At 33.8% G+C, this 67,357-nt stretch overlaps 1 protein-coding gene across 3 annotated transcripts; it reads left to right on the plus strand.

The window, feature by feature from the left end:
• Positions 1-19,302: 19,302 nt before the first annotated feature.
• LOC118183867 (ferritin, middle subunit-like) lies at positions 19,303-35,559 on the plus strand. 3 transcript variants are annotated; one of them, XM_035353477.2, is made up of 5 exons: positions 19,303-19,572; positions 20,099-20,214; positions 24,891-25,037; positions 25,306-25,434; positions 25,533-25,586. In XM_035353477.2, the coding sequence occupies exons 1-5, from the start codon at positions 19,521-19,523 to the stop codon at positions 25,569-25,571; spliced, it is 483 nt and encodes a 160-aa protein (XP_035209368.1). In that variant the 5' UTR covers positions 19,303-19,520; the 3' UTR covers positions 25,572-25,586. The 3 variants fall into 3 exon arrangements, with proteins under 3 accessions (XP_035209368.1, XP_035209366.1, XP_035209367.1); XM_035353475.2 differs by lacking the exon at positions 25,533-25,586 and adding an exon at positions 34,827-35,559 and having other exon boundaries at positions 19,306-19,572; XM_035353476.2 differs by lacking the exons at positions 19,303-19,572; positions 25,533-25,586 and adding exons at positions 19,792-19,943; positions 34,827-35,559.
• Positions 35,560-67,357: the final 31,798 nt, after the last annotated feature.

The raw sequence follows: 67,357 nt of genomic DNA on the forward strand, positions 1-67,357 counted from the left end.
AACTGAATCCATGAATTTAAGCAGATTGCTGAGGTTGAGAGCTTCATTTCTTCCTCCAGACTAATTAATGCTGCAAAATTTTTCATTCCTGTCTGAGCCAATTCTTTCGAAAATTTACTTTTTTTTTTTTATTAATTCTTCTTTTCTGAACTAGCGTTTGATGGACAAACATTTTTAACCTATTCTAAATTTTTAACCTATTTTATTTTTTTAACCTATACCCTGGTTTGTATCCAAGTGAACGAGCTAGCTCTATGGTTGCTTTCGTAGTTTTCCTCATATATAACGTGAGTATGAGCCAATTTTCCTTAGAAAGACATCCTCGAAGGCAGCCTTTTCTTTAAGCAACCTTCGTATTCTTTGCCATATTCAAATAACATAACATAACATAACCTGCACTGGGTACAATATATACGCTCAATAATACTCACTCAAGTTTATTCATGGCTCAGATCATGTAGAATTAGAGCTCTTGAACATTTTTTACCTGTGAGGAGGAAAAAAAAAGAGTCGTTGCTTCTTTTTAAAGTCTTCCATGATTAATTCTTTCTGGTCATAGATCTTTACCTGCTTCTCTTTCTAAAACCCTTTCTAAACTGCATCAGAGTTCTATCTGTTGTAGAAAAGAAATGCAGTGGGAAAAAGACACAACTTCTTTTGCACTAGCAGAAATAATGACACTTTCTGTAGAAGTGTACCAAACTGGGAGGAAAGAAAATCTCCTTATTATAGCCGTCTAGTTAGTTGATCCCTCATGATGCTGATGGTGAGGAGTTAATCTTGTTGCCAACCTATCCGATAAAGAGTGGTGTCAATATATGTCATCGGCAGCCGGTAGTAGAACATAATTTAATGTTTTTATATAATTATTAAGACTTCCTTATTAGCAACAGGATGTAATGTTTTTGCATAGTTATTAAAATTCGCCCTATGGCAACAATGATTTGAGTTCAAAAAAAGTTGTTACTTTCCATGATAAGCTTTCCATGATGAGTTTTCCATGATAAGCGTAAGCCTTATTTCTTAAAAAGCTTATTATATAATTTTTATGTAAAAAAAAAAAATAAGTAATATTTTGCAAACAAGTATGGAATTTATATAAAAATAAATATGCTGTTTTTTAAGACCAAAATAAGCATTTATTTAAATTATGAAATGCTCCTGGCCGATGAGTTTCGATTTCGCTTATCCATCAAATCTGCAAGCCCATCAGAATAAGCTCTTCTTGATTTCACATAGTTCCTTAGACTGTGGCTATATAAAACTCTGGTTATCCCATAATTACAACTCATCCCACAATAAATATATAAATTTTTAAAAAAGGGGCGGACTTGCTGCTTAAGTGTTATGCTTGTGATAAGAATATTACTCCCTTTATACGCATTTTTTTTTTTCATTTTTCATTTTCCTTAACTCTAATACTTAATTTTACATTTATTATATTGTAGAGACATTAGATATTTTTTGAAAGCAGGCAAGATGAAAAATGAGCAAACGCCTTCGCCAGGAATCGAACCACGGATCTTTGGAATACCGGTCTAGCGTGCAGAACCACTACACCATGAAGGCGGGAGAAATACCTTATATACTCCCCCTTTTAAAGGGCGACTGGGGTTTTTATGGGACCCAATAGCCAAATCCTGGGTGAGGAGAATCACCATCCAACATCCTTTTAGTTCGGGCGCCAATATAGAGACATTAGGCATTTTTCGGGAGCGGGCAAGATGAAAAATTAGCAACGCCTTCGACAGGAATCGAACCAGGGGACCTCTGGAATACGCGCCCAGCGTGCAGACCACTTCACTACGAAGGCATGCTAATACGGCGGGAAAAGTACCTTATATACTCTCCCATTTAAAAAATTGTGAAAAGATATGTCCATCATTCTAAAAAAGAAAGGAGTACAACATTTTTACCTACATTTAAATATTTTACCCTGATTTTAAAACTGACTTTTTATCGAAGGTTAAATTAGTTATTTGATTATGGAAGGGCACACAAGGGCGGTTTGTCAAATACAGTCTGTAGAGCTATTAGATATTTTGAAAGCAGGAACGATGAAAAATGAGCAATCGCCTTCGCCGGGAATGAACCACGGATCTCTGGAATATCGGCCCAGCGTGCAGAACCACCACACTACGAAGGCACGCTAGGAAAGCGGGAGAAATACCTTATAATATGTGCAATAGCTTCAATACATGAATTTCGAAAATAGTTAAAATACCTAAAACTTACTACTTCAGTTTTATTGTTTGATGATATTTATTCTGGGATTTTATCTTCCTTAATCCCTCTACAGCAGAATGCAGAGCATGGCGTAAATATTTCTTTCTTAGAGTTAACATTATGGCCTTTAACTTAACGGGCGCACCGTAACCCTGTAATGTTAAATTGTAAAACTCTAAATTCATGTTCTTCGATTAAAGTAAATGTTACACGTGGAGAGATTTCAGCTTACAAGTCAGCAAATAAATCCAATTTTATGATTAAAAATTAATTTAAAGCAGACTACATTAAATTTTAGCTAAAATATAATCGAACTTGATATGCTACACAAATAAATGCAACTTGAAAGGGAAGACCTTTCCAAATTAAAATTACTAAATTATGCAAAATTAAAAATACATTCTTATTTTATACATACACAAATGCTAGGTATTCCTAAAAGTCCTTACGTGGCTTTTATTTTATTTTATTCACATTTCACATTTTATTTTTATAGCATCTATGGCCACGTGCAATACTTAGAGCGACATTTAATAAATCCTACCCTCAGTAAATATGTTTTCACTCCATTATATTTTTCTCATGCAAATTAGCATCATTAGAATGGCATCGATTGTATAAATCATTTAAAGTTATGTCAAAATTACAAAAGTTCGGAAATTATTCTTTCCCTTATATTCAGCATTCATTTAGCAAACTAAATGAGAGGCCTGGTTACAACCTAGGACCACAAAGGTCTATGTGCCATGTTTTAAGGAGCCTGAAACTCATGCCCGAGCTCTCATGACATCGCTTCTCCCCCCTCCCCACGAAGAACACTCAGATATGAAACTCTTTATCGCGCCCTGACGAAAAATAACAATTCTGAGTTATTCTGGTTGACGCTTGGTGATCTTTTATGCTCCTCCGACTGTAGTTATAAGGTATTTCTTTCGCTTCCTTAGCATGCCTTCGTGGTGTAATAGTCAGCATATTCGGCGCGTATCGAGAGGTCCGTGGTTCGAGCCCCGACGAGGGCATTGCTTATTTCTCATGTTTTCTATTTCAAAAAATGCTAATGTCTCTACAGTGGCGCCCGAACTAAAAAGGGTGGTGGATGATGATTCTGCACCACCAGGATTTGGTGACTGGTCCCCTAATCCCCAGCCGCTCTTTAAATGGGGTAGTATATAAGGTATTTTTCACGCCTTCTTAGCATGCCTTCGTGTTGTGGCCTTGGAAGTGGCCAATGTTGATTAAAGACAAAATAGTGCCCGCCGTTCGGGGGAAGGGGGACTTTCTTTCTTGGATTTCATTAATTGTACGAAATTCACAGCGTATTAAACAATCTGAAACAAATTCCGAGATATGACATGAGAAAACACTAATCTTCTTTTCACATATTTAATCTTTAAAGTATTTCTCCCGTCTTCCTAGCGTGCCTTCGTGGTGTAGTGGTCAGCACACTGTTCCGGTATTGCAGAGATCCGTGGTTCGGTTCCCGGCGAACGCGTTGCTCATTTTTCAATCTCTCTTGCTTGAAAAAAAAATCCTAATGTCTCTACAGTGGCGCCCGAACTAAAAGGGTGTTGGATTAGAATTCTCCACAGTATTTGGGGATCCCCCCGGTCGCCCTTTAAAAATGAGAGTAAATAAGGTATTTCTCCCGCTTTCCTAGCGTGCCTTCTGGTGTAGGTTCTGCACGCTGGGCCGGTATTCCAGAGGTCCGTGGTTCGATTCCTGGCGAAGGCGTTTGCTAATTTTTCATCTTGCCTGCTTCCAAAAAATACCTAATGTCTACTACAAGTTTTATGCCTTGGTTTCATAATGCTTTGCTGAAATGTAGGAATGTAATAGAATTTTAATTTAATACCTTTAAACACGCATATCTTTGAAAAAATAATTTGAAAATAGCAAAAACGTTCTAACTTAATTCTACTTAAAGCTGTCGCATACAATTTCCTTTATTTCAAAGATCCGGGAGGAACTCTGGGTTATTGCATCATGGCGCTAAAGCTATTAGTATCAGGAAATGAATAGCTTTTTTCATGAGGAAATTGATCCATGAGACATTTCAAGAGCAATCGTGGCTCCATTTCTATCAAGGTCTGCATTCTGCTATTGTCCAACGTACTTGAACGATCAGCTAATTATCTCATCCGTTTAACTTATTTTCGTTTAATAGGCTGAAGTACCCTTTCATTACATTCAACTACTGTTACTCTCTCCACTTGCAATAGTTTCGAAACTTTTGAACAACTTTTAAGCACCAGATAAATGAAAGCCTTTAATATTCTGAATGATGGAAGAAACACGAAGAGAAATATTCCTTTGTAAATAAATGTGTCGCAAATCAACTTGGAAAAAATAATTTTGTTATCTTAACAAGTTAAAGTTCTGTTCTTTCATTATTTTTAGAAACGAGTTTCTTAATCATTAAGTTAAATAATAACAGGAAATATTAAGTTCCCGAAGTCGAAATAATGCAGGACTACAAAACTAAATGTCTTAAAACTCTGTTATATATTTATTATCACATAAAATCTATGTCGCATTCAGTTCTGCGTATATTTAGTTAACTACACTATAAAACTTAATATTCGCATCGAACCATAGCTGAAGCACCTATGTAGATTTTCCACCCTTTGCCAAAGAAATTTTTCATCCGTATCTATACAAATATTGTAGACATCGTATGGTAGTAGTCTATACGGTAGTATTAGTAGTAGAATGTTACTATCCGCACAGACCAGGGTTTCTTAAGCTGTGGGTTGCGCGGGACCTGCAGCAGGGTGTCACCAAAAATTTTAGCAGTTTTGATATTTCTTTAACTTATTATAATAATTTTAAAATTACCAAATATTTTTACACAGTGCGTATCTGAAATTAGATAAGACAATACAGACAAAGAAAAAAACGAAAACGGTTCGACGTATTTCTTTTTATAATATAAACGTTCATTTTCCTTGCTTTGCACGTGACGCTGTCATTTCGTCTGTTACTTATTTAAAATGTTCACATTTCTCTATGTCTTAATTAAAGTTAATGACCTAAAACTGCAATCGTTTATTATAGTACAAGTGAAAAAAATGGACAGTTTCACTCACGCGTGTGTCGGATTTGCGCAATACTTATGGGGTCCCACAAAATGTTTGTAAATATTATGAGGTTCTGAGGGTCGCGAAAAAATCTCAGTGCTAAAAAGGAATCGCGACTGAAAAACAGTTTAAGAAACCCTGATGCAGACTATTGCGAATTACTTCCGTAATACTTACAATAACCGTGTACAGCGAGAAAAGTTTACCAGTTTTCTTATCTGATTTCACATCCATAATATTTTGACGAAAACCTTACCTTGTTCCTCAATTTCCTGCACATAAATTTTCCTAAGCAAAAATTCAAATAATTCAAGAAGTGCATTAAAATAGCACTGAATATGTCAATTTTTAAAAATTCTTAAGCAGATTTTTTAAGTACCTATATTATCGTTAAGGATATTAAGAAGTGCCCTTGTCAAGGAAATTAATATTCTGCCTCTAAATAAATTGCTTTTTATTAATTTAAATTGCTTTTAACTAGTAAACTGTGAAAGTCAGAAAAAAATATTTCAACGCAGAGAAGTCCATTTTTATTGTAGAATTCATTTACGTCAGATTTTAAGAATTCGAAACTGCCATATATTGTAGAAGTTTCCATTAGCAAGTATAATACATAAATGGAAAAATTTCAGAATGTCGAAAGAGCTCATTGAATTTTCAATGCTTGTAATAAGTGACTAATCCTTTAATAGAATGTCGAAAGAGCTCATTGAGTTTTCAATGCTTTTAATAAGTGACTAATCCTTTAATAAGTAGTTCCAGGAATGAAATCATTTCAAAAAAATGGTCTCATAGGGCAGTAATTTTCTTTATTCATAGTAGTGCTCTTTTAAGTTTAAGAAGTGTTACTTTACTTTTAATTTTATTAGTGCTCTTTTAACTACGAGCTCAGAAAGATCTTTTATACGTTAACAAACTCCACTATTAATTTTATGAAAAACTGATATGTATAAATTCCTCATTTCTTGGATATAAACTGTTCGTTATTGATTACAAAAGTTTAAGAATTCATTATTCTATTGAACAGCCACTATTATAAAAAAATTTCTCAATATTTTTATTACCTAATATTTTCATGAGAAAATGTCCAGAAAAAAATTCCAGTGTCCGTGCTTTTCAAAATCCCATCCTTTCCAAATTATACTTAAGTTTACGAAATGACTGAGTTTAATCAATTTTATTGCAAATTATGATGTCAGCATTAAAACTTAACGGATAAGGTAATGACTTATAATTTAAAAGAATAATTAATGTTAAAATTAAACTATATATACAATTTTAAAACTTATGTATAACTGCTTACAAAAAAAAAAAAAAAAAAAAAATTATAACCACGTAACTGATGAAACTTTAAAATTTTAGAAATAAACTGCAGGTCGTTTTTGTGATCACCACTTTCCAATTCAAGAATTTTTCTTTTTTCAAACATATGTAGTCCTTTCCTGAGTTGTATTCAAATGCCCATTCGTTTGCTTCTTCGATATCCCTTTTATCAGTTTCAGCTTCTGTAGATCTTTTAAAACTTACTATAATACCGTGTAGAGACATTAGGCTATTTTGCAAGCAGGAAATATGAAAGATGTTTAATGCTGTCACCGGAAATCGAATCCCTGACGTCTCGAATACGCGAAGAGCGTGCTGACCATTACACCATGAAGGCATGCTAAAAAGGCGGAAGAAATAAATACCTTATGTACTCCTAACTTTTAAAGGGCGACTGGGGATTAGGGGACCTAATTGCCAAATCCTGGTGGTGGAGAATCATCATCTACCATCCTTTTAGTTCGGGGGCCACTGTAGAGTCATTAGGAGTTTTTGAAGCATTATTATCATTTGCATTAGGACATTATCATCATTTGTAATGCATAACAAAGTGCATTTTCATAACGTTCCTCAGTTATGCCCGTAATTATCACTGATGCCAGTATATCCTGTATTAGCTAGCAGATCCTCCAAATAAGAACCATATTTTAAAGAATTTTTGGTTGCGTGTCGAACCACCCTTCCCATTAAAACTGACTTTAATAGGCACGAATTCTCTTCGAAATGATTGCATTTTCACAAGATTCAAGTTTGTTCGTTGCTTTTTTACACCGAATGTATATAACGCTGTAATAACATTGAATACGATTGTAATAATAATATTAAAAGAATATAATGACAGAAAAGTTTTTTCATTACAATAGTCTAACAGTTTCGGCAAATTAAAACGCATGTCCCTTTTGTTTAGCCACTGCGCGAGTAAATTTTTGACTACTTATAAAAATATAAGAACAGTTCAAGTTTGAATTAATTTTAAGATGTGTACTACAGCTCTCTGAGCTCTGTGCGATGTTACTGTATAAGGTATTTCCATCGCCTTCTTAGCGTACCTTCGTGGTGTAGCGGTCTGCACGCTGGGCGCATATGGAGAGGTTATTGTTTAAGGGTTGCTTAATTGTTGAAGGGTTGTTTGACAATCTTCTGCCAGTCATCCTATTAGGTATTTCTGATACCTTCTTGGCGTGCCTTCGTGGTGTGGTGGTCAGCTCACTGGGCCGGTATTCCAGAGGTCAGCGGTTCGGTTCCCGACGAAGGTGTTGCTCATTTTTCACTTCTTCCTGTTTAAAAAATAACATAATGTCTCTACAGTGGCGTCCGAACTAAAAAGGGTGATGGATGATGATTCTCCACACCCGGGATTTGGCGTTAAACCCCAAAGGGGGAGTATATAAGATATTTCTTCCGCCTTCGTGGTGTAGTGGGCTGCACGCTGGGCGCGCATCCAGAGATCCGTGTTTCGTTTCCCGGCGAAGGCGTTGCTCATTTTTCACTTCTTCCTGTTTCAAAAATAAAATAATGTTTCTACAACTGTTTCAACTAAAACTCTTTGTTTTCCTGCATTTCGCTTCTTATAGTACTATGTTTGTGTCGTATTTAACTCAGGACACTATATCAATTTTTTACGTGCTTTTGTAAAATGTTATGATTCCACGGGCGTGCAAACGTAGGTTATTAATTTGTTATATTTTACTTTAAGTTTTATTTTTCACTTTAGATGATGGGTGCTAAATTTCATTTTGACTGTATTTGTAACTTTATAATGTTGTAGTTGGGTTCTGGCAAGAAATACTGTTCAAGATGGTAAGAGATACTGGCAATATTACTGTTCGAATTTTTCCTTTTTTTTAAGGGTAAGTTAAGCTTTGTTTTTGAGATATAATAATAATAATAAAAAAAAAAAAAATCTGATGTGTACACCACATGACTTCCTTGTACGGAATATTAAATTCTACGCATTTTTTCTTGCATTTCATTTAAACTTATTAGATTGAATTAAACCTACTTCGCCGACACCGCATAAACCACAATAGAATAAATGTATTCCTTAAAATTCACTTCGTTTACCATAGCGACACTCTGACGCTAGGTTCACTTAACAGTATTATATTTCGTTCATATTATAACTCGCCCACCAGCGGCCGAGCGGTAAAGTCGCTGAACACTGGTAGTTCGGTCCGAGGTTCGAATCCCGCGAACGGGCTGGCTGCATGGGCGTTTTCGTGGTTTTCCCCATGTGTAACGTGTATACGAGCCAGTTTCCCTTAGAAAGTCCTCCACGAAAGGCATCCCTCCCCTTAGGCAGATAGCCCTAGTGTGCTTTGCCATAATTAAATACACCACCACACCACACCATATTATAACTCAGAATGCACAAAATTTATATCATTTAAAGAATTATCTAATCGTTGCCACATGTTCTATTCAAATACTATAATAAAGCTAGAACTGTGTATAAAAGAAATTAAGAAAACAAAACAAAAAAGAAACAGTTTTTCACAGACGATTGAGTATTTCTCATTCAATTAATTCAGTTTTCACTTCGCGACAATTCAAAAATACATAAAAACTCAAAATATCTGTATTAAAAATTACGAAGTAAATCTTAAGCGCTTTTTTCCTCGAAAAAATTCCAGAAAGGATTAAGCATGATTTAAATAATAAATGAAGGCGTTATCTTTGTTGTTGCGAAGCTAAGTTTCTCTAGATTGGCAACAAATCCGCTATCCTGCTGTTTCAAATGTAAACAAGAGCAATGGCCGCCATCAAAAACACTATTAGGCTTAGCGGCACTTAAACAATTTTAAAATTTTTGATAATTCTAAAAATATTGCATACAAATTTACTAAAGGCATAAAAACCTTAACCGGAAGATAAGAACAACATAATTCAATCATTTTTAAAGCAAAAAATGTACAATTTACAAACATATATGAGTAAAGAAACTGAGATCACTGAGCCGGGTAACAGAGTGGATATATATATATAAATATATTTATATACGTTTGGTGCGGCCGATTTCAACCATAATACGAGGTGCACATCTACATGTTATAGCAGTCCTATATACAAAATTTCAACGTTCTGAGGCTACTCGTTCTTCAGTTATGCGAGTTACGTACGTACATACGTACATACGTTCGTACAGACGCCACGAAAAATTCTCTTCAGAATTCATTTTAAACAGTTTTATAATTTTTTTGGAGGAAAAGAGTGTTTTATTCTGTCCTTACGTACATATATCACGGAAATACATCGTTAAATTGCATTTGAAAGAGGTAAAATGGGATATTTTCGTTGAAATATGCTGCCTGAAACTTTTCGCGATTACAATACTTCCTTTTTACTTCGTACAAGGAAGTAAAAATGGTATCGTTTTGTAATATCTAAAGCTGCACATTTTGAGTTTCGATGTGCTTGCAATGTAATAAATATGATTTATCACATTTGGGTTGAGGATAGTTTTACTGATGATTTATCACGTTTTGGTTGAGGATGGGTTGTTAGTTTGTTTTTATTTGGTTTTGGATAAGGTTTTAGTGAGTTGGTCATTGACCTTTTAGTATTTTGAGAGAGCATTATTTGTCATCTGGCGTCCGCAGACAGGAATGGAATCTAACTGCAACTAAAAGTAAGCAATTTGTCGTCATTATTTTTAAGTGTAGAAGCTATAATACTAGCAAGTAAGCAACATCGTGGAGTATTTTCTAAATCGTATAACGGATTGGATGACTTAAGTGAATAACTTAAGTGACGAAGAAAAAATTTCAAAATTAAGAGTTATTCAAGAGAAATCAAAATTAACAATTTCAAGGATGAAGTATTTAAACAAGTTATAGATGAAATAAGTTATCGAAAACAGAGATTGATGAATCAGAATCATATTCAGATAGAAAAAAAAGTTACAATATAGGATGAATAAATTATTACTAGTGTCAGAAAGAAAACTTCTGGTTTACATATGGGATGTGCGTCAATTTCGCAAATTCCTAATACAATGTTACATTATACCATCATAAAATTACCGTTATTTAATGATGATTTAAAAAATTGCGTTAATTTCTTTTTGGACAATTCAAGAAAATTGATAAGGACACTAATATTGTGTCGAAGAATTAATTCAAATTTCCTCCCAAGCGGTGAAAATTACGAGAAAGCTGTAAAACGATTACATGAGCGTTTCTGAAAAGATGAACTGTTAATTCAAGAAAATTTATCGTCATTGTAGAGTCGTATTCGGAGTTTCAAGTAGACCTTTCCTGCTTTGAGCTGTTATTCAGTATCATTTACAGGCAGTTCTAAATTACTGTGCAGAAGGACAGTCCGCTTATCCAAAAGAAATTATACAGAAACTTTTCAGTAGCGTCACGTGTCTGAAAGATGACTCAGAATTAGAAACTTCTATAAAAGCAACTTCAGAAGCAATGGCAGAAAGACAGTTTGATTTAAGGGTATGGGAAAATACAAATCTTCTCTTACCTCTACAAATGTTCTTGGATTAGTATAGAACCAAATGAGAGATACCCGCGAAGTGAATACATCCAATTTCGAGAATTTGTGTACTGAGAAAATAACGAACTATTTTAGCCGCTGCTCACAGAATCCTTTGGGGATTGTTCATCCAATAGCCTAATAAGGTATTTCTTCCGCCTTCCTAGCGTGCCTTCGTGGTGTAGTAGTCCGCACACTGAGCCGGTATTTCAGAGGTCCGTGGTTCGATTCCCGGCAAAGGCGATCGCTCATTTTTTATCTCGCCTACTTTCAAAAAAATACGTAATGTCTCTGCAGTGGCGCCCGAACCAAAAGGCGTCACTGCAGGATGAGGTTTCTCCACACTGAGGATTTGGCAATTGTGTCTCCTAAAAGCCCAGTTGCCCTTTAAAAAAGGAGAGTATATAAAGTATTTCTCCCGCCTTCCTAGCGTGCCTTCGTGGTGTAGTGGTTCTGCCCGCTGGGCCTTTATTCCAGAGGTCCGTGGTTCGATTCCCTGAGAAGGCGTTTTCTACTTTTCATCTTTACTGCTTCCAAAAATGCCTAATGTCTCTACAGTGGCGCCCGAACTAAAAGGGTTGTGGATAATGACTCTCCACACCCAGGATTTGGCGACTGGGTCCCCTAGAAACCCCAGTCGTCCTTTAAAAGGGGGAGTATATAAGGTATTTCTCCCGCCTTCCAAGCGTGCGTTCGTGGTGTAGTCGTCAGCACACTGAGCCGGTATTTCAGAAGTCCATGGTTCGATTCCCGGCGACTGCGTTGCTAATTTTTCAATCTCTCTTCTCTTGCTTCCAAAAATCCTAATGTCTCTACAGCCTTAATTCCTAGACTTTCTTTGCAATGTTTATGGAAAGTTTATGGTTTATGGTTTTTGCAACGTTCCTGGGACCAGGAAGTAGACGGAGATACAAGGAAAGAATTTTTGAAATGGATGAAAGATGCGCCTTTTTTGCCTAAAGTTGAAGTCGCAAGATCGATCAAATTTGGGAAAGTAAATGATAAATATCCTTTACATGTATTTTGTGATGAAAGTCAATTTGCATATGCGACCGATAACAAGAGAAGACTTTTTCTGGCTCAGTGATTCTAAGAGATAACTCAAAAGCTTGGACTGCTCTTTTCATCTGTGCAGTGTACTTTACAGTGATAATGGGACTAATTTCAAAGAAGCTTCCAGTGCTGTTGTATTAACTGATTTAGAGAAAAATTTTCATGAAGTAAGAGAAGAACACATAGCTTTAGCCGTTTATACCAACTAGTGCTCCGGTGTGAGGAGGTTGGTGGGAGAGACTTGTAAGAATGATGAAGAATATTTTAAAGAAAACTCTAGGAAGAATTACGAAGTTTGATTAAGTTTTTACTCTAAGCTACGAAGAAATTATTACAGCTTTATGGAACTGTGAGGCTATTTTAAATGAGGCCTTTAACTACAGTATCTTCTAATCCAAGCCTTAATCCTCTTACACTATCAAATTTTGTTAAGGAAATCAAAAATAGTACGATACCAGACCTTAAAATAAATCTAGATTCAAACAGTTTACGGCGAATCTTACGATATATTTAAACAGTAGGAGACGCATTTAAAAAAAGGTCTCATCAAGAATATTTACGAGCATTATGTACAAAACAAAGACATAAAAAAATTCACCCATCTAGAAGAAAGAGACAACTCTCATTGGAGAAGATTATAAAAGGAGATTACTTTGTCCCCTTGGTCGAATGGTTAAAGTACTACCAAGAGTTAATGGTATGCTTCGTCGTGCTATAGTGAGGACTCAAAGTGGAGAATTGGTCAAAGATGTTCAAAAGTTATATCCTTTAGAAGTTTCTTCACTAGAAACCACACCAGAAACAATGCAAAAGGAAATAAAATTTAAAAGAGAGAAACAAGAAAAAACTACTGGAAATGAATTAAATAAGGACTTGCCTGATCGAGCTAAAACAAAGGTAGAGGATCCTGTGACAACTAGCAGTAGCCGAGCAATTAAATCACCTATAAAACTGTAGCTTTGAACTGAATAAGTTTTTTTTTTTTTTTTTTTTTTTTTTTTTTTTTTTTTTTTTAAATTTTATCGTGAAATTTAAGTATTTTCTATGTGACTAATATATTACTGGTAGAACTGATAAGAATTGCATTTTGCGAATAGTTGCTAATGTAAGTTATTATTTCATTGTATTTTATTTTACATTTTATTTTCCCCTTTGAATGATGAGGGCTGAATTTCATTTTGACTGTACTTATCAGTGCATGCTCTTGTAGTTAAAAGGAACTTTTTGTAATATTTAAAGATGCACATATTGAGTTTCAGTGCGTTTACAGAGCAATAAATATGTTCTATCAAAGGACTTGAGGTTTTAGTGAATCGTTATTGACCTTGGAATATTTTGAGAGACAATATTTGTCAATGGGTTTACTTCTATTCATTTTACGGACGACATTTTAAGAAGCTGAATGCTTTATAAGTTTTGTAGAGATATGAGTATATTTTTTAAAACCAGGAGAGATGAAAAATGAACAATGCTCTCGCCGGCACTCAAACTACGGACGTCTCGAATACGCGTCGAGCGTGCTGACCACTACACCACGAAGGCATGCAAAGAAGGCGGGAGAAATATCTTATATACTCCCCCTTTTAAAGAGCAACTAGGGTTTTAGGGGACCCAAACGCCAAATCCTGATGGTGAAGAATCATCATTTCCCACCTTTTAGTTCGGGCGCTACTGTAGAGACATTAGGATTTTTTGAAGCAATAGACATGAAAAATGAGCAATGCCCTCGTCGGGACACGAACTCTGGACCTCTCGAATACGCAGACCACTACACCATAAAGGCATGCTAAGAAGGCGGAAGAAATACCTTATAGTTTCAGCACCGATGTAGGATTTTTTCAATCATTTGACATGATTGGTTTGGTTTATTTTGTTATTGCAAATCACCTAAATGGAAGGATGCCTTCGTAGAGGACTCTCTAAGGGAAACTGGCTCGTATACACGTTACACATGGAAAAAGCTATGAAAACGACCATGTAGCAAGCTCCTTCGCCTGGATTCGAACCCCGAATCGAATTACTGGTGTTCAGCGACTTCATGCTCGGTCGTTGGTGGGACCATTTTTGGATGAAAGAAGTGGAGAAAGAATAATTAGCTGTAGATTAATTAAAATCGGAACAAATTTGTTTACGACGTTCGCTTACTGATGCATGGAAGGAATTTGGAGCTTTCGATTCTGTGCCGGGTGCAAGTAAGAATTTAGATTTCTCATGCTATAAAACTGTTGATAAAGCAGAAAGATTATCTAAAGTGGACACCGATCTATTGCCATTGATTGATTAAGATGAAATAGAATTTGATACTATTAAAACGTACAGGAATACTTTTACTTATATCAAAACCAATTACGTTAAGTTCGTCAAAGCTAATGATCAGCATATTTCCAACATAACTACGGTTACAAATGATAATTTCACTTTATCGAAATTAGATCTCAAGGAATTTGATTTAGTTCTGCGATACTGGGTGTCATTTTAGGTTTAATTATCTCCTGTATTCATGAAAATAAGTGCCTTTGAGGTGTTATATCCAATGGTAGAATAGTGTTTAGCAACCGAAATTTTGAAAGCTTGGGAGAGAAATCGTTTAGACAGCGAATCAGATATTGATATCTCACGATTTGCCACGAAAGAAAAATTGTTGGAAGAAATGATAACTTTTCTCCGTTATGAGGTTCAAGGTGAACAACTTTTTCTGGAGGAAACTGGGTGGGGATCATTGTAAAAAAATAAGAGATATTCTATTTGTTCAGTTAAATCTAAGCATCATTCTGCTTCAGCATTTGTTTTGTCAGTTCTGCATGTACCCGATAAATATGAGTGTATTTTTTATGATTGTTCACATGTCATTCAAGATTGTAAACAGTAAACAACGCAGTGGACTGAGTAAACAGGACAACGCTGATGGAACGGGACAACTTCCGTCCTAATAAGCGCCAATCGGAATTAAGTGCCGCCCCGCCACTTGATCAATCCACCATGTTGCGACCCCACAGAGCAAAGGCAGACAAGGCAGTACCAGTACGGTCCCTGCCGAGCCTTATTCTGTTCCGAGAGCCCTCAGGCCTTCTGTGAAGTCTGTTGTTATTTCCCCGTGGTTGAGACCGCCTAGGTACAGATCCTAACCAGTACTTCCCAGGCATTCGCCTGAGTCAACGGGGGAGGGAGTAAAGAGGACAAAAAGCAGCTGCTTTAAGCAAAATGTTTTGCCTACATTTATGACCTCGACAGGAGGCAAATAAATGTTATAGTAGTGTTCGTTGACTCATCTGTGTAAACCTAACAAACAAAACAAACCTAACAAAATCAAAAGTAATTCTCACACGCAAATTTCCAACAAAGAGATTACGAAAACGTTACGTGCCAACAATTCTTCTCAGAGACAAATTTATTTAAAAACATTATTGTTACGCATACGAAGCGATAAACACACTCGGTGTGTTCATGCGTTGCTTGATAATGGATCTCATTGATCATACATTGAATGGACTTTAGTTAAATCTAAACGCTTGTGGGAGGGAAATTATTATTGCAGGATTTATTTGGTAGTATGCAGACTCCTAAAGCAAACCCCAGACTGTACAATTTAACTGTCGAGCGCATAGATAAAAAATTTTCTGGAGCAGAATACGCTTTGTTCCACTCTTCCACGAATACAAAATCAAACTTTGATATGTGAACTCGCAACTCATAGAATAAAACTATTTGAATTTTTTACGTGCTGACATTAACAGATATAAAAGCAAAAATATCCCTATATTATAACTTGGTGCAGATTATAACTTCGGGCACATGTCATTGTTAAAATTTTAACAAGGAATAATAGATATTCTTTCCTTTGGGATTCTCGCCATTGAGAGAAAGTTTGGGTGATGTTATTTATGATCTGGAAAAAAAAAAAAAAAACTCTACTATAAATATGGTGTCACGCAGTTTACAGAACTTTACGACACCTAACATTGAGTCTTCAGGAATAAACGATCTCGTAAAGAGAAACTTTGCGAAGTTTCTTAAAGAAGAAACACAGCGCATTTTTTAAAGACTATTAGATTCAATAAAAATAAAATATATGAAGTTTCTTTACCACGATATCTCTTTCTTTATAATGTTGACGTAAGATTAATATCTGTCACTCGACGTCTTCTGAAAGAAAACACATATGACGGTGTTTTCTTAAAAGGTATACAGAACGTATTTTAGGAACTGTCCCCGAGAAAGAGCTTTCAAGGAAAATTCATTATTTATCACATCGACCAGAGACAAAACTGTCTAATGCTACAACAAGACATAAGACCAGTTTTTGACGCTTTCAGCAAATGAGCTGGATACTCTCCTTTAAATGAATGTGTAAGTACTGGATCTATAGGATGCAGAAAATTCCAACTCTACTTAACAGATTCCGATCTGGTGCTGTTTGAATGACTACAGATATAAAACAAGCTTTTGTTCAAATGAGCGTTGTGCCGGGAAAATATTAGCTATCGACGAGCCACATCTTTTGATGCCAAAACTTAGCCGCAACGGTTTGACAAGAGCGTGTCCTATTTTTCTGTCGTAGTGATATGCAAAAAATTGCAGATGCAAACCTGGAGTTTTTCTATAAATAAATTTATGTTTTTATTACTCCTATGAAGATTAATAGTTATTGTCACAGAACATGACTCAGTGGAGTTTTATTTAATGAAAAGTTCCTGCGGTGGAAAGTTAAAAGTGAAAAGGAGTTGTAGTTTTGTAGACACTACTGAGTGGAGTATCATATCTAGGCGGGCGCGATAAATAAATTAACCGACTTCCCGTTGCAAAATCTTAAGAATTCAAATGGTAAAAAGAAAATTAAGAACTTTGTTTCCTAAAAAGTTCATGCAAAACTTTTTATATAATTAAAACATAATATAAAAAATTACAATGAAAAATTAAATGAAATATGAGATTTATTGTAATGAATAAGCAATAAATTTCATATTTTCAAGAGAAAATAGTCAGCAGTCCAGTATCCAAAGCAATGAATGAAAAACTGTTGCCAAAACCACATTTCTAAAAGAATGAAACTAGCATCAGAAAGCAATAACCAACCAAATTGTGCTTTGTGGATAACATAATTCAAAATATACAAACCTCTTTGCCATTAGCTAATAAAGAGAGAGAGGGGGGGAAGGAAAGGTCTGTTGGGCCTCGCGAGACACATGCGCGTCAGAATAAGAAGATTGCGATGTAATAATGTTACCAAAACTGTTACCAAAACCACATTTCTAAAAGAATGAAACTATTCAAAATGATGCGATTTCATCCAAAATAAATAAATAAATAAAATAAAAAAATCTGATTCGAATTTTGATAAAAATTGCTTCAAGGTGCACTGACTCTTGTCTAGATGCACCTATATACCAAATTTCGTAGCCCTGGGTCTATAAGCTTACGCGCAGGACGAACGAAAGACACACACACAGACTCTTTTCTTTTATTATATGTAGAGATGACTACTGAAAACTTAACAGAAGCAATAACGTTAATAGATGACGAAGCGAATAAAGTGAGCATCCAAATTCCATCTTTTTGGCTTGAAAAACCCGATATTTGATTTTTCCAATATCAAATTTTAAATTCAAAGTCAAATTTTAAATAAATAAAATCACGACTGAAGAGATTAGATTCAATTATTTTACATCCCATCTTGAATTGAAGCATGTTGAAAATATATGGGACATTATTAAAGACACTAAGCCTAATAAATATTCTAAGGCGAAAAAAACTTTTAAATGTTTTCAAAGGAAGTGAAAATAAGCGAATTCAGCGTCTGGTTACTGGATTAGACCTCGGTGGTTATAAACCAAGTCAACTTTTGCAGCAAATGAAAAGTCTAGTCACGCATTATTTTCCGGAAAATGTACTAAAATATTTATGGTCGGATAAGATGCCCGATTTTATAAAGAATATTCTTCTCGTCTGTGAAGAGAATTTAGAGAAATTGGCCACGATGGCTGACTCTTCATCATCTGTGTGCCAAGAATGGAAAACATTTCCTTAAAAGATTTCGTAGCATTAATTTGGCGCCCCCTGGATGCTGCGCCCGGGGACAGATGTCCCCCTTGCCCCACCCTAGCTACGCCACTGCTCTTCATGAGATAAAATCTGGAAAAGAAATTTATGCTGTTTCGCCAAACGTTAATGATGCTTTATTAGCAAGAATAGCTGCCTTAGAACAAAAAATTGGTTCAATTCAAATAAATGAGCGTTCTAGACCAAAATTTAGATATCATCGCCGGAAATATATGGGCTATTATTGTGAACTGTGAAAGAAGTTGACCGCTAAGCGTTTAATATAGTCTTGTATAGGCTCTATTAATAATTCTCTGTGAATGTAAATGTTTGGAATATACCGAGGAGCATTGATAATTTATCATACGATTTTATTTTGTAGTGCTTGTTTTATACTGGTTTTAGCTGTGTTCTCATGTCGTAGATAAATAAAGGAGGGCTGGACGAAGTATGGAGTGATCTAAAATTAATTTTTTTGTTGTAGATAAGTTGCTTCTTCTACCAAGAAGTGGTCGCATAGTAGCAGAGGTGATTTTAAATTTTTGTGCTACTGAAAGGAAGTGGGTTCTAAAGCTAAAGACGACGATTGCTTTGCAGGCTTTAGTAAGTATAGCGGTGTCATCGGCAAAGAGTGCAAGATGAACAGAAGGATCTTTAGGGATGTCTTGTGTATATATATTAAAAAGATACGGCGAAAAGGCAAAACAGCTTCCGTGCGCTAGTTCAAGCATTCCAACTCTTCCCACTTTGCGAGTGTTGATTAACTTACGAGATCGCTATAATCTCACTTGATAGAATTTTCCTTAATTTTATTCAGTTCAGTATGTTTAGATCTTTACGGAGAATTGATGAAGGTTTAGTTTGAGATTGCAGTTGAGTTGGTTTCTGTGTGTTTTCCGCAGGTCTCTCAAATAAAATAGTACAATAAAATAGATTTTATTTGTGATAATATAGATGCCTTTTGGTTTTCGAAACTTAGAAATTATCCTCTGGGAAAAGTTCGAATTATTTAAGATAAATTTTATAAATATTTCATGCACATCATTTATTTTTAAGAGGTATGAGTCTCAAATTGGCAACATTTAGTTGCGAAAAGTGCGCAGTTAGTTTAGTTGCGTATTTCCTATCGATCGTGGTAGACTTTGCTCTTCGCCTTCTGTACCAGTGCGTGCAAAGGCCTTTTTATCAGATTTTTATTTGATATTTTACAATCAGATTAATATATTTTCATCAACATTAGCCTTTCGTCTAAATAAGTGGTCCTTTTCCGTCTGTATCTTGTTGAAGAGTGTTTCACTTTCTCTAATCGTTATCATCATGAAGGTCTTCCTGCTGACATTTTTCCTTCCTTTGGCTTATGGCCTGTATGGTAAGGCCTGAATTTACTTTTTTTTTTGTAACTGTGGCGTATTGCATGTGCTTTTGATTTGGTACAGCTGTCTCCTTTGAAATTAAGGCAAATTTCTTCTATATGAAAATTGGCTGTGCCGTCCATTCTACCCCACATTATTTCCTGCCGATAAAGTAATTTTTAAGCAATAGTAGTATTCAGTATTCGTTACGTGTATACGCATGTATTTCGGAATCCAGTTACTCCACGCCAACTTGTGGCCATTATACGTATTTAATAACATATAATCAATTTGAAGTATTCTGCAGCAGCTTTTGAAATGCTTTCTTCTGTACAGTAAATGCATTTCAAGAATAATGATGAAATTATCGCTGACGGCCTTTTTGTTTGTATGATGTTACCATTAATACAAATTCTTAAATTTTGTTTGTTTTCATTTGCTTTTATACTTCTAACTAGTTAGTCGCATGTTAGTTAAAGTTTGCCATTACCTGTTTTTTAAAAAAATATTTGCTTGTGATTTTGCATAATTTTCATTTTTTAGATAATGAGCTGAATAAGCCACATAAAGATAAGTATGTTCTCCATAAAACTTGTGAAGCTGCAATACATAAGCAGATTGATGAGGAAATGCATGCCAGCTTAGTTTATGCTACCATGGTAATTATCTAAATGTTTTATGAATCATCATGAAAGTTTTTATTGTATTTACTTTTGACTGTTTATTAATTGCATTATTCAAATATTCATAAAATCATTGAATATTTTTTTAATATTTTTTCGTTTAAATCTTATTTATTGTAGTATTAATAATAAATTCCACTTACAATATCAAAGAGGATCATCTGGTGTTTGGGGTTATATTACATCTGCCGTGAAATTTTTGTAGATGGTAGGAATTTTGCCTAATTCCTAAACTATGAGAAGGATTTGATGCAGTTGATTTAAGAAGAGAGTTCTGAAGAGGTTCCTTCTTGGGAATGGTTCTCTTTCACTGAAGAGGTTCTGAGTTATACATTCTAACATCCATAAATACATTTATGCTAGGAATCTTTAACTGTTGTAACAATGTGTTTTCCACATATAAAAGTATAGCACCCCTAATATTGTACCAATTGAGAATCCTGTTAAAGTTAGTCGGTTGATCTTTACAATATGGTAACTGGTAGTTTGGCGACATAGATAGGCGAGGTAGAGGCGATAAAGGTTACTACCTGGGACTTTGGTAATAATGTGAGCAGTACTCAGTTCCGATTATGCATTATTTTGTGTGAGGTAAATGAGAGATCATGGGATATGTCATGTGATATTAATGGACAAATTACGGTTCTTTAATCGGAAAAGGGGGGAAATCGGGAAAAAATCTGGAAATTTTGTATTTGGCTTTATTCTGTGTTGTGTGAAACAGTGTTCGTGAATTTTTGGATCCCATGGCCGTAACTAAAGTGAATTCGAAATGGGTATTTATGTATGTATTAATTTAATGTATGTGCTCATTTATATTTTAAGTAGTGTTTTTGAATTTAATTATATTTTAATTAAATGATAGTTATTTTGTGAATTTTATGTTTGTAGGAATTTGGTATACGTTTTAGTTGAAGTAAACGTGCATGGAAATAATTTAAATATCTGACACTAAGTATTTGTAATGGTTGCGGTATGAATTCGTTGGTGACGTGTATAATGTAATAGATGATTTAGAGGTAAAAGTTTTTGGATATTTTATTTATTTTATATGTGGAAATGTTCATATTTGGAAAGGGTAAATACTTTTTTGCGATCTGGTAATTTCATATATGTTCTTTTTACCGGGTTTAAAGATTGAGAAAATTGTCATGTATTTTCGTGAAATTTTTCTAATTTATGAGAAAAAAGCAGTGTACATGGATATAGTGAAGAGTGTGCGCAATGCCGTTTTTGTGCAATTCTGGGATGTTTTTTTAAGTAAAAGTAAGTCGGCTGTACATGGTTTAGTGATATTTTAATTAAATGATAGTTATTTTGTGAATTTTATGTTTGTAGGAATTTGGTATACGTTTAAGTTGAAGTAAACGTGCATGGAAATAATTTAAATATTTTTGATACTAAGTATTTGTAATGCTTGCGATATGAATTCGTTGGTGACGTATATAATGTAATAGATGATTTAGAGGTAAAAGTTTTTGGATATTTTGTTTATTTTATATGTGGAAATGTTCATATTTGGAAAGGGTAAATACTTTTTCGCGATCAGGTAATTTCATATATGTTCTTTTTACCGGGTTTAAAGATTGAGAAAATTGTCATGTATTTTCGTGAAATTTTTCTAATTGATGAGAAAAAAGCAGTGTACATGGATATAGTGAAGAGTGTGCGCAATGCCATTTTTGTGCAATTCTGGGATTTTTTTTAAGTAAAAATAAGTTGGCGTGTACATGGTTTATGTGTATGTGTTATTTTGAAAAACGCGTAAGGAGTATGGTATTGTGTACTTTTTCTGGATTTTGCAGTGAATATGAATATTTGTCATGATTAAGCAGTTTTGTTAGATAAAATTTCTAGCATAAGTGTAATTCGGCTAGTAAATTGTTGGAAGAAGTGTTCAGTAGATAAAAAGAAAAGAAACATGTCTTTACTTCGTGAAGACAAAATGGCGGCGGGAAAGAAAATAGAGGGTTGCTGTAGGAGAGTTGGTCGCCAAATTTTCGCCAAAAAAACGCCAAATTACCATAATGTAAAGATCAACCAGTTAGTCATCCAGAAATAAAAATGGAATGACCAGAAATAACCATGGAAATGTTTGTGCTGTTTCCATTGCTTTTTCAGTCTATGCAATCAGTATTTCAGCTACATTTAATTTCATTCCATTGTGGCATGCTTGAAAAATAATTGGTGTTTTTCTGGTAAAAGTTTACAAATGGGTGCCCATTGTTTATTGGCGATTCTTTTTTGACGCCAAGATCAGCGCCTGGAAGGCACAATTTCAAGATGGCCACTACAAAAAACGAAAATAAGAAGTCGAAGAATTGCACAAGATCTGTGTCCATGTACACATCGATCTGTTTTTACTTAAAAAAACATCCTAGAATTGCCCAAACTAGGCATTGCGCACTGCCTTAAATATGTCCATGTACACATCAATCTATTTTCATTTAAATAAAATCGGGAAGCTAAAACAAAGTTAAAACTATCGTGGCAACCAGAAGTGAGGTTTCATCGTCAAAATTTTTAAAAAAGTGTTGCCAATCGAAGGGGCACCCAATTCTACACTTTGCCGTTTTTCTCAATGAAGTTCTGTCGTCATACCATCCAAAATATCACGTGTGTATGTAAAAGTATATCACCTGTGTCTGTGTGCAAGATAACAAAAAAGATTCAAGTCATGTGTGTAAAAGTAACAAAAAAGATTCAAGTCAAAATTCTGCTTTAAATTTGCAATAGCCGTTAACTTTAATTTGGATATATTCCCTTCCAGATATCTGTAATATATCCGTAATCTTTTTTTTTTGCGAAGTGTTTCCCATGTATGCAGTATTTTCACGAAAAACACAATAATGCATGTTTCATTAACCCTTTGTGTCCCAAATTACTTTACTTTTTGAAAAAAAGAGTTTGAAATTTTATTACATTTTCGTATGCATGAGAAACATCTCTCATGAAATTTACAAGTATGTCATATGTCTTTCTGTCATTTTTTAAATTAAAATTTTTGTAATAAATTTTAAAATTTAAATGTCCAGTTGGGATATAACTTAGCAATTTAATTGATAGAACTTTAAAGTCCCGTAGGGAAATAGAGGGTTTAAAAAGAAAACAAAAACTGGAGACTTGCACACCAACCATGACCATGAGAAATCTTCAGTATGTATTCTAGTGCAGTGGTCTTCAAAGTGTAGTCTGCAAAACCCTTAGGTTCCACATCAAAATAAAAATTTGAAAAGAAAATTATAAATTATTTAAACAATTAGATTAGTTTTAAAACTTAGCGTGTGTTTGTCTTATGTAGATAACAATGACGTGCAGTGCTTTGCAAAAATTAAGTTTTCTAATGAAAAATGAACTGTATTTAGATGATGGTGTTGTTATACACTGAAGAACTTTTTTAATTGAAGAAAACTATAAAATATTTCCCAGAATAAAAAAAAAAAAAAAACGAGGCATGACTGAATAATTTAAAAAAAACTATAAAAGAATGTTTCCCAGAAGGAAAGCAAGACTGAATAAAGCTGTTCATATACTACGATATAGTGGAAGGTCATAGAAAAAAGAAAAGAAAACCACTTATTGATATGTCAACATATTCGATGCTACAATCTATATTTATTTATTTTATTTATTTATTTATTTATTTATTTTTTACAGCAGCTCCTAAATTTTTAGTTGTAGTGTAGATTCATGTAGATATCTTAAGTTTCTCACATAGGTATAAATATTTGAATGCCATTTGGAACAATGTATTTAAGTAAAAAAATTTTTTGAACTTATCCAGCAACGAAAACAAAATAGATTCATATTGAATCAGACTATGAAATTAGTCTTGGACAATCTGTGTAAAAAAAATGCAAGCATACCCGTGTCACTGAGTATAATACAAGGGTAGGTGAAATCTGGAGTACGAGTTAATGTTATTAATGAGTTAGTTACCTTAATTTTATATAAAAATTTTTTGACAAAAAGTACAGTACTTTTCTCTAATTATCTTTGCATAAAGTACCTATAACACTGTATCATATTAATATACTTTAAATATTTAAGATAAATTTTTCTAAGGGTGGGATGGGTTCCACCTCAAAAAATACCTTATAGTTAATAAGGGTTCTGTGAATTAACTATAGTGAAAATTAGAAGTACTGTAAAATATTAATGAAATTAAAAGAATTCTATTTTCACTATTTAAAAATAAAAAATAGCAATCAAAACAGAGAACACATAATTGAGCAAAAGAAGTATTCCACAATTTTATTGATTCAAATTGATTAAAAAAAAAATCAGAATAATACGATTATCTAACTGCAAAATTTCCAAATTTTATGTGCACTTACAAGTTTACTTTAGCCATTAATATAAATAATTGTACAAAAAAAGGAAAAATAACTTCTAAACTTTTTAAAATTTATGGAAAAATCAGTGGATCATTTGACTGAACAATGTTAACATAAATCAACATTCTGTTTGCACATCATTTTGACCTGCATCCATACTATTTTTCCCCATGGCATTTTATCCATGCTATATTTTGAATGATTATTATTAAGTGAAGAATTAATACAGAAAGTTTTATTCCTATAAGAATGTTGAGATACTGCTATTTATTTTATTTCTGAAATTATAACGTTGCCTTTTATTTTTCCTCCTAGGCAGCTCATTTCGACCATAATACTGTTGCTAGAAAAGGTTTGGCAAAGTTTTTTGCTGAAAATTCAGTTGAAGAACGAGAACATGCGCACAAATTCATCGACTACTTAAATTCTAGAGGTGCTAGATTTTCTGGTTTTGATGTGAAAGTAAGTATTTACATTTAATAGTATTCTGTTATGGAAATTCATGTAACAAATCATTTAACTGGAATTAAAAGGTATTGTTTGTTGCAAAATCTGTTAACACTGTAAGTCGCGAATTTCCAGACTATTGTCTTAACGTAGAATGTTTTATCAGCATAAAATTTACAATATTTTTTAAAAACTTGGGGCTAATTGAAAATATATTATGATAAATATGTTTATTAAATGTTATGCATTTCAGCTATGTTTTAAAGTATAATGTGGATTTTAGATGCCTAGTAAATCAGCATGGAACAAAGCAGTTGATGCTTTACAAGATGCTGCTAATTTAGAGAAACATGTCAACAATAAATTATATCATCTTCATGATATTGCTGCTCTACAGTGTGTGGATCAACATGTAAGTATATATTGCTAAAGTATGTATTTTTAAATTTAAGATTGACATCTATTCAATGGGATGATTTTATGCATTTCAAGAGACTTTTTCATTTTCAGTTTCATCTCATTTACATACAGACTTTGAATTACTTTTAACAGATGAAATTTCATGAAATTTAACAGATGAGCATGTAGTGCCATCTGGTTAGCAAAACTGAAGTGGGAAAGAAAGTGGTTTTATAAAATAAAGAGTTTAAAGTCTCTTGGAAATCGATGTTGTGAAAAAAATTAAGAAAAAGGGGATTCGGTCCTTTCAAACAGGGAATACCAAGACCCAGTATAATGGCCATCTCTTCTTAAAAAGGTTAACAAAAAACAATTTGTGTACTCTTTTTATATATGCTTATGTTCGAACTACTATAATTGGTGCAGATTTCATATATTTTTTCATCCTCGAACCAGATTTTTAGAAACTGTCATTTAAGTGGCACGTGCACCAAATTAAATTACCCTCATGGAATTTTGCATATTGCTAGTATACGAGGGCTATCCAGAAAGTAGATTACGTTTTGGAATAAAAAAATAAACAAAGTATAGGAAACAAATTTTATTATATACAGATGAAAGCCACACTCAAATACTACTTTTCTACATAGTCACCATACAAATTAGGGCATTTATCGTAGCGATGTACGAGCTTGGAAATTCCTTCGTCGAAAAATTCGGCCGCCTGCGCCTTCAACCACTTCGTTACCTCTTCTTGCAGCTGTGCGTCGTCATCAAAACGCTGCATAGCCAGCCACTTCTTCATTGCTGGGAATAGGTGGAAGTCGCTCGGTGCCAGGTCGGGACTGTACGGCGGATGAGGAAACAACTCCCACTTAAAAGATTCAAGAACTTTACGAGTGACATTTGCCGTGTGGGGCCGGGCGTTGTCGTGAATCAACAAGATCTTAGAGCTCAACATTCCTCTGCGCTTGTTTTGAATTGCTCTTCTGAGTTTTTGGAGAGTTTGGCAATACCTTTGAGAGTTTATTGTAGTGCCTCTTTCCAGGAAGTCCACCAAAATTACACCTTTTCTGTCCCAAAAAACAGTCGCCATCATCTTCCTTGCCGACATTGTTTGCATGCATTTCTTGGGTTTTTGGGGAGAACTTGTGTGCCCCCACTGCATTGATTGCAATTTCGTTTCACAGTTCACATGTTTCACCCATGTTTCGTCACCAGTAACGATGCGATCGAGTAAAGAGTCACCATCCTTATGGTAAGCGTCCAAAAAGTTCAACGCTGCAGCCATTCGCTGATTTTTGTGGTCCTCTGTCAAGATTTTTGGAATCCATCTTGCACAAAACTTGTGGTAACCAAGCTTTTCGCTGATGATTTCGTGCAACAAACTTCGCGAAATTTGTGGAAAACTCAAAGAAAGTTCCGTTATTGTGAAATTTCGATTTTCACGGACTTTAGCATCGACTTTTTCGAGAAGTTCGGCGGTCACTATGCTGGGTCTCCCACTTCGATCTTCGTCGTGAACATTGGTTCGGCCATTTTGAAATCTTATGACCCACTGATGTACTCCACCTTCAGTGATAATGTTGTCCCCATACACTTCACGAAGCTGCCGATAGATTTCTATCGGTTTACAGTTTTTTGCAGTCAGAAACCTTATTACTGAGCGCACCTCGCGGGATTTTCAATTAACGCAGACATTTCAAACCGTCACAGTATCTGAACGGAGCACAGCACGAACCTCTCACTAGCACGGCTAGATGCAGACTGAGCTGCGTAACGCTCTGACCCCAAGATGGCCGCGCTAGCCCCGCCCCTAGCGGACACAGACGGAAACGTAATCTACTTCCTGGATGGCCCTCGTATATTCTGTAAAATCTGTATTTTGTGATGATAATCATTTTAAGTTGTTAAACGATTTTTCTAATATTGTTCAAGCTTCATATGCAAACTAAATTGTAAAACATTCAGTTTAGCATCATACTGAAATTTTTTGCCATCTTGTTTTTTCCAAATCACGTCAACTTGCACCTGATCGTTTGAAAATTGCAAAAATAGAATTTCAGCATATGTTGGATTTAGCCCACATACAGCCCATCCAATGGCAACTACGCTTTGCCACTGCATATGGTGTCTAAAAAGGATTTGGAGTTCCTACCTTAAATTTCTTGGGTTTTTCTTCTGTCAAACTGAAAAGACTGATAGCTCTGAGGAAGCTGACAGGGCATTTGTAGGAGCTAAAGACCTTTTAAGCAATCCAAATTCTGGTGCTCAGCTCGTCTTCGGACTGATGCATCTCACATTGCTATTGGCAGCTCTCTTATGCAAATCCAAAATGGTCAGTGAGAGCCAGTAGCATTCCTTTCTTTAAAATTGAATAAGAGGCAAATGAAATGCTCTGCATATGATTGCGAACTTTTGGCAACATAGGAATTTATTGGGAAATTTCAGCACATGTTAGAAGGTCGCAACTTTTTCATATTTACTGACTACAAACCACAGACATTCGCTTTCAGACATAAGGCAGAAAAGTGCTCTCCTTGACAGTTAAGATACCTAGATTAGATATCTCAATTTTCTGCTGATATACAATATGTTAAAGAGGGAAAATATTATGCCAACACACTCTCCCCAATAGAAATAGATTCTATTTCTCGGTCACCTATTCATGATTTTAAACAATTAGCTTCAGCTTAACTTGTAGACAGTGTTTCCCTCTTGAAGATATTTCTCTCTCTCGTGATTGTGAAAGCAGTGTTCCTCATTTTTTCATTCCCTTTTCATTTAGACATATCATCTTCCAAATTATTCACAGCCTCTTGCATCTAGATATATCTGTCACGTCAAAATTGATATGCAAACATTACATTTGTTCTAACATGGATACTTTTATCAAGAACTCTTCCAAGGTGAAAGGAAGGTTCAAAGAACTCTTAAGGTTCTTTTGAGAAATGTTAATGCTGAAAGTTGCACAAACATATGAAATCGCCCATTTCAGCATTTTTACTAATGCCAGATTGTCTCATATTCACATAGACTTTATTACCAATTTCTGAAGGCTGACATATTTACTTCCTAATGCCAGATTTTCTCATATTCACATTGACTTCATTGCCAATTTCTGAAAGTTATCAATGTTGCTTGACCATAATCAATCATTTCACATGATGGCCATGGCCCGATACATCTTATATCTCAGCTGAAGCAACTTGTAATGCTTTGATTATTAAATGGGTTCTCATTTTGGGTGTCCATTCATTCTCTATCATTTCTGACCAGTGTCGTGTATTTTCAGACAAGTTCACAAACCTGCTGGGTATTATCATATTTGTATCACTGCTTATAGATCTAAGGCAAATGGAATCACTGAACGGTTCCATCGGCAGCTGAAAAACAGCACAAGAAAATCCTCACTGGACAGAATCAATACCTCTTATACTTTTGAGTATTTAACCGGCCATCAGACGACGACATCCAAACAACTTGTTCCGAGTACCTTAAGATTGCTTTCGGATATCTTGTGCTCAGATCAACTTACACCACCATGCTCAACACCAACATATGTTTTAATCGCTTACGATTCATAATGCAGTCTCTGATTTCCATTGCAAAATCTTAAAGCACTTTTCAGAGGCTCTGAAAAGTACTTCAAGATTTCGTTCGATTTGTACGGTCCTTAGGAGTCTTTAAAAGTCCTAAAAATTCTGCTTCCAATGCCTCCTCTAAATTCTAAAAGTTTTGCCATTTCTAGATTTTGTTGTTTCATGTGTCAATAAGTTCTAAAAATTCTGCCACACCAGCAACCGGCCTTTACCATATATATTTCATATTTCTTCTGAATATTCATATTACTAAAGAATTAAAATTAGCCACTTTTTCTATATATTCTAAATGCATTTAGTGTTTTTTAGAATAACAGAATAATCCCAAAATTCTAAAATGAATAGGTAAAGGAGTTGTAGAAAGAAACTGAATACATAAAGAAAATTATTCTTCAAAAATAGGTGCAGTTATTATTAAGTAAATTACCCAGTTTTTTATGATTTCTGCCTTTACTATAATTTTCCATTTCTATTTCCTGAAATGATAAGTTACTGAGCCAGATTAAATTAAAATTAAATTGTATCATCTTTGGCCACTAGTCCACATTTTGTTTTTGAATTTGACTGCTCTTGTTACGTCACCGTGAGCTGTAATTGATTTTGTTACCATCAGAACATGACTTCATGTTCTAAGTTCTTTTTAAATAAGAGGCTTATTTAAATCTTTGTCTGATATTGTAGTTACTTTCAGACTTAGCAATAACTTGCTTCATGTGTGTCTGCCGTTTGGGACTATTTAACTTTTACCAGATCTAGTAAACCCTCATAGGTACATTGTGGACAGGTTGATAAGTTAGGAGATAAAGTAGGCTGAAACTAGTGAGAGCATTGGTTTGCATATTGAGACAAATCTCTCATTGTTAGAAAAGACGCTTAAAGAGAAGGAAATCAATATAAACTAGCCAAAATGTTTGGGAAGGCTTCAAATTAAAATGATGGATAAATATTTTGTCAAGTGTTGGTGTTACAAAACGTGAATGTTTTGCAGCTTAATGTGTAATTATCTTAATATCATTTAGGAATCAATGTCATAAATTACATGTATTTTAAACTGAAATTCTATTAGATTGTGGTTTTAATAGGGCTTTTTTTTAATAAATATTGTTAAAAAAATAAAATTTAATAGATGCCATGTAAATCCATAATGACTAAGGTTGTCTAATTACCTAATTTAATCATTTATAATTAATTACTCACCCTTAAAAATTATCTCTACATATTAAAGAGAGTTATTGCCTTTCATTAATACTCGCTGTGGTCACAAGATAAAACACAAAAATCTAAAAATTCAAGTAAAACTTACTCTTTGCATCTAGTGAGACTTAAAATAATACAAAACAACTTATCACCTCTGGTGCTTTAATGGCTTATTGCGACCTTAAAGTATATTAACTGAGTTACAACATCTGGAACTCTACACAAAACTATGACACTAACTGCATCAAACAGAGCCTGACTAAATTTCAACACTTACCAACCATACCTACATCAGGTCTTTCAGGTTTGTTCGAATCAGCATGTCTCTCTCTGAACAATCAGCAGTGGTGACAACATTCAGTCTTGTTATGAATCATGCTGATTATGATCGTACTTCTCATTTTAACCTTTGCTGCTTGACATAAAAATCTAATAACTGCTATTTACTAAATCTCTAGACTGATCAAGTATGTGACAAAATGAGACATAAAAAAATCAACATAAAGCTAATTATTAGTAAAACGTAAATGACACTTATCTTCTTTCAAATATGTCCAACTATTATAAGTGTAAATATATAATAGTTGAAGATGCAGTAAACTTTATGCAAATTGTATAAAGTTTACTGTATTCTCATATTCTTGCATAAAGTTTACTGTATTCTCATATTCTCAAACTTATTAATAATTATGTTAATTTATGTTTAGTAATAATGCACACTACTTAGGGATCTATTTTATTTTTAGGATGGTATTACAAAAGTGAAATTCAGGCATAAAATGATATTTTTAATTGAATTTATTCAGTTCCCATTTGCTCATAGGTCCTTAATTTTTTCATTAATGCTCCTTAAAAGTACTTAATTTCCGTGTGTAGAAATGTGTACGAACCCTAAGAGTCTGTCCCCATTCATCCATCTTTGAAATTATCTGAGAGGTGACTCTGTCAAGCCTCCTTTTTCAGCAACCGTACTCAGGTCCTCATGACATGAAAAAACTTTTCTCATCTCCGTGCACGGTAAGAATCAAACTGTTTCAGGTGATTGACTGCAATCCTTGTTTTTTATTTGTGTTAAAACTGTTGTGTATAACACTAAACCTTCCAGTAAGACAGACACATTGAAAAATACTATGTTAACTATTCCTAAACAGTAAGACAGACACATTGAAAAATACCATGTTAACTATTCCTAAAACTATCAAAAAATTGTGATGACATATCAGATTCCCTCAACATTTGTCTACTACCTGCATGAAACTTGTATATATTCTGTTTATTCAGTATTTTCATTATGCAATTTTATTTATCATGTGTTTTATTTTGTAACTTTACTACCACAATTACTATTGTATAATTTAAAATGTATTTTTTATATCCTTCGCTATCTCTCACTGTGTGGCAAGGATACTCAGTTGTGTTGCTGTGGAAACTTAAGTGCGACATTTTCATTTTATAGAATTGAGTTCTGCATCTGTTGATGGTACAGTATTCTGGAGAGAGTTATTGCAGAGAGATGCAGCAGTTCTTTTTGTTGATATGTTGTTATGTTGGCTATGATTAACCCCTTCTTAGTTGGCATCACATGTCACACTTGTTTAGCTTTTTTAAGCCAATATGGTCAGCTTTGCATGTTAGGCAACGAAGAATGAAATTGTATCATTGAAAGTGAACTCATCATTTCCTATATTATATTCCATGATTTTTTTTTTTTTTTTTTTTTTTTTTATTACTAGTCCTACTTTCTTCACATTTTTCACAGTGAGATTTCCTGCTATGAATGGAAAACATAACCATTTTGTATTTTCTGTAATTTTGGTTTCTTTGGTTATTTTTGCATACCAAAATAACTTTTATTATGGATTCAAGGTGTGAATCCGAAGGAAGTGAAATTACGTAGCCAAGATTTCTTTGAATAAGTAGGCAGTCAAATAATCTGCAATAAGTGATTTCAGTGTGGTTTACATTCTGATGCTTAATAAAGTAAAGCTGTTTTAAAGGTAATATTGTAAAATTATTAACCAAAACATTTTCACACATTTTTAATAGTTCTTTTTATGTAGTTACTTATCTTAATCACCTCAAACGAATAGATTTAATAGATGTAATATCAGAGTATTTTTTAAATATAAAATTATCGTGCATTGCTGGGAAAACTGGATATTACATGCATAATCCCAGTAGATCAAGCAAAAAACATCTTATTGACAAAAGTATTTTGCATTTCTAAATTCAGGATAAAACATTAATTTGTGAATACTAATGTTTCATTAATTTATAGTTAACAAAATAAAGCATGTATTCTCAGCCAGGGGGAATTCTTTCTTGGGAAGGAATTTCATACTGTGAGGGAAGAGGGAATACAGATAGTCAATTATTTAGTGTTTAGTTCTAATTTATAACTATAAGAAACTACTTTTATTCAAGTTTTAGTTTTTGTCAGCATTCTGTATATTTTTGTTATACAACTTCCTTGAGGGGCATTACTAGCTTATCATGAGATTATCTTATAATTTAAGATATTTTGCTTTCTTACATCTTTTTAATAATGTAAATATCATCTTAATGAATGTAAATTCATGAAAATAGAAACTAAAATATATAATTATACAAATTTAGCAAATAAATGTTGTTTAAATTCTTCATGAAGAGATCCAAAAATTCATGCCACTTAGAGGGTTATTTTTTAGAACTCCTTAAAAAAATAATCAAAATCTAAAAAAAAAGGATGTGTATTTTTCAAGTTTAGAAAGGGAGGGGAGGAATGATCTTTCAGCATTGGTGAAGGGAGTATGTGAAGCAAAACGGGTTAAGAACCACTATCAAAACTTTATTAGAATTATTAAAAACGTATTAACAATTAGTATAAATTTTCTTCCATTAATTTATTTCTTCTTATTAATTTTAAATGAATTTTAACTAATTATATTTTTAAAATATTAATATTTTGGTTGTAGTGTATGCTAAAAACATGGGTTTCAAAGAGGACAAGAGTAAGGTGGTCCACAAGATATTCTAACTTTATAAAAGTGACCCCATTTGGAAAAAAAAAAAAAAAAAGTGTATTAACCCCTTCGCGCCGACTGTCATGTATACGTGCCAGCAACGAACACACTTATCTACCGGCCGACACGCAGGCGTGCCAGAGCATTGTTGCATTCTCTACCGACTGTCACGTATTTGTGCCAGTACCTTGGAACGTTTTTCAAACTATAATTTCTGCCACAAGATGGCACTGTATGTCCATATGGTTTCAGATACATGTGCATTAGACCTTCTACTTGAAATGAGAGAAGCATGACTCACATACACGTGTTTTTGATTATATGAACAAACGGGGAACTAAATGTTTCCGAATGGCGTAATTTATGACGTCTCTTTAAATCGCACTTTATTCGCACATGGTAGTTGTTTATTGTAAGTAGAAGTTTTATATGCGCTAAAGCGTTGAGTATTTCCATTTACAGTTCAGTTTTTAGAAAATAATTAGATCTTGTTAGACGTGAATTCTTTCTATTTTTACCGTTTCAATGTCGAAGCGTCGAAAATGTTTAAGAGCATGAAATAGCAGAAATGATGCAAAATATTTCAGATATTGATTCTGAAATTCTGATATTGATTCTGAAAGATTAACTGAAAGACATTTTCCAAAACTTTGTTCAGAAGAGACTGATAAGAAAATGAGACGACGATGCTTCGTTTGTTCACATTCCCGGAAAAATCCTCCAAAACGGCAAATGAGTTATTTACGAGTTCAAGGAATGTAACATAGGACTATGTGTAGATCCCTGTTTTAAAATTTTTCATACGAAAAGAGAATTTTAAGTAATATATTTAGTTTTCAGATTATAATGTTAAAAGTCATAAAATGGTGAGTAATTAAAATAAAATGTGTAAAATATGCATTTAAACAAGAAATAAGGTAATTAAAGTATATATATAAAAATATCTATAAAGCATAAGCTGTTTAAATACTCTATAGAGCATTATTAAACAATGCGTTAATACTTCGGAAATTTCATGGATTTTTAGGCTTAGTAGCAAAAAAGCCCCGGCCCTAGAGAGACGCTCGCGAAAGACACTGCCGGCCTCCGCGATAAGCGCGCGTTTTCGCTACCCAGCTCGAAGGGGTTAAGAAAAGCTGAGCTACAGCATTGCAGGAATAGAACAGCAGTGTCGGAAGTTCACAGGGAATAGCCTTATCGTCAAACATTTTGTATTTTCATCGTGTGGAAGAATTTGGTGAGGGGAGAATATAAACATTCTTTGCATACATTTCTTGCATCAGCCATAGATATTTATTTCATAATTTCCTTTCTGTGATATTTCCTTGAATTCTTTGTGTATTAATTGAATTATCATTTTCCCATACCTAATTATTCTTTCCCATCAGTTAACTATACTCCATGTTTGATGATTAAAGTGTCATATATATAGGTGTATTTTATTTTTGTACTTTGCCATCATTTGCTTCATGAATAGTCAGGTTGAATTTCATGTCATTCTGACCAGTGGTTCTTACTTAACAGTGCTTAAAGAATTAGAATTTTAATTATAATCACCTTTAATTCAATATTTTATGATATATTATATATATATATATTTGTAGTTGATGGATTTCCTGGAAAGTGAGTTCTTCGATGAGCAAGTGAAATCAATTGACAAATTACAGCGATACATCTCAATTTTAAGTAGCATGGAGCCTTCACCATTAGCTGAATTCTTGTTTGATCAACAACTTCAAGGGCTGAAAACCGAACTCTAAATGTTTTGCTTATTGTTTGAGAATTTATATCTTGTGCAAACTAACTTAATCATATATATTGAAAATCATACATTGTTATAACTTGGCAGTATTAATTCTTCTAAAAAATTATGCTTTGTCCTAAAATATATATAAATATGCATTTTGATATGTAAACCAAAGTAAAGTGTATTCATAGTATTTGAATATAACGTCTGTGGTTATATTAACTTTATCTTGGATTAAGAAGCCATGTTATTTATCTGATCTATTTCAGTTTTTAATTGAGGTAGTTGATACAGTATTTTTAAAATGTATGAAATGCCATATGCTTCTCTTTTCTCATGCGTGTACATATTACTGTATAATGTTTACCATTTTATTGCTTAGTCTATCTCTACTTAATGTTCTCTCAGGATGTTTAGTATTAAACTATATGGAGGCTGAAACCTCTTTTTGAAATATATTCATTGGTCACAAATGCTTTCTATATAATTTTGTTAAATCTTTTGGAAACTGTTAATATAAAATATATAGAACACTTGTTTTCTTTTTTATTTGGAATAATAAAATGTATGCTTTTCCTTTTATGCAAAAATGTCATCTTTATTTTGAAATTTTAAATATTCTTTATTTGATTGTTACTATAAAAAAACTTACACTTGTATTACATGTCTTACTTTCTGCTGGTGGCGGGAAGTAATTTGAATGAAGCATTTATTTTATTTAAATTGTTTTTTAGGTATAAAAACTTTTTATACATTTTAAATTAATGCCATGTGCATTATCTAAAATGCACTTAGATAGTCTTAAAACTTAATTGAATGCAATTGCACTGAAATTAAAAACTGAAAAAGTATTAAGGCATTATAATTGCTTATGAAAATCTGGAGTGGATTTTATTCTTATAATTGCATTTTGTTTTTATTAATTTCCATATATTGTTTTGCAGTTTTTAATGAAAATTAAAACAAAAAATTTGGTTTTTGAATATTTCTGTTAATCCGAGTTATTAAGAAACCATTTGTTACTCTATATCTCCGAGATGTGAATAAGAATAGTGTGATTTATAGCATTTTTCCAATTTTAGCACTTATTCATTTTAATATCTTCAAAAATCTTAGAATGGTAATTTTTATTCATTTGCCGATTCACCTATCTTTTCATGCATACAGCATTCATTAAAAAATGTTTCATCAGAAAAGCTTTTAGTTTCAGCAGATGGTTAAATTATAAGATGGCTCATAAAAATTGGATTTTTAAGATAAAGTGAAGTAGATTGATATTGAATAAGAAGATAATGGTTCAGATAGTTAAAGTATAAGATGGCTCATAAAAATTGCATTTTTAAGATAAAATAAATTCATGTTGAATAAGAAGATAATGGTTCAGAATAATCGAATGCTAAAATTGAATCAAAAGGAAGTGGCAAATAATGTCTGCGAATAAATAGATCCTATGTTTTACTGTTATAAGTTACTTAATGCGCTTTGTTAGGTACATGTTGGGATTTTATTATTTAATTTTTTTAGGATATCTTTGTTAGTACTGAAGTTAAGGAATGTGTCTTAGGATGTATTGAAAAAATTAGTCATGTAATAAAAAGATTTTAGATTTGATGACAAAACACGCAAGGAGTAATTCCCTATGGGTTGGATGTTACATTGTAGAATAAATTGCCTCATATTCATATTAAACTCTGAGAAAACCAACATATTAATTCATGAAACAATTTTAGAAGTATTATTAACCTTTTACATGCCAAACTATGATGCGAAAGTAAAATAAACTTTTTTTTTTTTTTTTTTTTTTTTTTTTTTTGTGAAAAATCGATTTAAAACTCAAACATAAGAATTATGAAAAAAGAAAAAAATAATTTAAAAAATGTTTTTAATGATTTATAACATGTTCCATAAAAGGAACATTGGCGGGAAACAGTTTTTTTACATGATTTTTGTAAAACATGATTATCGACATTCTAATTCGAAGCTTCATTTTTGGCTGCACTTTTTCAGCATTAGCAAGCGAATTTGTCAACGTTATTCGGAAGTAACATAGATAAAGCAGAAAAATAGAGAGCCTACACCTTTATAGCCACAAAGCTACTTCACCAAAATTTCTTAGGAGAAGATATGAAGCTTCCACAGAAAAAGGCTTTCGTAATAAATTAAACAAAAATTACATAGTTGATAAGAAAGAATTTATAAACGAATTCTACATTAATTGTTAGCAGTTCATACTGAAACAAGGAAAAGAGTTGTAGAAACAAGTAACAAATAATCTCCATACAAAAATTCACACTGCAGGAATGGAAGATGCCGAACTGTTGAAAGTTTTTTTCCAGTTCTTCATAAAAAGGAGAAACTTTTCCTGTTTTATATCATAATGCCAACTTCGTATTATTTATAACATGAAAATATTTTTTCAGTTTTCAAAATCTATTTCTTGGCAGAAGAAACTACTGGGACAGATAAATCTCCTTGAGTGCTCCAGTATAAATCTTGACCGGGTACTCTATGATACCCACTAAACAACAGTAATCCAAAAAAACTGTCCAATATCATTTTCATCTACTGCTAAAACTTCTCCTTTCTGCATTGCGTAAAGATCTGTAATATTTGCTATTCTCTAGTTAGGAATTTGTGAAAAATTTCAATTAGGAATTTGTGAAAAATTTCAACTGGAGATAAAGTAACTAGTTCAGGAAACACTTTGCAGATATTTTCAATGCTGCCAGTTTTTAGAATTTTGTTAAAATTAAAATTTTTCCCCCATGGATGTTGAATGTTTTTCTCTTTCGCATTTAGTTTTGGCTTCAAATTCTTCCTTCCCTTTGAAGATGAAGGTTCTTGAGGATGAAATGAAATTTCTTGAGATATTTCTTAATCATCTATTTTATTAGAAATTTTGATTTTTCCACATACATCCGCTGGCAGAACAGGCCCAAAAATATCTTCATTTACATCTTCCTCATCTGTCAAACATCCAGTTTCTTTTGGAGGCAGTTGACAAATATCAGTACACTCTTCATCATCTGATAATGTATTAAAATATTCCAATGCTTCTTCAATAGACTGAAATGGTTTTGAATGACCCATCTTATCAGCCTAGCGTATCTTCACAAACTGAAAAAAAAAATGCAAACAATGGGAAAATAATGAAATCCACACTCCAAAATATACACCTTTTTCACTGAGTCATAAACAACCTCTAGCATCTAGCCTTCAAGAAACGCTACGTGCTTTTCTCTAGCAGCTGTGAGTAACTCACTTCATAACCCTTATGGGAATGTGTGAAAGGAGAGGAGGGGAATATACAGAAGTCGAAAACAGATTAACAGTCATAAACATCTGTTTCCCACACTTACTGGAACTTTTCACATTTGAAAAATCATTCTCCATGCCTCTATTCACGGCAATCAAAGTAATTTCATCATGTTCAAAAATATACCTTTACACGTCAATGTTCCCTTTCTGGAACATCCACATTTCTTAACTCAAAGTAAAAAAAAATAATCATCTTTCTATAATAACTTACTGTCTATGCATAAAATGATCCTCTTTAAATATCCTCATTAAGTTTTAAAACATTTGTTGAATTTTTAATTTTATATGAATTTCTGAATTTTGCTCTTAGAAAAGAAGGAAAAAAGGTGAAATAATGAATTTTTTTATCAAGATAATTTTTCTTTTAGAAGAATTATATTGCTACTAAAACATTTATCCATATTTACTCTCCATGTAATAATTTATACAAAGCAATATTAATAAAATTGTGTTTTTTATAAAATTTTAAATTCGATGTTCCATTTATGGAACATTGGCGTGTAAAAGGTTAAGGAATTTCCATTTTTCAGTCTGCTTTTAGGTTTTAGGCTGATGGGTTGGGGGGGGGGGGCTTTTCTATAATAGAAATTTGATTTGAAACACAGAAATGTGTTACAACTGTCAAATACATGTTATGAAAATGTTCTGAAAACTTTTCAGTGGATAAGTAAAGCTTTCAAAAAACAAAACATTATAAATCATAAATATCTGTCCTGGCAACAAGATCAACAGGCAAATCCTGGGCTAATGTCAAAAGACACATGGAAAATGTTTTGTCAAAAACCCCGTAAAGAGGCATTAAAAGCGTCAGACTACAAACAGGCCATTATTACATAGCATATCATCTTAATAAAATTGGGCATCCTTCCATCTAGTATATGCCAGATTTACAAATCGGGCATCATGAATGCAGATCATCTTCTATGCCCAGAACTAGATAGTCTCAGAAATGTGGTGAGATAAGTAAACCATACTAGAATGCCATTCTTTTTTATTATATATATCATTGTTCTTGTGTGATACTTGAGATGTTTTATGTGTTTGAATCAATCTTTCCAATAAAGCCATATGCAACAACAACATAAATCAAAAATAAATATTGCATATATTTTAAATAATTTCTTAATGGAATTTGTTCCTGAAATAATACAAAAAATCTTCATTAAAGTATCCATTCTTTTTTAATTGAAGAAATTGTGCAGTATGTTTGTTTTTAAATTATTCTTTTTCCTTTTTCTTAGCCCAAAATGGACATTAGTCTCAAAACAGCACTTTGCATTGAATCTCTAAAAACAGTGTGCCGCTTTTCAAATTGTTGTGATCAAATATTACTATGTAATTCTTACCCTAAAGAAATTAAATAACGAAGAATCTGCGTGAAGGTATGCATGCTTCTTGCATTGTGAAAAAGCAATGGTACTTAGAGCTATCAAATTTTAAATAACATAGTCCTCCACTCGAACATGAGCACCTGGAAGTCAGAATTTTGAATTTGTTTCATTATTCATTTCATATTTTGATAACTAAAATTTTTTTATTAACAATTTCAAAATTAGGAGTGGCAACACTGTATGGAATAGAACAATTTTAACTTCGGCGTGTGAGACTGCCTGTTGAAAATTCTAAAGATATGCGGTTTAATCAAATTTTATGAGACATAAGCCCCAAGAACATGGTATTTAATAAATACACACATAAAACGTTAATAATGAAAAAAAAAAAAAAAAAAACTGTAAAACTATCTTAATAGAAAACTGAGTACAGTCAAAAGTCTTTTTCCGGATTATAGATCATCAGTTTAAATCTGGTAAGATGTCATGCAGAAATTACAAAATTAAAAATATGAAACCGTAATTTATGAAATAAAGAACAATTATGATCTAAAGGGTATCAAAATTTACAAAAAGAAAAAGCTTAATATTTATTTGTTTACTTTATTAAACATTTCTTTTAATGTAAGTTGTTTAAGTTGCTTCGTTTCATGTGATAATACTTTCTCTTTAATTCTATTAAACAGACATAATTTCTTATTTAGTTACAAAGTTCCGCTGTTCAAGTCCTATAATTGCTGTCTCGAGAATACCGACTAATTTGTCAATCAAAATTTTTTCGTTTTCAATAACTTCTTCACTATCGGAAGCGAATTATAATGATGAGGAACTTGTTTTAAATCATATCAAAGACGAAGTACATCGAGATGAAATACTACATTTGGTAAGGAATTATAAGCCAAATAAAATAAAAACATCTGCCCTGAAGATAAGATAGTGCTGACAGATCAACTTCCAATTCATTGCGCGCCGCGGCGTTCCCCCTGCCGAGCAGCGTGAAATTGATAAACAGATTTCCGATTTCGAAGCATACTTTCGCTTTAGATCCTTTACATATTAACAAATATATATCAGAAATTCTATTTGATATAATCGAAAGTTTAAGCTTACTTTTATAAAATTGCTCTAACAGTCTGCAAAAAATAATAATCCGGATCCAATTCGAAGATTAAGGAACAACGCAATCTCCAACATTAATTGAATTAGATAATTTTAGCTTAGCTTATACCGTCTGTTATACATTAAACGCGCATGCGTAAATGTTTTATGAGCATGCGCACAAGCATATTCGCAGCCGTAAAGGTCTTACGCGCGCACGTAAACGCCTATGCGCATGCGTCAAGGCGACGCATGCGCAGAAAGTTTGTAGCTTTGAGGTACGGATTATGGGTGTCCGAATTAACGACTTTTGACTGTATTGTTATGATGAATTGAGAAAAGGCTAATAAAAAAAGTGAATGCCAGCACTGAATGCTGCATTGGGAATTCTAAACTTACACTGCTTTCAAAATTTCGCAATTTTCTATTGAATTTTATATGGCATAAGAGCGAAGAAAATTATGCTAAAAAGAAAAAAAAAAAAAAAAAAAAGGTTCGTAGGAGTAAGTAGTACTAAGTGTACACTTGGGAAGTAGGGTTAGTAGACTGTTAGGTCAGGGAGAGCGTAATTAATATAAAAAAATTAAGCTAATTAATTGAAGGTATTAAATTGTGCAGAGAAGTCATCATGTAAGTAATTTTAGTATGCAAGTGTAGAACATATGGGAAGAATGTTGGATTTTAACATTTTTAATGATTTTGGATTTTTAACAGTGTGTGAAGAGATATCAGAAGACCATAAATGTCATTATTCATAAAATGCATTGTATGATAATTCTAGAGAATGGGAGAAGTTGAAATGGAATGTTTACAGTCTGCTATCTAATCTGATGATAATTGGTAAGATACTTAGAAATTTCATTACTAGGTATTGGTTACGATCGTTGGAACTCCCGAGATACAAATATGGGCCAGTTTTCCAAGCTTAAGGCTAGTAATTCTTCCTATAGGCTTGAAATACTAATATGTATTTAGACAAATGAAAATGCAAAATTTTCTGATATTGTTGAGCAGGTTTTAAAATTTTAAAAATATTTAAAACTTGCACCAAAGTTTGTATTTACTGTAAACAGTTTCAGAAATATAAAATATTTGAAAGCATGATTTATCACAAAAAGCAAAATGCCATACAATACATATCCAGACATACAAAACAACATGGCTGCATTAAGTATACCATGAAACAGTCACTTTTGAATTCTTGTTGATCATGGCAAATTAACACTCAAAAGGATTTTTTTTTTTATTTATTCCATAATGTAGATAAACAGAGGTAGTAGCAAATCCATATATGCATCCATGCCGCCTGAATATTTTGTTTGAAAACACGTTTAGCAAAGGGTAGAAAAATTGTAGGTGGTTAAAATGATATTCGTTTTAAATTCCCGGTTCACTAACTAGTCCTAGATTAGCTAGATTTTGAGAGACTAGTGTGACATCAAGTCATCATCTTTTCAAATTAAGAAGTTCTGAGCCTCTTAAGTTTTCTCTGGGGCTAGATCACGGAAAATTTATAAAAACACTCTTAAATCCTACTGACAAACTTCGTCTGAACTAAGCATCCAGGCAGCTCAAAAAATTAATGGCGGATTATAAAGATTCTAGCTGGCATTATTTTACTAGTAACCTGTCGCACATCAACCGCACCATATGGAAGATAAAGAAAAATAATTTTGAAATTGGTCCGATTAAAGACAACAATATAATAATTAACAAACCTTTAGATACTGCTAATAAATTTGCCAGTACGTATGAAAAGCAATTTATCGTAAATTAATTCTACAACCCAAATGATTCTCTCATCTGCAGTCATGTGACCGACTTTCTCTCCACCCACCAAGATAAAAGAAACTATCCTATCTCACCTAATGAAATTAAATCTAATTACTAAATTAAATTCTAAAAAAGCAGTTTCGACACCCTCACTAATAAAGCACTCATGGAGCTTCCCAGAAGAGGAATTGTGCAAATCACAAATACCTTTAATGCCTGCTTAAGATTAAACCTTTTTCCTCGCAACTGGAAATACGCCGTTATTTCTGTACTGTGTGTGTGTGTGATTATGGCAAAGCCTCGAGGGCTATCTGCCTAAGGGGAGGGATGCCTTCGTGGAGGACTTTCTAAGGGAAACTGGCTCGTATACACGTTACACATGGGGAAAACCACGAAAACGCCCATGCAGCTAGCCCGTTCGCGGGATTCGAACCTCTGACCGAACTACCAGTGTTCAGCGACTTCACCGCTCGGCCGCTGGTGGGCCCATATTTCTGTACTGAAGAAGCCTGGGAAGAACGGTTCTGAAACTTCAGATTACCTACCTATTAGCTTAGCTTTAGGAAAATTATTTGAACCTTCTCATCATAAATAGAATCAATACCTTCATAGAAGATCATAACATCATTAGAGATCACCAGTTTGGCTTTAGGCATGGGTTCTCTACTACAAAGCAAATAACCCTATAGTTGAGCATACCGGGAAAGTTTTAACAAAAGGAGAGTGTCGTGGGAATATTCATCGACATAGAAAATTGACAGAGTTTGGCATCCAGGCGTACTCATTAAATTAATGGGATATAAATTTCTACCAGAAATCATTCTTCTCATTGCCATTTATCTTCAGTAGCGCATCTTTCAAGTTAAAATTAAAGATAAAGACTTATCTGGAATTAAAAACATCACTGCAGGAGAAGCACAAGGTAATATTTTAGCACATGTGCTCTTTAACATATACATCAACGATATCCCTAATTACCCTAGAGATGCCCTCATCGCATGCTATGCCGATGACACGGCGTTTTTAAGCAAATCTTTGAGTCCTCAAAAGCAGTCTCCAAACATCAAGCAGTCCTTGATAAGATTTATCCATGGTTTGAAGCCTGGAAGATAAAAATATGCTGTTGTTTATTTTCAAAAACATCCCACCAGAAAGCCTCTTGAAAATATCAAACTTAATAATATTGAAATAGCACATGATACTTCAGTGAAATACCTGGGTGTTCACTTAGATAGAAAATTAACCTTTCAAAATCATATCAATTATATCTGCAAGATAGCAAACCAAGCTATTGGAAGTGTTTATGCATTAATAGGCAGACACTCAACTCTTAGCATTGTTACTAAAAGAATTTTATATGTACAAGCCATAAGACCTATACTACTCTATGCTTCTCCAGTCTGGGCGGCTACCGCTTGTACGAACAGATTGAAAATTCAAAGAATACAAAATCATAGCCAATGCTCCCTGGTTCGTAAGAAACTCCAATCTGCATCATGACCTTAGGATTAAACCTACAAACTCAGAAAATCTAACATTCTCGCATAAATTCTTCCTCAAATGTCAACACAACAAGGAAATCATTAAGAAATTAGGCAATTATGACTACATCATAGAGCAAAAGCGTAAAAGCCCGCGCACTATCCATCATAATTCTAAATGGTAGGGCTTGTTTATATTATCTAATATTTTTGCATTTACTTCATTTAAGCAAGTTTTACTTTTTATTCATATTTAGCCAAGTTTTTATTTCGTACCTTGCAAAGAATATTTTTGTACCTGATATAGCAGGTTTTGTGGACTGTATTTGTCTATATTGTATTACATTCTGTATGCGACAGCTCTGTCGCGTAGTAGATAAGACAAACGATTCGAAACTTTCCAGGACGGGTTCGATTCCCGATAGAATCGTTTACGCACATGTACAAAATTGTTTATCTTTTTTGCAACTTATTTTTATGCTCTTCACTGTATTTATGCCAAATAGAATTTTTCTCAAGAAAAATCTACTTCTTCAAAGTTATACCATTGCTTTATCCGATGGCGCCACATGAACGTCACTCCAAAGATATGCCATTACTGAAGTCAACAGATGGCGTCGTACTTCTTTCTCTTATGAGATCCGCAACCCAGTGCTTTAAGATTTTCCGCTTGTTCGGATTTTTTTTTTTTTTTTTCCTCATCTTTATGCCCTTAAAGAACTTAAGAAATATAGACTGGTAAAGGCCTCAACAGGCCGCATGCCTTTTACACGAATGATGATCTGTGATCTGCACTGGTGTACGAAACTCCCATTAGCAGTGCTGAAGAAGTTGCACGAACTATGGTAGCTACTGGAGACATCCGAGACACGCCCGATATTTTCGCTAACGTTCGTTCGTCCGTGCGCCGGAGATGTGAGGCCTGCATCACGGCCCGGGGTCGTAATTTCGAACATCTACTTTGGTGACGATCGCTGTCTCTTTATGTTTTTTTTTTTTTTTTCTTTGTTTTTGCTGTACTTCGAATAATAAACGTGTTTTCTCATCTTGTTCGCGTCCTTTCTTTCTTGATTTTTGTGTCGTAACTACTGCGCCTGGAAAGCGTATCCAACTATGCATTGCTGTGATTTCCGATCGTCTACGTATCTCTCCTGAAAGTTTGCCACCGCTGTACTGATACACCCTGTATATATATTACAGAAACACTGACTTAGACACAGACAGAATCCAATAGATTCAATCATGACATCTGAATTAATATATATCATGCTTATGTTTAATTGTTATGATATATATTAATTCAGATGTCATGATTGAATCTATTGGATTCTGTCTGTGTCTTCTTTTTGATACAACACAAACATATCATACAGATCCTCATGGCTCCTGCTTTGCAAATTTCTTGATGCGCGCGCCACTCTTTGGCTTTGCGACTCATGGTCGCCCCCTGTAACCACCTTTTACCTCCTAGAAACTTGTCATGAAAAATACAAAGTCATGCGCCCTTCGGGCTTAATTTTCAAGAGCCGGATAAGTTGCGCAGCTGCGCGACACTTCGGCAATAACCGCGCAGACTAGACTACACTAATAATTGAAGTTGTACCTACTTCTGAAACAAGGAAAATAAGGAAACAAAGGATAGCCTGAACAGCATACGTGTTTCAAAATGAGATTAGTAGTAGTTTGAAAACTATAATTCATAAATTGTTTACATGAATTTTTTTAAAACTACTTTTACTATACTAAATGAATTCCATTTATATATGAAAGTTCATCTATCAACTTTACTTTTTTTGTACCTCTTTAAAATACCCACTCTGTTAAACACATAATTTTAAAAGCACGTAGTTCAGAACCTAAGAACTTTTGGCATCTAATGGACGAAGTAAAGTATCCTAATTTTTAAAAGTTGCATTTGATTTAACATCGTTCTTTGGCTGTACCTGCCTGTATAAGTCTGCATTTTCAACGATGAATAAAATTAAGACAATATATCGTTCCCGTCTCACAGACGACCACATAGAATCCAGAATAAGGTTAGAAGTTAGTAATTATATATATTAGATTGGCGAAGAGTATGCAGACAGTCTTCTACTAACTATAACTACGGAACTAGCTTTATATGAAAATGATTTATTTTTTAATGTATTTTGATTGCTTGATAAGAAATGCATCATTTGAAATTATTATATTTGTGGTTATTATTATTATGTATCTTGCGTTTTGCTTTAAACGAGGTTTAAAAAGAGTAAGTTTTTTAGGCAGGGCTATGGCGGTAAATACATATTCCGTATTTATTATTAAATTAAAATAAATAATGTAGACTTTTTTTAGTATTCGATCAAATGCATAAGCTGACCGGCCTGTGTCTATTTTTCATTACAGTGGAAATAATATGTTTCTAAATTCTAAGTTCCGCAGTGCTTTAACTGCCAGAAATGGCACCAATCCTCGGAGAATTGTCATGTTTCTCCACAATGCGTGAAATGCGCTGGACATAATAAAACTCAGGACTGCGATAAAGGACGCTTAGACGTCCCAAAGCGCTGCAGTTGCGGAAAAGAGGGTCACCCAGCCTCGTATAGCGGTTGTGAAAAATTTCCCAGCTTTAAGAGACGTAAAAAGTCTTCTTCTAATCACCGCAATGTTATAAGTTATACTCAGACTTTAAAATCAGGTAGAACAAAATGCCAATTCCTATTCAGAACCTGCTGTTTTGGAATTAAAATTTTTCACAAATCTCACCAACGGTAGAAATGACATGAGCTCTGGTGGTTTGCCAAACGGCAGTCATCTTATAAAATTATTGGAATTAATAAAATTTCTATCTGAATGTCAAAAAACAATTGGAACTAAACCATACAGGGTCAAACAAATTTTTAAAAGTAAACTGCTGTGCAGGCTGCAAATGACTTAGGTACTAAATTTAACGTCCTCTACTCTGTTATGGAGGAAATGAAAACTTGTAACAGGCCTATTTAAGTGTAATTGAACTATTTTATGTAGCCGTTCCTCAATAGACACTAATGCCGGCTAGCTTTAAAAGGATTTATTAACAGAGCACACAGGAACGGTTACAAACAAAAGAAATATATATAAAAATGAAACATAAACGAAATGGAACATCAAACATTGAGAATAACATAACATAGTAAGCTATCATCATGGCGGCTGGAGGTCGACTGACGTTTTTTCATATCGCCACGAGATGGCGTTTAAATAAAATAGTTCGGTTACAGTTCATGAGTTCATGGCGTGAATAAAATAGTTCAATTACACTTAAATAGGTCTGTTACAAACTTTAAATTAACTTAACTTGCTATATCGCTTATTTTGTGCTACTGTTTAATGCTTTGTACATCTCTTATATATCAATTTTATAATGCATTTATATTTTATTCATATATGTAATTTTCTGTATTTAAATGTTTATATTTAACTGTTTAACATTTGGAACCATCTCTTGCTTTCGTTCAGACTGCTGGGTATTTTCTAACTCCTTAACTTTTGTTTCCTCCTAGTTTAAGTCCAATCCTCATCTTGCTTGCAAGCCTGATTTGAGTGCGGCCGCTGGTGTAGCCCTGAAAAATTTCATCAACGACTTTTTTCACTTCCTACACTGTTCCTGATCGACGTTATGTCTACTTCTGAAACTCTATAATCGCTTTTCCCTACGAGTTCTTCAAGCTAATGTCTCCCTCTTCCATGCTCGGACACATTACCAGATCGAAAATTGTCAACATTATTAGCCCAGGATAGCGCTGCCGTGCGGGTGCCTGATGTTTGTGAACTGCGTTCGCCTGAGTCGACCGAAACACCTTGAAAAAATTAAGCAGTGCGTATCCTGGAAAAATCTGTCCACCCCTGTATTATGGCAAAACACGGGAAAGCTATCTACCTAAGGGAGAGGAATTCCTTCTCAGAGGACTATCTAAAGGAAACTGAAACACATTCACTTTACGCAGGGGAAAAACTATGAAAACGCCCATGCAAACGGGCCATTTGCCTGGACTCGAACTACCCATGTTCAGCAACTTTCAACTCGGCTGCTTTTCTTCAATAATCCTTAAAAATCTGTGATCAGAACTTCTACTGATTTACTCAAATAGATTTGGGATTCTTTAAAAGTCGCTAAATAGTCGTAGCTCGGTCCGAGGTTCGAATTCTGCGAACAGGCTGGCTGCGTGGGGTTTTTCGTGGTTTTCTCCATGTGTAACGAGCATACGAGCCAGTTTCCCTTAGAAAGTCCTCCACGAAGCCATCCATCTCCTTAGGCAGATAGCCCTCGAGGCTATCTGAATAAAAAACATAAACCAAACTTCAAAAGTTTTTTTTTTTTTTTTTTTTTTTTTTAATTGAAAGGGCGGCAATTGTCTTTTTTCCGCACTGGCCACTTCCAAGGCCAGAAGTGGTGGCCATTTTATTGTGGAGGCACCTAATAGGTGGCCACCGTTACCTCCTATGAGGGAACAGACACAGATACATTCATGCCTTCTCAGGGATTCGAACACGGGGCCTGGTCAGGAACAGAGTATGTGATATGTATGTACAATATGTAATTTTGTATTTATGCTGTGCCAGGTTTTCATACATAAAGTTCGTACTGTATCTGAATGCTGTAATGTAACTGCACATGTTTATATCTTTTATTTATGGTACCTAATTCATACTAAGGACCACGCGTACCTCAGTGGCATGCTTCTTGTAAACTTTAACTATCATGATAACGTATATGTATGGGTGTATATATCAATATGAGTGAGAGTATGTATACTTTTATTTGTTTCGGAATATCTATGTATGTAAGTGTGTACTATATATCTGTATATGAGTTTGTGTTTATATGTATAACACATATATTTTGATTGTACTCTTCTTCAAGTGCCTTGTATGCACATGTATATATTTCTTTGTACATTGTTGTACTCTTCTTCAAGTGCCTTGTATGCACATGTATATATTTCTTTGTACACTGTTGTACCCTTCTTCAAGTGCCTTGTATGCATATGTATATCTCTTTTTTGCATTTTATAAATGTCGTCTGCTCAGCCGGGGCTGTCCAGGGCTGCGGCCTGGTAGCTAGTGGTTGACTCCCGCCGAGTTGGTAACCAATTCTGCATGGATATATCTATACCTGGGTCGGAAGCCAACTCAGCGGTTTACCTTCCCTAACCATTTAGAGGAAGATAGTAGTCATAAAAGTCTATATAAGCTAGTTCAACATGTCAACAACAGAGTAGGCGATATGTATGTTCAATATGTAATTTTGTATTTATGCTGTGCCAGGTTCTCATACATAAAGTTCGTACTGTATCTGAATGCTGTAATGTATCTGTACATGTTTATATCTTTTATTTATGGTACCTAATTTATACTAACGAACACGCGTACCTCAATGGCATGCTTCTTGTAAAATTTATCCTGATAAAGTATATGTATGGATGTATATATCATCATGAGTGAGAGTATGTATACTTTTATTTGCTTCGAAATTTTTATGTATATAAATGTGTATCTATCTGTATATGAGTTGGTATTTATATGTATATACATGTATTTTGATGGTACTCTTCTTCAAGTGCCTTGTATGTACATGTATATATTTCTTTGTACATTGTTGTACTCTTCTTCAAGTGCCTTATGTATATCTCTTTTTTGCATATGTATATCTCTTTTTTGCATTTTATAAATGTCGTCTGCTCAGCTGGGGCTGCGGCCTGGTAGTTCATGGTTGACTCCCGCCGAGTTGGTAACCGATTCTGCATGGATATATCTATACCTGGGTCGAAAGCCAACTCAGCGGTTTACTTCCCTAACCATTTAGAGGATGACAGTAGTCATAAAAGTCTATATAAGCTAGTTCAATATGTCAGCAACAGAGTATGCGATATGTATGTTCAATATGTAATTTTGTATTTATGCTGTGCCAGGTTCTCATACATAAAGTTCGAACTGTATCTGAATGTTGTGTGTGATTATGGCAAAGCCTCGAGGGCTATCTGCCTAAGGGGAGGGATGCCTTCGTGGAGAAATTTCTAAGGGAAACTGGCTCGTTTATACGTTACAGATGGGGAAAACCACGAAAACACCCATGCAGCCAGTCCGTTCGCGGGATTCGAACCTCGGACCGAACTACCAGTGTTCAGCGACTTTACCGCTCGGCCGCCCTGGTGGGCCCGTATCTGTACATGTTTATATCTTTTATTTATAATACCTAATTTATACTAAGGATCACGCGTACCTCAATGGCATGCTTCTTGTAAACTACCATGATAGCGTATATGTATAGATGTATATATTAATATGAGTGAGAGTATGTATACTTTTATTTGTTTCAGAATATTTATGTATGTAAGTGTGTATATATATCTGTTGATATTTATATGTATATATATGTGGGATTTTAAATCCATAGCTTAATATTTTTCCTCGCGCGCTGTCTAAATTTTAGCTGTTGACTGTACGAGTGAAATTGATAGAACTTTCGCCACTTTGTTTTTATGAGAGGAGATGTAAGATGTTGTTTTATAGATGTAAGATGATATAGATGCTGTATTAATAGATTATGTTATAGATTTTGTATTAATAGATGAACTATATTATAGATGTATTAATGTTTTATTAAATGTGTTTTGTTTGAATATGAATTGTGATTTCGAAACTAAAGAACCCACAAAATTGGTGTCAGAATCGGGATCAAATTACAAGCAACAAATAGAGGAATATGAAGAAATATTGGATGAAAGAAGAAATACTTCTGTTACTAGTGAAATCGATGCATCAACTGCTCGAATTTTCAACGACTCTTCTTTTGCCGCTGTTGATGAATATCATGAGCTAAAAGAAAATATTAGTAAGTCATCAGTTCAATTTCCATTTTCACAGTTTTCAAATGCGTATATAAATTTTAATGATATTGAAAGCTTGATTTCTAAATTTGATGGTAATCCGCATAATTCGGTTGACAAATTTATTGAAAACTTTGAGGATGTGTCTAATTTGTTAAAACTAAATGAATTACGGAAATTGATATTCGCCAAAAGATCTTTAACTGGTAAAGCAAAATTATTTATTGAAAGTAAAATGAAAATTAATTCGTGGAATGCACTTAAGGCTTTATTAGTAAATGAATATGGTGTTCAGTATAACTCTGCTCAGTTACACGAATTATTATCAACGTAAAATGCAGAAAAAAGAATCGCTATATGAATATTTTTTTGGTAATTAAAACTATGTGTTCTAAAGGTAATATTGACAACGCCACTTTATTTGAATATGTTATTAATGGTATAAACGATTCTACATTTAATAAAGCTATTCTTTAGGGTTGTAAAACTTTGGCAGAATTTCAGGAAAAATTAAAGATATATGAAAAAATTAAATTAGATAATGATAAAAATAAATCCGTTAAGCCTAATTCTAAAACCAGAAGCGACCATTTTGAAAGTAAAATAAAAACAAATATTCGTTGCTATAACTGCGGAAATCTTGGTCACGTGGACAATTTTTGCAAAAATAAGAACAAGGGAAAAAAATGCTTTCGATGTAATTTATTTGGACACGTAGCCGCAGAATGTACAAAAAATAAGAACGAATATAAAAGATCTTGCCAGAGTGAATCATGTATTTGTAAAGAAGCAGTTAAATGATATGCATAAAACTGTATCGATAGATAATGTAGAAGTAAAAGCTCTGATTGATACAGGAAGTGACATAAATGTAGTATCGGAAAACATTTATAAATCAATCTGTTCACCTAGTATTAATTCTTCCAGTTTGATTCTAGTAGGCTTTGTTAACAATAAAGTAAAACCTATTGGTTATTTTAAAGGTTCTATACGAATCGATGTTTGTGAAATTAAATCAAATATTTATGTTGTGCCTCAAGGAACAATGAAAGAAAATGCCGTTATTAGAAATGAATTGCTTTCGCAAATGGAAATTATTATAAACAAGAACGGCATATCTATGAAAGTAGCAGAAGATGAAAAGGAAGACGAAAATGAATCGAATTTAATGTATATAAGTGTTGATCAAGAAAATAGATTAGATATTTGTTCGGATATTAATAAAGCATATAGGTCGGAAGTTAAACATTTAATTCAAAGATATATTCTTAATAGAACTGATAACCCTATAGAAGAAACAGATGCTGCTTTAGATGAATTAAAGGAAGAAGTGTCTCAGGAAGAGAAAAGAGATGTTAAACGTGGACAAGGAAAACTGCAAAATGTAGAGGAAGGGAAGAATTTCATTCCTAAAAGAAGAAGAAAAAATCCACCTAAGAAAGTTCAGAAAATCAAAGAGAGTAATAGAAAAATTAATGATTTCAAAAAACCTACTTCAAAGCCAAAGAGTTCTAGAAAAAGAAAGAATTTAGAATCTGAGAAACTAGTTGAATATAGTACTGGTGAAACAGAAATATCAATAGTAAGGAAAATTAAACAGCAAGAGAAACTTTAAGCTAAAGAACTGGATACTGGTACATCTGAATATCTTAAAGGAACACACGCCAAAAGAAAATCTGTAAGGATCTTAAGTTTTACTAACGTTTATTTTATTTTAAATCTTTACTATCACTTCTTATTTTCTACTTCAGGCCAGAATTATAAGCGTGAAGGTTTTTATGCAAAGTTTGTCTGGCGAACGCCAAGTATTTAAGTGTGGCCTTTTTGCCAAGCGAAAGAGAGGAAGCAGTGAGTTCGAAGCAGGCCGCTTACCTTAGAAGTTACGCAGTTGCTATTTGCCTTCCAGGCCAGAGGTTTTAATCCTCTTGATAAATTAAACGTATTGTAGTGTTCACAGTCTCTGTGCTACATACGCTTCCTGTTATTATAAGGCCAATCTTCCACGTGTATTATTCTAAAGTTAAATTAGAGTTTAGTTTTATTTTTTATACTTTTTTACGTTAGACCCCGAGTGGAGGGTCATTGTATTCCGAAGTACGGAAGTCATTGTATATAGAGAAAAATAAAGGGTTTTGTATACCCTTCGTCTGTATCCTGTCTACTTACTACAATTAGTGAACATAGCTTTAGTAAGCTCTCTGTTCCTAGTCAGGTCCTTGTATGTTCCCGAAGAAGGTTAGAAGGAACATTGAACCTGATAGTGGCGCCCAACGAAGAAGAATAACCATGGCCGAGTTTCAAGAAGAACCTGTGCTGCCTGCAGAAACGGCTCAGAATCCAGAAATGCCAGCTGCCGCCCTGGAAGGATTCGGTTACATCGTCCAGACCATGCGCGCTTCGATGAAACCAGAAGCAACGTTTAACGGAAACTCACCGGTAACCAGTTTTTTGGAAAAATTGGATGACCACATCATGCTCTACCCCGTGCACGAGTTTCAAAAAGTTACCTTAGCTACCAGCGCTTTGAGGGGCCAAGCGCTTAACTGGTTCAAATGTATCGGCAGAAGTCTCTTGGGTCAAGCAGGAAGTCCCACCTATACTTACGAAAATTTCAAGACTGCCCTACTAAAAGCCTTCCCTGTTGTAAGGGATCGTGCGAAATTAGAAACGGAACTTTTTAGTATATATCAACAAAGAATCGAAAACCTCTCGAGCTTTATTTTAAGAAAAATTCACGTTTTCAAGCTCTTGTATGGAAACCGTCCGGATCCTGAAATAATTCAAGTGATTTTGCCGAGGTTACTGCCCCAAGTGCAAGACTTTATTGAATTAAGAAATCCGACTACACTGGAAAAGTTATTTGAGCTAGCAATCCAGTTTGAAAGTAGAAGAACGGCGGACGTCGAAAGAAGACGCCAATATCAACAGCGAAACCAATTTGGTACGCCAAGACTACAGCAAACTCAAGCATACGGCTACGGAGAAAAAGCGAATCAGTGGGCAAGGAAACCCGAGCATTCAAAAACAGCCGGCGAACGTCGACAGTTCAATAGCAACCCAGAAAAAAAGTCTCAAGGCCAGGGGAAAAAGAAGGAAAGCACGGAAAGGAAAAATAATTTAAACTAAAACGGATTTCTGCTCACGAGAGGGTGCGGAAATCCGAAGGCCACGAAAACCCCTCTTCCTACAAGTTAAATACAGTAATGGTGAAAAATTTGACTCTTCCGAAGATTGAAGTCTTGGTGAATAATATCCCGGCCACCGCACTCCTGGATACCGGCGCGCAGTGTTCCTGTGCGGCAGAAGTCTTTTTTAGAAAGTATTTTCGCAAATACCGCATATATAATGCGGATAATACGACAGTATTAGCGGCGCAAGGAGAACAATGTAAGTGCGTAGGTAAAGTACCTTTGTATATCCGTATCAAGGACGAACAAGTAAAGGGAATGTTTTTTATAGTAAAGAATCTGCAAGCACATTTGATCTTAGGAATAGACTTTTTTTCAGGCGCACAAGCTACACTGGATTTTAATGAAGCGTCCCTTAAGCTGACAATGAAACCAGTGCGTGTAGAAAAGGTTGAACCGCCAAGGTTAAATCTTGACCACCTGCCTAATGACGAGCAAGATAGAATCCGACAAGTGGTAAGTGAATTTGCTTCGTTATTTAGTGATATTCCAGGATTTACTCAGGTTACTAACCATAGTATTGACACCGGAGATGCATTGCCAGTTCGTCAAAAACCATACCGGTATGATAAGAATAAGGAAAAAATTATAGAATGGCATATTACCGATATGCTACGTAAAAAGATCATAACGCCCATCTCAAGTAGTTATGCTAGCCCGGTGTTTTTATGTAAGAAAAATAATGATTATCCTTTGGAGCATCCAAAAAGGTGGAGATTCGCTATTGATTACCGTAAATTAAATTCCATAACGAAATATCCGGTATATCCGTTGCCGATCATAGAAGAAATTTTAAGGAACATAAAATCAACCAAATTTATGACGACTTTAGACTTAACGACTGGTTATTTTCAAATAGGGTTGAGGCCTGAGGACGTGCCTAAGACTGCTTTTATAACCAAGTCTGGCACTTATGCATTTTTGCGTATGCCGTTTGGCCTTTCAGGGGCCCCAGCAACATTTCAGCGATGCATGGACATTGTGTTAAGACCTGTTCTTGGAAAGTCCACATTTATCTATTTAGACGATATCATTATTACTAGTGATAATCTAGACCAACATGTACAGGATTTAAGACAGGTGTTTTCTTTATTAAATGAGGCCTGTCTAAAAGTTAATGTCGAAAAGTGCAAATTTGCAGCCCCTGAATTAAAATATTTAGGTTACAAAATATCTCAAAAAGGGATCGAGACAGATGAATCAAAAATAATCGCTGTACAAAAGTATCCGACTCCAAACACGGCAAAGAAGCTCTCTTCTTTTCTAGGACTTTGTTCATATTATAGGTCCTTTATAAAAGATTTTGCGGCTATCGCTGAGCCATTGTTAAAATTAAAAAGGAAAAAGGCAAGATTCTCGTCGACGGCCGAAGCCAATAGTGCTTTCGAAAAATTAAAACAAGCATTAACGCAAGCCCCTGTGTTAAAATTTCCTGAAAAGGATGAAAATTTAGAAATTTCAGCGGATGCTTCGGATTATGCCGTAGGAGCGGTACTTTCGCAAAATCAGCAGCCCGTGGCATTTTTTAGCCGAACTTTAAATCAAACACAAAGAAACTATTCCGCGACCGAGAGAGAGGCACTTGCAGTTCTGTTAGCAGTGCAAAAGTTCCGAGTCTATTTTGTTTGGAAAGGCGCCGATAACAGTATACTCTGATCATGCGGCGGTAACTAGATTGTACTCAGGAAAAAATTTATCCCCAAGGTTAATAAGATGGGCACTCAAGCTGCAAGAATATAATCTGGTAATCAAGCATACCCCCGGAAAGGAAAATATCGTAGCAGATGCCCTATCACGAATTAAATTAGACGAACAGGGTAATACCGTAAAAGTTGCAATGCTTACAGCGTGTACAATAAATTCCCGAGAAACTGTAATAACAGAACTGGGTAAGGATCCTGAGTTTGGAAGTATTTATGAGTATTTGAAGGATCCTGAAAATTTTAGCCACCAAGATATTGTGGCGATAAGAAATAGGGCGGCCCATTACGAACTAATAGATGGTCTATTATTCTACACAAAAACTACGAATTCCAACAACGAATTTCGACCTGTTATCCCAGCTAGTCTTAGATTAAATATCCTTCATGAGCTCCATGACAGCCCTTTAGCTTCTCATGCTGGTATTCGAAAAACTATCCAACGTGTACGCGAGGCAGTCTACTTTCCTGAACTGCAAAAGTTAACAAGGGCCCAACATGTCCAGTCCTGCCCAACATGTCAAGCCGTTAATTATATTAATTTCCGCCCGGCCGGGTTTCTAAATAGTATTAAATCCGAATTTCCAAATGAAATAATTGGCATCGATTTATTGGGCCCTTTCCCAAAAAGTCAGTTAAATAAAAGTCGCTATCTCCTTGTTATGGTTGATCATTTTAGTAAATGGACCGAAATTGTTCCCTTTAAACGAGCCTCTGCGAAATTGGTTACCGATTCTATTTTAAATAAATATATTTTAAAATACGGGGCGCCCCTAAAAGTTATATCGGATAATGGTCCTCAATTTGTAAGTAATATATTTGAAGACATGTGCCAAAAACTGGGCATACGTCATTTAAAAATGGTCCCGTATCGGCCGCAATCAAATATAGCGGAACGGGTCAACAGAAATATAGTGAAAATTATCCGTAGTTATGTTAAAAATTTTCATAAAAGCTGGGATAACTATGTCAATGAATTTGCTTTCGCCCTTAGGACCGCAAAACATGATACAGCGGGCAAAACTCCTGCTGAGTTATTTCTAGGCAGAAAGATTATAACACCGTTAGATAAACTATTTTATGTGCAACAAAGAGTCCCAGAATTTAAAATGGGTGATATAGAAAAACTAATAAAAGAAGCAAAAAAGAATACGGAAGTAGCACAAAGAAAACAGAAATTATATTATGATTTGAAACGACGGGGAGTAACTTATAAAGTAGGGGATGAAGTTTTAAAAATTAAGCATTCACTTTCTTCAGCACCAGAAGATAAAACTGCCAAATTTTTTCCACGATTTGAAGGACCATATGTTATAGAAAAAATAACTCACGCTGTTGTAGTGTTAAAAGCCAGAAATGGTGAAACCTGTTCCGCAAACATTGATCAAATCAAGCCCTACTTCGATCGTAATAAAATGCAAATCTTTTCAGATCTTTTGCAGGATCCGGCACGGCAGACACCGCAGGTACAAGTTCCAGAGGTGAAAAAACGACAAGTACAAGGGCAAGCCAATGAGAGACAGAAGCAAGTGAAAAGAAAATTGCCCCGCGGAAAAATGGAAGGTAACAAGAAAAAGAAGCCGTTCCACCGTCCAGAAAACAGAGTTCACGAACACCCCCAGAATGAAGAAGGGAGAAGGACGACGTATGTGAAGAGGACCAGAAGAAATGACGGCAACTATAACCCGGCTTTAAAACGGAAGATCTACTCATCCGACAGAACTCTCCGCAGCAAAAGTCGCCGAACTGCGGAAGGGCCATCAGCGGCGGAGGAAAAAGTACAAGAAAAATTTGAACGGCCAACAACGAGGTCCAAGCAGGATCACGACAGAAGTTTCCCGGTTCCGCCAAGACCAGCTGCCATCAAACGGCAAAGACCACAAGCAGAGGAGAAAAGGAAAGTATTCAAGGGTGGCCGTACTGGTGAAAAAAGGAAGCTTCCAGAGGAAAGCACTGAAGGGCGAGCCCGTACAAGAAGGAGGATAAACCAAGCTACTATCTGCAGTACCTTTAAAGACTGGGCCCAGAAAAGGATGTCCGAATATTACAAAGATAAGTAAAATTTTATGTTACCTTGCAAACTTAAGTTAATCTTTCATTCTTACTGCAAGTGGCAGATTTCAAGAAGTTTTACCTCATGCGAGGTCTACCTTTATCGCCAAAAGGGCGAGAAATGAGTTGTGACCGATTTTCGTATTATGTTTTTAAATTACTCGCGCGTAAAACTAAAGTTGATGTATAATAGCGTTGTGTAAAGACTTAAATATTGTAAAAAGTTATTGTATAAATTTTATTTAAAACATTCTAGCAAGAAAGAAGTTTTAGTCTGAAAGACTTTTTGAAATGTAGTATTATTTCAATGTAGAAAGAATTGGCACTTGCTTTGAAAAGAATAGAAGTTAACAATGTACTACTAATGTATGTTTTCAAATGTGTAAAATTAACGGCATGTTGATATGTTCTTATATACATGTGAACTGTTATTTTAAATGTTAAGAAATACCGTGATATGGTAAAAGTGAAAGTAATGTTAAAAATTTGTTATTCGTGTGACTGTAAAGATTAAATCAGGGCGAATATGTGCTAAAGGTTGAATGATGTAGTTAGGCTCTCTGACGCTACACTTTAGAGTTAGCCACTTTTAGAATAGTACCTCAGGGTTTAGAGTTGAAAGTAGGGTGTGTTAAAAGGTCTCGTTATGTTGAATTTTAACACGTTAGTGTTTTGATTGTAGGAGGAAGTGTGGCACACGTAGACAGAAACACATTCGTGTTTGGTGTTCTTTTACAACACATGTCAGAGAGCACGGGGAGAGATAATTAAAATAGTCATGAATGAAATAAGAATGTTAAGAGAAGTATATTCTATATGTTATTTGCAATGTCATTGTGTAACATTTCATTAAACTAGTTTTCCTTCCAGATCTCTGGAAGGAACCAGAATTGAATAAAGCTCCTGGTTAGATGCAGTACAGATGAAAAAAAGATTGTTGTATATCCTGGGAGCTGATATTGTAACAAATTTCTTTCTTTTAAATTTCTAGTTTCTAGGGAAGTTGTGTTTGTAAAAGGTTGGCCTCGCGTTAGATTCTAGAGCTAAAAGTTTTCAACAAGGTCGTTTTAGACCTCAGTTTCAAACTAATTAACTCTGGCGGGAAGTATGTAAGGATCTTAAGTTTTACTAACGTTTATTTTATTTTAAATCTTTACTATCACTTCTTATTTTCTACTTCCGGCCAGAATTATAAGCGTGAAGGTTTTTATGCAAAGTTTGTCTGGCGAACGCCAAGTATTTAAGTGTGGCCTTTTTGCCAAGCGAAAGAGAGGAAGCAGTGAGTTCGAAGCAGGCCGCTTACCTTAGAAGTTACGCAGTTGCTATTTGCCTTCCAGGCCAGAGGTTTTAATCCTCTTGATAAATTAAACGTATTGTAGTGTTTGTTCACAGTCTCTGTGCTACATACGCTTTCTGTTATTATAAGGCCAATCTTCCACGTGTATTATTCTAAAGTTAAATTAGAGTTTAGTTTTATTTTTTATACTTTTTTACGTTAGACCCCGAGTGGAGGGTCATTGTATTCCGAAGTACGGAAGTCATTGTATATAGAGAAAAATAAAGGGTTTTGTATACCCTTCGTCTGTATCCTGTCTACTTACTACAATTAGTGAACATAGCTTTAGTAAGCTCTCTGTTCCTAGTCAGGTCCTTGTATGTTCCCGAAGAAGGTTAGAAGGAACATTGAACCTGATAAATCTACTAATACCGAAATGCATGTTATTTTAAAAGATGACTAACCTATTCCTTTGAGACCCAGACGTTTACCAATTATAGGTAAAGAACAACTAAAGCAGGAAAAAACTATTTTACAAATGGATTTGGATGCTAGATCTTTGGAAAGAAAACTTTCTGTATCAGAACAGACTGTGGAAATGTTACTGAAACAACTATCAGAAACCAAAAAGGAAGTAGAAACTACAAAATTTCAGATGACAACCGAAGATAAAATCCTGTCTGAGAAAGAAAAAGAAGTTCAACATATTAAACTGAAAATGCAAGAAAAGCTACCTTTTGAAAAGGATCGCATGAGAAAAATTATGGAGAAGAGATTATTTGCTAAACAATGTGTATCACTCATGAAGAATTTCGTCAGTTGCGAGAAATTCTTAATGCTGATGATTGGGACCTATGTGGTGCTGATGCTGTTCCAACACCATCTAGCGCGACTTCAACATCAACTTACAAATCAACTAAACATAAGACAACGTCATATAAGAGGCGTAAATCTGTCCTTGAAGAACCTTCTGCTCCAAAAGGAAGATTTCAAAAGCAATATCAGCTGTTAATTTTATATCTGGAGTAAGCAAACAGAATGCTTCTAATTTTCAAGCAGATACAGATTCTGGAAAAGAAAACACTAAAGAAATAATTGACGCAGAAATTCAGAATAATTTTGAAACTGTTTCTTCCCAGAAGAACTTCGGAAAGATGTCAAGAAACAAATATTTAAGGTACAGAAAGAAAACAAGAAAACATACAACTTTAGAAGACGTTCTTCAAAATGTTACGAAATTAAAGATTTAGTAGCAATCAAAACAGCGCAATTTAGATCAAACGTTAAGTTAAAATCAAAGTATTTAGGCCCGTACAAAATTGTAAAAATAAAAGACAATGACACCTATCATGTTGGATGATAGGTGTCATTGTCAAGAAGGAGATCATGAAGGACCCACAAAAACAACTACGTGCGCTGAGTACATAAAACAATGGACCCAAGCAGAAGAAGATGTATAAAATAATACTGATTATGACATTTATACCTGGAGTGATACAACTGATAACCGAACTGTGATTTTTCATCTAATAATCACTTTTTTTTGTCAGTTAATGTTATTTTTAAAATGAAATGGACGTTTCCAAAAATGTTAAAGATTGAAGATACTTTTCGATTTATATATGAAGATTTCTAAAAAATAGAAGGGACTGTTGACGATGTTATTGTTGCAAAGATGAAGGATAGTTAAGATGTTTCCTTTCAATTCTGTCCTTAGCAGACAATCTTCCCCTGTCCCTTCGTATTTCTTTTCAGCTTATTCTTTATGATGGTTCTTTTACCGAAGTCAACGATGATATAAGATGACCAATAATTTATGATGTCAATAGAAGAATAATGTCGTCGATGTCGACGCATAGCAGGAAGGCCGAATGTGGGATTTTAAATCCATAACTTAATATTTTTTCTCGCGCGCTGTCTAAATTTTAGCTGTTGACTGCACGAGTAAAATTGATAGAACTTTCGCCACTTTGTTTTTATGAGAGGAGATGTAAGATGTTGTTTTACAGATGTAAGATGATATAGATGCTGTATTAATAGATTATGTTATAGATTTTGTATTAATAGATGAACTATATTATAGATGTATTAATGTTTTATTGAATGTGTTTTGTTTGAATATGAATTGTGATTTCGAAACTAAAGAACCCACGTATATATTATGATTGTATTCTTCAAGCGCTTCTTTTTTGCATTTTATAAATGTCGTTTGCTCAGCCGGGGCTGCGGTCTGGTAGCTAGTGACTGACTCCTGCCGAGTTGGTAACCAATTCTGCATGGATATATCTATACCTGGGTCGGAAGCCAACTCAGCGGTTCACCTCCCTAACCATTATACCGTCTGGGCGGCCAAACTTCAAAAGCTCCAGCTTGTCTTAATTTTATTGTTTTACCATTGATGATATTATTAAAATCTAATTATTATCATTACTGGTCATACATTTGTTTGGTTTATGACACATGGGGAAAACGACGCAAACGCCCACGCAGCCAGCCCGTTCGCGGGATTCAAACCTCAGACCGAAATACCAGTGTTGAGCGACTTTACTGCTTAGCCCTGGTAGGCCCTTCTACATTGAAAATGGTATTCTAGTCTTCTAAACAAATGATTAAAAGCCCAAGAGAGCAGCTACGATAATACTATTTCTTTTATCTTTTATTACAATCTGAAAGATGTCAATAAATATCATAAAAAGCAATTCAAAGTTTTTAGCTGGCCATTAAGCAAAAAAAAAAAAAAAAAAAAAAAAAAACTATTTGGGCATTAAGATATGATTTATACGATAGAAAAACAGCCAAGAAGATTTATCTTCTGAATGGCATAGCTAAAGTTAGAATATTGATATCAATGAAATGTTTTACTTAGTAAACTGAATTTTCTCTTAGGGGTCCTCTGCCTCTACAGAAAATCAGACTCTAAAATCATCTAATTGAGGCAGATATGACCCAATGATCGTATATATATATATATATATATACTAAAGAAATATTGATTATATTATCTCCTAAGATTAATTTTAGTAGAATTTTCTAAAAAGAGTGAATCTATAGTTAGTAAGTTTAATTCCGAAAATTGTTTTAAAGTAACTTGAATGTAAACTGTTAAAAATGTTTAACGGGGACTTGAATTAAATCATGAATAACTAAATTTCAACTGTAAAAAGAAATTAAATTAAAAGCAAGTAATCATTGCTATTGATTGGAAATTAGTTGACTTTTCAAGGGGAACAAACCAAACCTTCAAAGAACACTTTTCGGTAGTTTCTTATTATACATATCATACATTCCACATTATACATACCTCGTTACATGTTACATCTCGGCTGATTAGCGATTTAATTTTGGGCGCTATAGCTATTATAATAAGAAAATACCCATTTTTCTTTCTGAAAAATTATAACAGATTATTTCTTTTTTAATAAAATAGCTACTGAAAGTTTGTGTCGATGACCAGTAGCATGACCTACTTTTATTATTAATTCCAGGTAAAAGCTCAGAATACGCTGCATAAACAAAATCGCGAAGGCGGAGCTAAGTGACGTCAGGGGTGGAACTAAGCTTGTGACGTCTCAATGTATTCTCGAATTTATACTACGTGTATTTACTATTTTCTACTGGAACTGTTTCTATTGTAATGTACAAATGTTTGTATTGTACAATGTTTATTATTGTAAATTAATATTTAATTCTTCACTTTTAATTTACATTTCTGATAATTAAGCTTCGGTTTTACTGAAAATAAGTATAATAAACTGTTTATTTTATATTAACATGGTAGAATAACTCAGCCGTACCCTTCATAAAACGGTAAACTAAAAGTGTTGCATACTTGCATTTCAGATAACTGAATACTTTCAAAGGTTTTTAAGCTTTAGTATTAATATGAATAAGAATTTTTTTAAATTTAAATTTACATCGTAGAATCCTATCATTTTCACAAATGAGTTTGTTGTTACACAAAATTCCTGATATAAAATTAAGTGGACAGTGTTCATCATACATAGCTTTTGTTTCACTGTTTCTTAGATTCCTCAATAACAATTCTCTGTGTATATTAGTATCGATACATCAACAACTGGCAAATATCTAATTTCTCACAGTAAGAAGTATAAGATACGAAAATAAAAACCACAAATTTATAATAATACACAGTTTTCAAATGGAAAATATAAAATGAAGTTCAATTACAACAACAAACACTGTATAATTATTTCAATACGTAGTATTTGCTATTGGAATTGCGCTTGATAAGTAACTTTTCCGTTATCATTTTAATAATGCAAAAGTCACTTATCGATTGCAAGTTTGCGATTTTTGCGACTCGCACTTTGACTTAAAGACTGTTAAACTTTAGAAATTTATCGTATGCCAAAAAATATTATAGACATATCAAAAATAAAACAATAAGAAATCCAATTTAAAACCCAAAAATGATGATTACAAATGCAATTTACAGTTAATACAATAATAGAAATTAAAAATACAGAAATAATACATTGCACATAATATACGATATCATACTGTTCTTCTCCCAGCGTCTATTTTTGCTTAAAAAGACATCAGAAAATTGCACAAACTCCACATAGCGCACACTTGATATTGCGCGCAGTTTCGCCACGAAACACCAGTCATGATCATGATACCCCTAGAACAGTTTCGGCTTCTACTTACACTCTAATGTAATGAAAATAAAAGACTGTTCCTTTATTTAAACCTTTTAAAAATAGGCCGGATAAATAATAACAAATAACAGATAGAAATACAGAACAAATGACCGAGAGAGAAATATCACACTTTGATTCAAGTTCTAAAAAAATGTAACATTTCCAGGAATATGACCCAAGGACCAAAATAAAGCTATCATAACAATATCATTACCTAATGACGAAATTAGCAAGTTTGACGTGAATCCTATACTTCACTTTAGCCAATAATAATAAATAAAACCTACCTTCAGTCCTCGGTTTCCGTCGAATAATATCTGTCTTCGGACTTCGAAGCGCAAATTGTTTTCCTCATTCAAGTGATAATGCTTGTATTCTTCAGCCTCGAGGTAGCTGAACGCTTTCCAGCAGGCGAAAATCACAATGATCCGGGAAAATATTTGCTTTAATTATGTCTAAAAATGACTCGGCACCCGGACTTCAACCAGTCTGTGAGAGTCTTTTTAGTTATTAACTCAGATCAAACTTGTACTTAACCAACGTGAAAAATCAAACCTGTACTACACCAACTAAATATACGTAAATCGCAAAAACCACATGCTGAATTTACTCTTCGTAAACCAAGAATCTTTTTGAATAGAATCTTCTGTAACGCTAGATAATTACTGAAAATCATTTATATAGTAGTAATAATTTTTATCACCTTGCAAATCAATATTTTCTCCGCTCCGACTAGTAAGGAAATCAAAATTCAACTTTTCATCCAACTGCAGAAGCACCAACGTCAAGACATACTATTCATTAAAAAATAGAATTCTTTCTTTGTTTTGACTGCTACGGTTATAAATTTTAAATCATTTATTCAGTATTTTCAATCGTTTGGTAAATCTTAATAATGCATTTTTTGAGTTAATTCGTTGAGTTAAATGTTAACAATATACAACACACAATAAAGTTGAATTATAATAAACAAGTAATATAAAAAAATTTTCCGACTATAAAAAAGTATTAAATTCACTATAAAAAGTCAATTCATACTTAGGTTAAAAAAAAAAAAAACTGAAAGATTTTAGATTACGTTCAAAGTTGCGTTTTTTTAACGTTTTGTGTGTTATCTTTATTTATTAAATGTCATGTTCTTTGCACTTGAACAATAAAATTCAGTTCAACAGCAATGCCGCAAAACAATTTTAAAATGAGCGTATCTTTAGAATTTACGATACATAGTTCCGCGCCCGCTGGAGATAAAAAGATTTTTTTTCTCCGCCGTAGAGTGTTGCCATTGCTCGCTTTTAAATCGTTGAGTTTGTTACTCAAAAATTCGTTAAAGTTTTACAAAATATGAAATCGATAATAAAACAAATTCCAAATTTCAAATTAGGTCTTGTAGGGTTTTTTAGGGTCTTGTAGGGTTGAGAAAAAAAAGATAGCAAAAAAATTCGTAATAAAGTCTATACCACAGTAACAACTACGACTCGTTTCTAGAAAGAAGCATATCCAGTATTACGTCATAAGTCCAAGCTTAAGGCAAGTAAACAATTCTTTGATTTGTGCAGCGTCTTCTAGGATTGAGCCCAAGATTGCAGCCTTATTATCGGTATTCAGATTGAATTGTAAGTAGATATAGGAAGAATCACTAACGAATAGTTATGTTTACAGCTTTTACTTTTTTACCATCAAAATAAGCTGCTACTCGAATAACAATGACAAAAGAGTCAACATTCAAAAACCGAAACAATCATGAATTCACTACTAGTTGCCATTCTAAAGAAATATAAATCTGAATGAATCTGCTACGTAATAGATTAAAGACATCGCCAGTGTGAAAGATCTTGGTTTCCATGCTCAGTATTTATCTCTTTCATTTGGCTCAATATAAACATTTCTTTTATTTGTTTTTCATCTCGCTTTAACTAGAGATAAATGTTTTCAGTTCTACAAATATAAAATTTAATGACTCTTAGTTTAAATAATACAATTGAAAATTGTAAATTTCTGATAAGAAAAATATTAATTTGCTTTAAAATAATATACATTAGAAGCACATTGTTACTTATTAAATAGCTAAGTGACGTCAAGCTTAATAGAGTATTAAACTTGTTTAAGCAACTGATGTAAATTAAACGTGTATTTTATTTCTAAATGAGAAAAACTTATTTTTGGTATGAGAAATGTAGTATTTTTAAAAGTGATTTAACAAAAAAGAAACTCATTTTCCCATTATTCTTGCATTTTTGCATGAATATAATGTAATCTACCAAAGAAGCCTTTTGTTTCTGCAATATTTAAAGGAAATAAAGAAGGCAGGAAATAAATGGCATCTGCAGTACAAAGCTGCCTTAATTATACATACTGTACTAATTCAATTAATTTAAAAGTATAATTTTTCAGAAATATTTTGCTTTTGTATGTCTTATAGATAAAATTATAGACATTAACAGAATGCAGATTTCATAATATTTAGTACATAAATCTAGAATTTGATTTTAACAAACATTAACACATAGATCCATGTTATTTTTTCTTGAAATGCATTGTTTTTCTGTAAAAGGAACAAAAAGCTGTTAGAACTGAGGCCAAATTAAGAATGCTAAATTTTGTGTGCTTTACTTTCATTTCATTTTTGTATGATTAATAGAATCTATTTTAACATTAGATTTAATGCAAGATGTGTCACCATAATCAAGCATATTTTGAGATTCCTTATAATCATTATGAACAATTCTTATTTTTATTGAAGTATGAAGTATAAAAAAAGTTATGGAAATTTTTGTAAGAATAATTTTTTAGCACTTTTTTTAAGTTGAAGTCAACACTGATATTACTTATGCATATTTAATATTTCACTGTGTATTAGTTGTGCACTTGAATTACAACACGGTATAAAACTGTTTAAAAAGAGGAAGTTATGGTATATGGTTATTCTACAGTGATGATTCTACACGACTATATTCAACAGTGATGAAAATCAAAATTGCAAACCCAAATATCTATATGGATATCAAGATATCAATATCCAATTTTAAAATGTATGTGTGTATTATATACATATATGCACATACATACATACGTACATTTCTACTTTTCTTAATCCGGTCCCGATAACAGTACCAAATTTTGTACGGCTAATACATCTCTGAAAACAAATGAGAAGTCATATTAAAAAAAAAAAAAAAAAAAAAAAAAAAAAAAATTAATATTCATCTAGATTACATTTTCAATCCTAATTAATAAAAATCTTTTAAAAATTAAAAAAACACAGCCTTAAAATGCATATTGAGAAGTATAAAATCATCATCTAATAATCCGGTACAATTCCGTTTTGGACCATGTCAGTTAAAAATGTGGCAACAGCCATGCAAATATCTTGGCTCGAGAATTTAAGGTTTAAAATATCGTGGCTCTAGAATTCTAGATTTCATTTGAAATATTGTCACTCGTTATTTTGAATATTTTTTATTTACGTTTGAAATATCGTGGCTTGAGATTTCTAGTTTTCGTTTTAAATATTGTCACTGGTTATTTTTTTTCCATTTTCTTAAGTACTATGGATTACATAATTACAGTTACCTAATGACGAAGAGGCTGTCATAAGATTCTTTCAGGATAAAGGAATAATTCATAGCAACAGACTTTGTTCCCAAAATCATCTGATGAAG

This window comes from Stegodyphus dumicola, chromosome 12, assembly GCF_044657685.1.
Source record: "Stegodyphus dumicola isolate Sdum_Otavi_A_Nest chromosome 12, ASM4465768v1".
NCBI lineage: Eukaryota > Metazoa > Arthropoda > Arachnida > Araneae > Eresidae > Stegodyphus > Stegodyphus dumicola.

What these genes read in the sequence shown, in the direction of transcription:
- LOC118183867 (XM_035353475.2), top strand. Translation starts at nt 19,521, where the DNA reads ATGAAGGTCTTCCTGCTGACATTTTTCCTTCCTTTGGCTTATGGCCTG. An exon ending in TTTGGCTTATGGCCTGTATG is followed by an intron (nt 19,573 to 20,098) that starts GTAAGGCCTGAA and finishes TTCATTTTTTAG; the next exon opens with ATAATGAGCTGAATAAGCCA. An exon ending in TTTCTGGTTTTGATGTGAAA is followed by an intron (nt 25,038 to 25,305) that starts GTAAGTATTTAC and finishes TGTGGATTTTAG; the next exon opens with ATGCCTAGTAAATCAGCATG.